Source organism: Dermacentor variabilis, chromosome 8 (assembly GCF_050947875.1).
Source record: "Dermacentor variabilis isolate Ectoservices chromosome 8, ASM5094787v1, whole genome shotgun sequence".
NCBI classification, from domain to species: domain Eukaryota; kingdom Metazoa; phylum Arthropoda; class Arachnida; order Ixodida; family Ixodidae; genus Dermacentor; species Dermacentor variabilis.
In genome coordinates this window covers 23154795-23226883 of record NC_134575.1, presented here as the reverse complement: position 1 = coordinate 23226883, position 72089 = coordinate 23154795, and the positions used below count along the sequence as shown (strand labels likewise).

The window sequence follows — 72089 nt, the reverse complement described above, 5'->3', positions numbered from 1 at the left end:
GATTTTTTTAGAGCGCCGCTCTTGGGTGCCCATTCCTACGTTTGGTATCCGTCTCTGTGTAAATGCCAACTACACGTACGCTTGGCAGCGAAAGCGCGCGCCCTCGCACGCGTCCACTTGGCTGGCATTTTTTTTTTCAGGAAGCCAGAGCACCCGATATTTTGTCATCTATGCTCGCGCTGAGCTCCGACGCGTACGATATGTCCTGTAGCATCTGCGCATGCATGACGCGCGTGGGCGGCGATCTATCGCGTGCAGCCACGCGTGCGTGTAGTTTGACCTTAGAGTTTTGGAATAGGGGCCCCAAACGTTTTGGGGCCCCAAAGAAATAGCGTCGAAGCCACTGCGCATGCGCGAGACGCAAACTGCGTTTGGGTGTTGCGTTGGGAACGCTATTTCACCGATTTAGCGGGAGCCCAAATAGCGATAGACTCCAAGAGCTTTGCGTCAACAAACATGGCGGCACCCATCGAAGCGACGGCTCTAAATACCTAGCACCAAACTATGTTTGATTCGCGGTAATGCGTGAAGTACGCAAGCTAGAAGTGACTGCGGTTATCGCTTTCTCTCAACTAGCGTGTGTTATGAAGATTGATTCATTAGACGCCGCTGCTTCAGAACTCGATTGTGGATTTTATGGCTTGTAGGCCTAACACGGCTAAGCTTGGCTGGTGAAGTCACGTAAAGTTGGTTTTGTTGCTCAAAACTAAGCGCTACTAATTGTTTGCTGCTTGAAGACTAACCTCTAAAATGTAATTAAATGCGATACACGCAAGTCAAAATTGCTATTTCTATCATAAAACGGTATATTTTATTTATTTCTAATAGTTTTTCTTTGACGCCGTAGTGGCGCTGTCAGCGCAAGACCCTATCCGCAAACGCAAAACCCTATTTCAAAACTCTTATTCACTCCTGCATGCCCCAACGCTAACACCCGCAAAGCTCTTTGGGGCCCCAAACTACTGGGGCCCCTATTCTAAAGCTAGTAGTACATGTAATAGGGAATCGTTACATAATTTTGATAATGCAGAAAATAATAAAAAAGCAAGAATATATTACAATTTATAGAATATTGTTCACAGTAATATCAGGGAAATGAACAAACAAAGTTTTAAATATAGTAGCAACTACTTCCTACCAAAATATACTTCCTACGAAAATAAACTTCCTACCAAAATATGGGTAGTGACAAGGATTGTTTGAGTCAAGAAATGATTCCTTAATCATACGCTAGAAAAAGAAATGGCCCTTTGTCTGCCTTAACCTATCCGTATGAAGGTAAAAAATTATTATATTGGAAATCTATTCGAGTTATTGTTAACAAGCTCAACTGCACTTAGTATGCTGCATGGCATACTCATACTGACTCATGACTCATATTGACTCATATGACATGATGGTAATAATTATATTTTTGACCAATTGTTATGTGTGTAAATCTCGAAGTTGGTGAGAAGCGCTGGTGTGCAATGAATAATGCTGGTGAAAGGCCAGCCTTGTATTTTAGGATGGACACTAAAAAGCAAATTAATTTGAGCTTTATTGGTGAATAACCTTTCTGCAAAAACAAGAGCCAGTGATAAACACTCGCAAAATACGAAACACAGGTGGTGACGCTTACTTGGAAGTTTCTGTACAACTTGCCGCGACGTCAGGGATTTTGACAGCCTTTCCTCATGTCCTGTTATTTATCTATCGGTCGATGTTGATGGCAGGGATTTAGAAAGGAGCCAAGGACTGGACATGTCAAGTTTCTAGGGCTCATGAAAACCCCCATGCAGGAACATGCTTAAGGAATTCGTGGCTTAACGCTCGTGTATTGGCAAATAGCAAGCAGCTATTAGCAACTACTACTTTATTATTAGACTGTTGTTTTCCTAGTAATAAAAATATCTTATTTCGCTAATACCTCGAACTAACATGCTTTAACTAAAGTTGAAGGACTAAGCTTCACCTTTAGGAGTGGAATGCTGTATCATTCAAAGAACCCTGACTGCTTTTCTCACGTTTCCTGGCAATAGCAGCTTATGCAACCATAATGTTTACCATGAAACGATGGTGGCGAACGCTATGCACGAAGGCAAGTGTGCAAGCTTTCTGGTGGAAACGCGACCTCTTGTGTGAGCTGCAGATGCATGGAAGCTAGTGCCATCTAGGGTTGCAAGGAACCGAGCACAGCGTGCCGCTCTATGAATGGTAGAAGCACTGGAAACTGTTTTCCACATAACAGAATTATGTTTTCTGGTATATTCAAATTACGTTTCGACGCTGTCTTGTCTCCTGGTTGTGTTTATGTTGCACGTCACTATATTCTGGTGCATCTTACTTTGAGGCAATTACCTCAGTAACACGTCTGCGTCACGCAGAAGGCCTGTGTGGTTGTGGTTCGGAATGATTGTTTGCTATACAATGTCGGACACAGAATGCCGACATCACATTTTATACGACACGGGGCCCTTAACACTTTCACGTTAAAACTCCTGCTCCCACATGACTGACTGCCTTGTGTGCCATTAGGCTATTACGAACATATTACGAACAAGCACTTTCTGCCAACTCACTAGGCCTTCGATGGACCATCTTTGCTGCATGTGAATGGACATGTACGTATAGGGCGAAAGTCGGTGTCTTCTCAGCAAGGAAAGCTTTATGAAAGTGCACATTTTTACTTTGAACAGCCGCATTGTGTTGTCACCCTACGTTGTACTCAAGCCCGCACTTTGAGGCGGCTGCCGCTATTAACCGTTGCTGTTCAGCTAAGGGGCCTAGTACAGAAATGGTGAGTGCTCTAGTAGCTGTGCGAACTCATGCTAGTTCATGTGAATGCACCAGCATACGATAGTGCATGCAGTACAAGAGCTTTCGAATGCACTATTATTTATTCAAGTTTGCTCAAACTCATGCAGCGTCTCTCTCGCATGGTGACTTAAATAGCGATTAAATAATAGGCATTGCGTCCAAACGAGCAGTGCTATATCACCGGTGGCGTTAATGGCACATACTTCATTGTTGTCCTTTTTTAACGCAGATTATTCCAGTGACAGAGATGCACAAAGCACAACACCGGCTGTGGCGATCGGTTGCGTGCAGCACGATCGTATGTTTTCCTGTTGGCCCTTTCTCCTAATACCTTAAGTAAGTTCAAATAGCAATTTTTTTTTAATATCCAATGTACCAGCTTGTGTTGTCTAACGTAAACTGTTAGAAAAGTAGTGATGCTGTCTTTAGGATACTGGTTTACTTTTTGAAACAATTTCTTAAAGGGACCCTGAAACGATTTCGACAGATTTTTTATAAACGGACCAAGTCGTTAGAGTAGGTCCTTCGGATCATTGACTGCCCAGAGTGCATCATTGATAATTTTCCACTTTTATGGTCAACAAATGATGTTCGTAATAGTTGGAATGTTAGTTAATTTGTTTCTATAAAGCTTGCAAGAGAAAAAGAATGCACAAGAATTTCTCACTGCAATTAAGCACTTCCCACACACAGCAAGCGTCGTGTGCTTGTTACATGCTCCATTTTGACGAGAGCTCCTTGGTCAGTCGGTCTGTCTTTTCGTGAGCACAATGATTCGACATTGTTGCATTGTGGACTGCAAACTTAGCAACTGGCAATATGTCAAGGTGTGACATCGTAGCGCAGAGCTCAACCACAGACAGTAGCAGTAACAATGTATTCTTCTTTGCTGCTGGTGTAAATTTTCGCAGAAGTTAATTGTTCACACGTTGTTTTTGTAACTGTTTAAAATGTTTTACACTTGGTTAGAGCAATATTAGCTCCTGTGTTAAGCTCTGCGCTAACGGGTGGCTGGACCGTGGAGACCCATCAGGCAGCTCACGTATGTCTATGCTAAGGTTCCTTCATCAGCTTGAGTTTATGCTTCCACTGTTCCGTCGAAATGCCCAGCTAGCCTGTGGTTACCGGAATACCAGACACGTCCTGCGCTACGACAGAATGCTCACAACGCACGCTGTTTCGATAGCTCTCACTTGGGATTGACTGCCAAGCAGCTGGCAGAGAGTTTAGGGAGGCTTCGTGCACGCGCTCCTAGAGAACCACAAGTTGACAACACGATGTGCCATGACGCAGAGCCAGTGAAGGCGGTGCTTAGCCCCGATCACTAGGCGAACGAAATGCATGGCTATGAAGGAGGGTAACTTGTAATCATACGTAACTCTTAATATGAGACGTTTCGCACAAATTGTGGTGTGAATGATATGTTTAACTGTACCCTACACATCTACAAAATTTGTCCGAACTGTTTCAGGGGCCCTTAAGGGAAATAAATTAATCAAAATACTTGTTGATGACTATAAGCCAGCCATAGACTTCCGAAGCTGCACTGCATTACCGTGACACTTCCTTCGGGTTTATGCACTTCTTCAGTTGCTCTGAATATATTGCTTGTTTAATTGCTGCCATATTTGTGCATACTTTCATGAATTATGCTGCCTTTCTTTTTCGTGTTTTTTTTGGTCACATTGCCTACCTAGCTTGTGCTGGTTATTCTCACATGTGCACATGCGTTAGCTTTTGTGCTCTCGTATCTTGATTATGCAAACTTTATTTACATCGCACTTCCGATGCTTATCAACAAATTGTAGGACATTCTAGTCGGCGATTCCACGGCCAACGCCGTGCTAAGCCTACATTCGTGTCGTTGTCCAGCAGATGCATTGTGGGTCTCTGTGGACACACTAAGAATCCAGCTGGTGCTCCTCATCTTGTAGGCAAGTCCAGTTGCATGCATAATAAAATGCTCAGATACCTCGTCATGTAAAACCTCATTGAGGTGCACTTAATCTAAAAAGCAAGATGAGCAGTACCGTATGAGGTGGTACCCTAATAAGCCTTGTTTGCAAATGAGTGTGCCAGAATAGTCTTTGACGTATTCTGTGTAGAAGGAAATTGCTTTGCTATATGGGCTAGACAATTATTAAAAACTTGTTCCGATGACGGGAATCCTTTATTTTGGATAACCGGATATCTTGCAATGTGTGCATAAGGTACAGTATATTAAATGTGGTGGTAAAGTATGTGTTCTAATGAGAAAAATAAAATCGAGCCACCCACTGTGTGAGTGCAAAAAAAGAACATTGCGTTCTCAGGGGCCCCACATCGTGCACGATATGCTTCACTTATTTCAAATACAGGTACCCCAAAAAGACTTAAACCAGCACGAGTGGCTCTTGTGTCGAGATTGCTGAGGTCAAATCAAATCAAAAGGGAATTTTTTTACACAAATGATATGAAAAGTGCGTACAAAAATATTTGGTCCCATAGCTTAAAGCGGCGAGTGATGGGTAAAAAAATATTGTATTGCAATAACTAGCAGTCTTATACAAACAAAATAGCAAAAGTATCATACATAAGCGGTAAATACTATAAATAATCACAGAACTGTGCTAAAAACAAACAAAACAAAAAACAAAACTCATGAACGTTCTTGGTAACATAAGAAATTGCATTTGCTTGTAATGTCAAGATTTCTTGAGAGTTTTATTTCAAGAGGCAAATTGGTTCCACAGCTTAACACCAGAGGATTGAAATATCTTTTGCCATACACATGCAAACATAAAGGGAGATTAAGATTACCGTTGCGTGCATGCAGTGAAAATGGCACAAGGCAGAGGTGTGTTCTTGTTTATTATTTTATTTACTAAGCAGGAAATCTTGGTAGTCTCATGTATGTCAGTAAACGGCAGTATACGCAGCCTCTGAAATAAGAGTATTTGTGGGATGGTATTCGCACGAATAGCTCGTTTTTGTAATAAGAGTAAGGTATGTTATGTGCGTATGTCCTCACGACTCTCAACAATAGCTAAGGTGGTGGTGAGATAGGCTAAAATAAATGTTCGTAGCAATGTCAAATCAAAGTATTGATGTGCTAGTATGAGAGTGTGACAGTTTAATGAGAACTTTTTGCAAACGGTATTGATTTGGTCTCTCCAGTTAAGGTTACTGCCAACTATAATGCTTAGATACTCAATGGTTACTAGATACTCAATACTCATACAATGGTTGGATTGTTTAATGATAAACTCTGAACCACGTTTCAATTAGTATATCATTAAACAATCCAACCATTGAATGAGTATTGAGTATCTAGTAACCATAGAGTATCTAGGCATTATATTTGGCAGTAACCTTAACTGGAGAGACCAAATCAATACCGCTTGCAAATAACATATTTTGTTTTATTGGCATTTAAGAATAGTTGATTTTCACGAAACCATATTGAAACAGCTAGTAGTAGTTCATTGGATGCTGTATATTGTAAGGTTTCAAGTGAACTACCTGTGAATAAAATTACAGTATCGTCCACTTACATTAAGGCTTTAGATGATTGTAGAAATCATAAATTGATAGAGCGAATAAAATAGGACCCAATACGGATCCTTGCGGTATACACATGTGACATTCCTAGATTTGGATAAAAAAACCATCAATTAGTTATACAATTGTTATACAACTTTAGCCATTTTCAATACATCTGGATAGGAATTCGCATTTAATGAATGGTTAAATAGATTAGATGAAAAATTGGAGCACTCGAAATATCTGGATTGTCTTTTAGTACCCTAGCTTGTATACCATCTATTCCTGTGACAAAGTGGAGCACTTGAAATATCTGGATTGTCTTTTACTACCCTACCTTGTATACCATCTATTCCTGTGGCTTTGTTTAACTGTAGATTTTTTATAGCAGACGTCACCAGCTCTTCTGTTATGGCCTGAAAGCTAAATCTGTTTTCACTTTTTTCAACATACATGCTGGGCCGTGCAGTACTAAATTGTTTCGTAATGTTTTCGCCAATCGTGGCGAAGTAATCATTAAAATCATTTTTAAGGCTATTTGTGACATTGTCGGGGAGAATTTTCTTTTTTTGTCGAGCCCTGTCACTTCTCTATTTGCCTTGTTTGTTTTGTGTCGCAACGGGCATTGAGACGTGCACAATATGCCCCTTTTAAATTTAGGCATTAGCCCAATTCAGCCTTGTAATAATCATTTGTTTTGTTTAACTTCATCTTATTGTAATAATAATTTTTTTTTCTTCAGTAGTGCTAGAATAGGTTGTGTTATCCAAGGACATATGGCGTGATCATACCTATGCCGTGTGCACGAATACGGTGACTCCTTTATTGCATTCGTGATACTGCAAATAATGTTATCACATTCTACTTCCACGTCATCGTTAAACAGCGTTTCGAACATGTGTTGCAAGAGGGTGTGTACTTGCGAATAATTAACGCGTGTGTGATATCTCGGGAGCAACTTTTCTCTTTTACGAGTATAATGTAAATATTATTGTGGCATGAAAAGAAAAGTCGAGGGGTGATCAGCAATTGCAAAATCATAAACACCAGCTTCTACATTAGTATCAAGACTGTGCAGCATGTGATCAATAAGTGTCGTAGAATTTTCAGAGAAATGTGTTTGTTCAGTTATAACATTTCTAAGATAAAATGATTGTAGGAGGAACAAGTAATCATGGCACTGATCCTTTAGCAGATCTATATTGAAGTCACTACTGATTATCTGGGAATGCGAGGTTACACATTGAATCAGCACACCTTCCATGACTGATCTGAAGTCATCTAAGCTTCAGCTTGGGGGTCAATATGCTACACCAGCTATGACACCCCATTCAATTGTCGCAAATAGCGTTTCCACAGATTGTTAAATAGCGTTTCCACAGATTGTTGAGTGCTCGAGATATCATTTAGACGCTGGAAACAGCTCTCGGCTATGACATCATATGTCCAGGTATATCTTTAGTCATGTTTCTGTGATATCGTATTGAAATTAATGTTTAGTAAAGCAATGAAGGGGGCTAGTTGGTGAACGTTCATGGTTATATTGCGCTCAGTTTTACAAACTCAACATTAAGGAAGGACAGGACGTGGACGGGACGACGATGCGCTTCGTCCGTCCACGTCCTGTCCTTCCTTAATATCGTGTTTGTAAAACTGAGTGCAATATAACCATGAAATTAATGTTGTCACAAATAGATCATAGCTGGTCGAAATTTTTCTTTATGCTGCGGATATTACAATGGAACATTGATATGTTTTTGTTTGTGCCACGCCCTTTCAACCTCTGCGTTATTGTCTTGATGGGTTACTGTACTCTATCGAGGTCCTCTGCGCATGTCATGTGCAGAACCCTTGAATTTTCTGTCTTGCACATTTAACACTTTGCCGTCTGACACCCAGGTGAACTTCCAATTTTTTTTTGCTTTTTGCATTCAATGCTTTTGCCAAAAGTATCTTATTTGCTGGACAAAGGTGTTCATTCACAAACACTGGTTAGCTATTCTTGAATCCCAAGGTGGACGTGTTCAGCCTCTGATTTTTTGCCGCTCTCAGAACCTGATCCCTCACTTTGCGAGAGTGGAATCTTACTATGATGATTGGTTTCTCTTTGTCCTTCGACAAAGTCAAGTTGTTGTTTTTTATTTCCCTATTGTCGTCCTTAACTTCGGTTATTTCGCTCTTTAGTGTTTTTGCATTTCAGCTCAAAATGCCTCGACGCTTTCATTGATTAAGTTCATTGCTTGTTTTACAGGGTCCAGCTCAGTTATCAAGCTCATTAGGTCTTCTTCGTTTCATATTTCTCATTAAGTCTACTAGTCAAGTCTACCAAAGCCTTAGCAAGTTCTTTAACGGTCGTAGGAGCCTTTCACTCATATTGCACACACAGTAGGGAGCAGTCCGGCAGCCTAAGTACTAATGATTACTTAAGTAACGATATAAATAGAATGTACCTGCACAAAATAAGTACTTCATTAAAGGCCATTCGATTGTTGTGGCTGCCTGGACTGCTCCTGTGTGATGCCACTCCCAGTCAAGGAACCACTTAAGCACCCGGGTGGTGACGTCAGGACTCATGAGGAAGCGCAGAAGCATATATTGGTCCGGCGCGTTCTTTCCAATGGTCAGTTGGATGGCCCTCCTGTCACTGCGTGACCTGGCAGAGTGACTAGGCATAGGCGCTTGATGTAAAACGGCAACGGGTGCTGTGCACAGAATAAGTACTTCGTTAAAGGCCGTTCGATTGTTGTGGCTGCCTGTACTGCTCCTGTGTGATCTTACCATAAAAGCCAGAAACCTGAGGATGATTGTTGGTTGTGTCCTCGTACCCCTAAAGGTATGCAGGAAGGGGAGCTTATAGTTGCTAGCTGCTTGCGACTTCATGAAATTGAAAACCTTTCTTCGCAATCACTGGATTACATAAGAGTAATTACTAGCTAGCGTCCTTCTGTTTTCGCTTTATGTTGTGTCATGAGATTTAAATGTTGCTTGAAATGGCGTGTAATTTTCTCGAACGACTAGACAGACTTGGAACTTGATGCATAATAAGGAAGCATACTTTGTTTTCTTTCCAGGTCATCACCACTCGTTCATGGGGTTTATGCACTGTTCTGTATTGGACGCCCAAACGGCATCTTTCCTGCATCTTCTACAAATGGCTTTTTCTTGGCGGTGGGCAATGCGTCTTTCGAACCGTATCGGTAAGTTCACAAAAAACATCTCTGACATACCCTAAGCGCATGGCTTCGGACGGTACGCCCACTAACAGTGTTATGTTCTGATGCCCTGAGGGACGGCAATGACGCGGAAAAGCTTGTCAATTTTTATGTAACAGATGGCGCCACAGCAGTTAGCATCCGTTAGCACTGCACTGAAGGTTTTGCTTCAGAGCATGCATGAACCCAGCACTGCAGTCACATGGCGCCACTTGCTAGGGGAAAAGAGGCACAGAGCAAATTTAGCCGGCGCAAATAAGAGGATGCAAGAACACATACACAGGACCTGCGCTGTATATATCTGTTTAATTGTTTGGGCGTTTGTTTGTATATATGTGTTTGTGTTGTATTTATGTGTTTGCAGTTTCTATGGTTTGTGTTCTTGTGTCCTTGTTATATAAGTCGGTTAAATACGCAGTATGTCCCGAATTGAAGTACTCCTCTTTGAAAATGAACCCTTCACATTAGTGGCTCTCTCTAGGCCTAGCAGTATTAAAACAGCCTATCTCTATAGACTAAGAGAACTAATTTAGCAATTTTGTTGCTCGTGACCAAGAAAAAGAATTCGGGTAAATTAGGATCACAGCAGGCAGCTTCGGCAATAGCCCTGTTTATGTGAATGCAACAAGTGGCGCATCGCATCAGACCAAATTTCTAGCGCAACCCGTCCATGGAAACGAGACGCTAGGATATTGTGTAACATTAATGTACCAGACAGGTCTGGATTGAGGAGCAAGTCGACTTCGCAGTGCATGTAAACGCGATCGCATCACATGGGAATTTTGGAGAAGTGAATTTGATGCGGATTTGCTGCACTTTCCGGACGGCGAACTGGCTTGCCCCGGTATAGTACCGGAAGCACTGCTTTGCCTCCGATGTGCAACATCGTGTGCCGCCACTATCGCAACACGGGTAACGCACATGCATGCAAACCCTGGTGCATTGCATTAAATGCATGCAAACCCTGGTGCATCGCATTAAATGCATGCAAACCCTGGTGCATCGCATTAAATGCATGCAAACCTTGGTGCATCGCATTACTCCTGATGCGCTAGGAAATATTATGCAGCACTGTCGCATTCTTTCGCATTCATGTAAATACGGCTATCGTAATTATTTTTAATGCAAGCACTGCATACAAGGGAGCGTTGCCGGTAAACTTAAACGGAGCTGAGAAAACCCCGCGGATGTGCAGTCATGGCAGCCGGTACTGTAGCGGCTGAGCAGCCTGTAACAGTAGTCAGTAAAAGCGAACATTTACAATGTTCTTCACATACACTGGCAGAGGCCGTAAATGCAAATTCGGAGCTGCGTCATGAGGCTGCGCAGATATTCAGCATTTTCTCGGAGCTTGTGGTGTGTAAATTTGCGGTAGATTGAGAATGTTATTAGTTTTATTCAGTATCTTACTTTTTCTGGAAGGCCTGAGGGCTTAAAAATGCAGTCAAAGGCTCGTTGAGTATAGACAGCATAGTTAAATGCATGCTCAAGGTCGCAATATCCTTGGTTTAATTTTTTGGCAGGACAAATTTTGGTATCCAAAAGCTGAGGAGAAAAAAAAAAAAAAGCTTTCGAGAAAACGGCTGTTGAAGTTACATCTCCTTAGTACTCCAAAAGGCAACACATTTGTAGTCTTCGGTGTGTTTTGTGGTGTGGATCTTCTTGAACATATGGCCTCTTGTCTGGTGCGCTTTCATTCTCTTTTTTCTGCATGGCATTATTTAGTTCAGCTCTGTAGAAAGCACTGTGCCTGGGTTTCATACCTAGTGACGTGCAAAACTGTATGGTCATAAATAGTTTGTGTTGTACGTTCAGACTACCACATGATGGCTGTCTGCAGGGCAATTAGTGAAGCAGTTCTGTTATATTTGACCATGTTACTGAATGATCCGTCTCGGGCAGATGAGAAGAGGGCCTGTTACTGGAATGGGCGAATGGCTGTTGTGTATATAGTCTCAGGGGCAGTTATGTGGGCCTGAGCTCTTGGGTTTCAATTTCAAAGAAAAAAAAAAGGTGGCGGCAATTTTATATTAACAGAGATGTAACAGGTGCTCGAAATGCTAGTATGGAGGAGATTAGGATGTGTGGCCAGTTTGCCTATGCTAATTATTTTTGCTACAATTGAAGCTGAGTTAGCAGGAGTCTATTGCTGAGTAGCCTTTACGGAATCCTGCCTGGTCCTTTGGTTGACAGAAGCCTAAGGTGTTCCTGATTCTATTTGCGATTACCTGAGTAAATACTTTGTAGGCAATGGACAGTAAGCTTATCGGTCTATAATTTTTCAGGTCTTTGGCGTCCCCTTTCTTATGGATTAGGATTATGTTAGCGTTCTTCCAAGATTCCGGTACGCTCGAGGTCATTAGGCATTGTGTATACAGGGTGGCCAGTTTTTCTAGAACAATGTGCCCACCATCCTTCAACAAATCTGCTGTTACCTGATCCTCCCCAGCTGCCTTCCCCCTTTGCATAGCACCCAAAGCGTTCTTTACTTCCGGCGTTACTTGTGGGATTTCAAATTCCACTAGACTAGTCTCTCTTCCATTATCGTCGTGGGTGCCGCTGTTACTGTATGAAGCTCTATAGAACTCCTCAGCCACTTCAACTATCTCATCCATATTGGTAATGATATTGCCGGCTTTGTCTCTTAACGCAGACATCCGATTCTTGCCTATTCCTAGCTTCTTCACTGTTTTTAGGGTTCCTCCATTCCTGAGAGCGTCCTTAAGTCAGCTGTCTTACGCTTGATTAACTTCGAAAGTTCTGCCAGTTCTATTCTAGCTGTAGGATTAGAGGCTTTCATGCATTGGCGTTTCTTGATCAAGTCTTTCATCTCCTGCGATAGCTTAGTGGTATCCTGTCTAACGAAGTTACCACCGACTTCTGTTGCACACTCCTTAATGATGCCCATAAGATGTCGTTCATATCTTCAACACTAAGGTCCTCTTCCTGAGTTAAAGCCGGATACCTGTTCCGTAGCTTGATCCGGAATTCCTGTATTTTCCCTCTTACTGCTAACTCATTGATCGGCTTCAATGTACGATTTTCTTCAGTTCCCTCCTCAAGTCTAGGCTAATTCGAGTTCTCACCATCCTATGGTCACTGCAGCGCACCTTGCCGAGCACGTCCACATCTAGCGCAGAGTATGAAGTCTATTTCATTTCTAGTCTCGCCGTTCGGGCTCCTCCACGTCCACTTCGGCTATCCCGTTTGTGGAAGAAGGTATTCATTATCCTCATATTATTCTGTTTTGCAAAAATTTTCCCCTGCTATTCCTAGAGCCTATGCCATATTCCCCCACTGACTTTACTCCAGCTTGCTTCTTGCTATTTTGTTTTCGCTTTACCCATTGCCGATTCCACGTCCTCACGGAAGCTTTCGACTTCCTGATCATCATGACTGAATGTAGGGGCGTAGACCTGTACGATCTTCAATTTGTACCTCTTAAGTTTCACAAAAAGACCTGCCACCCTCTCGTTAATGCTATAGAATTCCTGGATGTTACCAGCTATATCCTTATTAATCAGGAATCCGACTCCGAGTTCTCATCTCTCCGCTAAGCCCCGGTAGCACAAGACATGCCCGTTTTTTGCCTTGTATCTGCTTTTGTCCTCTAACTTCACTCAGTCCTATTATATCCCATTTACTACCCTCTAATTCCTCCAATAACACTGCTAAACTCGCCTCACTATATAACATTCTAACATTAAACGTTGCCAGGTTCAGATTCCAATGGCGGCCCTTCCGGAGCAAGGGATTCTTAGCACCCTCTGCTGCGTCACAGGTCTGACCGCCATCGTGGTTACTTGTTTAACAGCTGCTGGGGACTGAGGTTGTTTTCATATGTTGTGGCCAAGTAGTGCACCAGGGTGGCCAATCCTGTTCTGGGGAGAGTGCGCTACCGGTTCTGGTCACTGGGATCAGGCTGCACTCCAGGCCCGTTTATGCCAATCTGAGCTCGGTTAAACTGCACAGATGGCACTCAACTGGTGAAACCTGGTAGTTCATGATGTGCACATGAGTGGTCATAAGTAGGTGCGGATGGTCGTGGCAAAGATATGCCGCATGCACGCATGCACGCACGTGCACACACACACACGCACACGCATGCACGCGCACGCACGCACGCACGCACACACACACACACACACACACACACACACACAAAGCTACTTGAAGCATGAACTGCTTTCTGCTCCTGTTGTTGGCTACCTTCAAGTGACCTTGAGCCAAAAGCCGGAGCCTTTAACTGGGCACTGAAGCGAGAACGTCAGGCAAGTTGTGAGAACAAAAAGAGATCATCTGGGCAACCCGTCAAGGCCACCTTACATACACTAGTTACCTCCCAAGGAAGTTACTATTCCTTCAGAGTTCTTCCAAGCTGTAACTTCCAGTACGCTGAAGTTTTATTTGTCATTTCCAACAGCGACATTCAAAAGGCAGATACAGAGCACTATGCGCTTGACTCTCGTGTTGGCGCTGAGAAAAAGTCGTGTGTGCCCTGTTCAGCGTCATGGTCCACAAGGTCCACGCCCGTACGGCTTGTCCGGCAGCATCCAAGCCAGTGGCGTGTGGCGCATCACGGATGGCTGTTTGACCGAGATGAGGCTTCTAATGAGGATCTGTGTGCGACAGGGAACTATTGCGACCATGTGGACGAATGTACACTATGGTGGGGTACGATGTGGTGGGATGTTCCGTTGCCAACATGCACACCCATTTTAAGATTGTGGCTAGTATCATCTCCAACCAATCCGTTTTTCCGGTAGCCATTTGATGCTTACAACTACTCTATATTACGGGAGAGCCATACATGAATGCTGCTCAAATTAGTGTTTTTCTTTAAGGTCCCTCTGAAGTACGACACATATGGCACAACACGGTGTGCGATATGACGTGCGAACGCGTGCGAAAGGGCTGTTCCAATAGGTGGAACACACGGAAAACTGTTGGGTCCTGTTGGCTACTAGTGGGACGTGGTGGTTGATAGCGAAGTGCACGTCGCACTTCATGTAGTGCGTGGAACTGTACCTTGTCTCCTCTTTGCTGCTTTACATAAAAGTATGGAATGACTGCTGCAAAATAGAGCTATTGTGGTTTGTCCTACAGATACAATTCCTCAGCAGTTTTTTTTTTTTTTTTTAAAGTGTGCCCCTCGCCATCTTTATGGGACGCTGCGTTTTGGTGTGCGCCCTGTACCAGTGGCAGCGGCTGTCCCGTATGCGGGCACACCGTACAAGAGGTCTCGTTGTCAGAAGTCAGCTATCAGCCAGAGAACCATACCAAGGTCAACCTGAAGACTACGCAGAAGATACCGATACCGCCTCCACCTTGACCTCTGGCACGGGCGTCCTCGAAGATGACGATCAGCTGGTAGGTCTTCAAAGCAATCTTTGCAACATTTTCAAGCGCAGCTTTTAGGAGCCCGTTCCTGCGTTGAACGCCGGCGTGCCTTGGCGGCGTAGCAGAGTGAACGAGCACAGCGAAAGATGAAAATATGGTGATAGCGAAGCCAGGGTAGCGAGGAAGAAAGCTGTTCGAGGAGGGTGCAGCTGAACAAGACCTTATGGACTAGTAGTTGTTAAACGAAAGCATGAAGACGACAGTGGGGGAAGGCACATTGAGATACCACCATAAGCCGCTACAGCCAGAACTACAGCCAGAAAGGTCGCCTTGCCCATAGCGCCCGCCGAAAGTTCTTCCCAGTGAAGGTTACGGTTCCAAGTTGCCGGGAAGCGGCAACTGTGTGGCCTGTTTATATATTGCCCCACGCACTGGTCTGTTCGGTGATCGGTACGATGTTCCATTATATTGCGACACGAATACACATGCAGAGCTGAGCTGAAATTTCGAATTAGGGAGTATGGGAGTCGTCGGCTTTTAGCCGCTGACGGTGTCGAGCTGTATTTCTTGAAGCACAGTAATATGCGCATGCAAGTGTAATGCGAAGACGAATCCTCGCATTATGCATGCGGACAGTTGTTTTTCATGCACCCCCTGTGTTTTGCGGCGAGGTAACTCCAAGTGACAGCCTAGAGAGCACTTCCATGCACAGGTTTCATTTACACCTTTTCTCATCGCAAATGCAAGCTGAGCCTGCTGTTTTATGCAACTTCTTACCTCAATTATTAGGATGTTACCCAGGGAACAAACTGTCACGCTCAAGGGTGCTATATTATTTATTGTATAGCTCCTTGTGGGAGCTCGAACACTTGCGAGTGAAATCTTGTAGACAAAAGCATTTCCAGCAGTACATTCCTTTTAAATTAACGCACTGCATGAAACAAAATGAAAATACTTTCTCTGCCAGGATCATCACTGGCCATGAACGGTGTAAGGCCCCTCAGTAACCGTCAAATACGTACTGGTCCAAGAGGCCATCAGAATTTACATCTACCAGAATAGCCATTGGTGCAAGGAATAAAAAATAAAAATAAAACAAAGCGGGCCAGCAATTGTGTCACTTGCATGTGTTGCAAAAAGCGGTCATCAAATGGATGGCACTAATTTTCTCTAAATGTAAAATAGTCAGATTCAGGAACTCTTTAGTTCGTATTCCAGCAGGTCTTGTCCTAAGCAGACAGTCTGAAGGCGTTTGTCTTGTTATGTGGCCATCATTTTTTCTTGATCGTAGCATGAAGTTCTGTTCGCTGTAATAAATGCAGGATCTAGCAGCTCACTCGGAGAGCTCTTTTGGTATCTACTGCTGGCGACCTGTTTGCCAAGACATGGCACCTTCGTGGCGCCATATTACGGGCGCCTTCTGGGCCTTCTCAGCAACACGCCATGAACTTGGTAAGTCTCTTCATCTTTGGAATAAGTAACCGTGTAGGTCAGAAACCTGCGCTCCCTGATAACGACACCCCATGAACTCGGTATGTCTCATCTTTGAAATAAGCAACCGTATACGTCAGAAACCTGCGCTCGTTATTCGTACGTTGTACTTGTCGTCCGACGTCACTATGTCGTACATGGCAGAGTACGACGAGCCATGGGCTTCAGCAGACTTGTGCGGGGACGAAGTGTTGCTTATCGCAAAACAATTAGGCTTGAGGGATTTATTTACAACGCGAGTGAAGAATTTTGATTTTAGCATGGAGAGAGTAACAGTGCGCGGGGTTGCTTACATATGTCATCAATGTGTGGAAAGTAAAAGTGGTCCTGGGACGTGTGGGTGGACGCCATTGTCTCCATCTTTTTTTCGCAGGACGACGTATATCATTGGCTTAGCAAGGCTATATGTCTCTGCGGTGTTCTTTGTGCAAAACTTCGCCAAATTCCTTGGACTGAATTCTTTGCACTTAGAATTCATGGCTTCAGGCTACAATCTGCTGGATGACATTGTTTCCTTTGCCTGGATCCTGTGCAGAGGCCAAGTACACGAATGACAACAATGTTGCGGCGCAGCCATGCATGTCGATTAGAGCATGCCGATTGGTCACGTGCGGTGCCGCTATGTCCTCGTCAGCCATTGTTGCATTCTTCAGAACCTTCCTCCTGCCACCAGAAGGTTAGGATGCCATGAATGGAGTGTTGATTGTGAGCTACTGACCTTAACCTATATATAGTGTTCCCACTCAAACGAGACAATATATTACCGTGAGTGCTTCATACTATATATTTTTTGTTGAGGGAGTAATTTTCCCTGAAAGAAAGTGCTTTCGACTAGCCGTCGAATGTTGAAAGGTTGATAAATATACGCTAACTGGCATATATTGAAGATGTGCTCCCGCTCTTGCTGTAAAATCTGACATGAACAAGGTATAAAAGGTTGACCGCTTTCTGAAGGGCACTAGAGATGTCTTTAACCTGCTGATCTGGAAAATTGACTTAGTGGAAGCAATCTTCAAAAACTGTCTGAATGTGGTACAGCCTTCATACTACGCAGCATTTTATTAGGTTACCAAATATGGCCGCGACACCTTCGTTTGAACACAAGGTACCTGGAACTTATCTGTCGCGTCAAGAAAATTTGACGCATGTAATTCGTTGGTAGCTCGAAGACATGTATCCAGCCACTCCTCGCCAACATTTCCAGGATGCCGCATTTTTGATCTCACTTACACACTGCTTGTCCAACGAGAGATGACGAATTTGGGCGTTCCATCTCTCTGCCCCGTGCGGGAGGCTGTGGCCAGTCAGAACCACCCACACACTTCCCCAGTTTGCCGCTTATCTAGCTCTACGCCGTAACCAGCCTGACAGGAGTTAACCTGACGACAGACCGATCTGTTTCTTTTCACCCAGTGGGAGTACAATTGACTAGAACCCGGTTCTCGCCATTTCAATGCATGCGCGAATACCGTGAGCGCATGGGTCAGCCCTGTTAAGACGACGACGTGGGGCTGAAGGGGTGGCACGAGGTGAGAGTATGGAGTGCTCAGTCAACGAGTGACCTACATGGCAGTGCCTAACAGAGAAAAGAAAACCCATGAGCTAGTTTACACCGAAGTTCATCAGTGATCCGTGAACGTGCAACTGTATAGCTGCAAGCCTTGCATTTCGTGCAAGGCTTGCAGCAATACAGTTGCACATTTACGGATCACTGATGAACTCTGTGAATGCTGTGAGCAGAACAGCAGACATCGTATATCATGAACTTTCTTCACTACCAGGAATGGCTGAAGCAGGTTCCTAAAATTTATATTAGAAGATACAATTGTAGCGAAGCAATGCTGTTCTTGTTTGGAACCTCGGAAGACTGCTTCTTGTATGATGTGTGGGGGGAACAAGCGAAGGGAAAATGGGGTCTTGTTGGAGTAGGACGTGCGCATATGGTTATGGTTTAACAGGATGTTTATTAAAAGCGCTGAAATTGTGTTTCAAAACATTTGTCAAATGCAGGGCCGTATGCATAGTCTGGAACAGCATTAAATTTTTTCTCGCAAGCTGACTGCAACCTAGTTCGGAGGTACTCAAGGGCTTCTATAATTGCCTTGGTGTCAGTTGTAGGCTTGCCTGGTGATTAACTCCGGAAACCAATGGTGTGTGTATATATATATATAATTTTAAGGCTTCATGTAAACCTGGCTTGGATATCGCTGCGTCATGTACAGCCATGGATTTCCTGTCATCGGACGACTATAGGCAAGTTGGCCTCCTGCATGGTACTTATTTCACCTGGCTATGCCTGTATATTTTATATAGGACCCTGAAATTTCTTAGAATGCAGGCAAAAAGTATGGACCCTGGAGAACATAGGTTTCCTCGCTGTTCGCATTTGCTACCCAAAACTACTGTGCCACATGTGAAATAAATGTAAGAGTATGCATTATGTAATTCATCAATAAATGGAATGGATTACTTAGGAATCTGAAAAGAATAGCATATCTTAATCTCTTAATCACCAAATGAGCAAAGGTACGCATTCCAAAACAATTCTTTCAAGGTCTAGTTGATAACATTGTGATTGGACCTCTTTTCGTGTAGTGCAAATTAACAGGACATAAAGAAACCAGAAACGTAATTCCAGTTTTTTTTGTCTTGCTCATTTCCATTCCCCAAGTTCAGTTTCCAAAGGTGACACGCATCTTCGATAACTTTTAGCAATTCTGATGGTGGCATGTGTGTGCAAAACGTTAATACGACACACCTGCACTCCTTATTACCTGGATTAAGCAGCCGAACTCCGTGACAGCACATGTACTCCTTTGTGACAAAATCCTACATGAGCAATTTAGGCTTCCTATAATGCTCCAAGACGTATTCGTCCTTTGCAATCGAACCGATGTGTGTTCTCGGATTACTGTGTACGATCGCATTGTTTCTGTACGTAACCTAAAAGCCGTGCATATCATATTGACCGCAAATGGAGGGGACAGTGGATGAGAACACAAAAATAACACCGCCTGTGTCGTTTTTATTTCTCTCCGCTTTCCCTGTCCATATTTGCGGTCAATATGATATGCAGTAAACACCAACTAGGTCAAACAGATGTTCTTCTAAAAGCCATGATTGCAATAAATTGGGGCATATAATGCAAGGGCGAATACTGTTCACTGTACCATAGTGTGCTAAGATTAATATTGGCAAAGCAACAGTAGATTAGTGGTTTCTGAAAACTAAATTCTTCATTTTGCAGGAATCTGCTGCTCGGTTTCGGATGTCAGAGGGTAAGGCAGCAATTAGTATATATTAAGTTACCTTTCGCCGATATAGAATCCACACAAAGATAGTGATACTGTGCGGTTATGCATGGTGCTTTGTTACACGTTAGTTACAGAAACAAGGCTGTTTATTCGTTATAATATCAAGGTGTCTACCAACAGAGAAAACAGGAATATTCTGGAAATACTTGAGGAAAACTCGGGATTTGTGCTTTTATCAGGGAAAATTAGCTGTAGCTTTATTGAAAGAACGAAAGTCATGTTAATGCTGGCTCCAGTAACAGCAGTTGCAACGAATCGCCATTGACACCGTGTCATCGGCACGAGGTATTGCCAGGGTAGTTAATGACAGATTTTCCAGACATCCGATTTTTCTAACATGCCCGATAATAACCCAACACTGAGATGTTGTGTATGGGCTGATAGGGAATTTGGAAATGTCTACTTGGTAGACACTCTGAATATCTGGTTCATTATATCGGGTATATAGTCGGCCTAATTTTAATTGGCAATTTCGAAGACAAAGGTGCTTCGTTATATCCATTCGTTCGTTGCATACCATTTTGTTATAACGAGGTTCGACTGTCCCATCCACGCTGGGAACTATACGATGGTGTGCCAAGTTTTCTTGCTAGTTACTGGTTATTTACGGTTACCCTGGACACCAATACTGTGCTCAAGCCGCTCACCTTCACATTGCCTTTGTGCAGGTGATGAAACGCTCGTAGTGGGCGGGCCAGCGTGGCCAGCGTGATAGGCGCCGTTGCCGGAAGCTTATCACTAGTGTTCGCCAGCATTTGCGAGATCCTGTATCAACCACTTCATTTGCTATCCTAAAGAAACTATAGAAGTTAGCTCGTTTCAAGCCTTGGAGTTTGCGGTGAGCTTGTAATCAAAAATGACTTAAGCATCAAAGCTAGTTGAACCCTTTTTTGTTTGTCTTGTTCGTGCTACTTTAACCACCGTATTCCGAGACACATCTTGAAGCCCATGCTTGACTTGATCTCGGTGATGCCTGGCGGGAATGTGCCTAGGACGCTAATTGCGTTTACTTCGGTGCGTTGACTAATGGTATACGGGCCACATACCTAAACTTGCCCCATGCTCTTGCTTGTGCTACATCATTGTTCCACGACGACGTACTGACCACAATCATGGCTACCATAACATAACGTAGCTGTTGCTTTTCTCAGCTCGTTCCACATTAATCCACACCATAAACCACTCTTCTATATAGACAAAATGAGACGCTGATTAAAAGACAAAACTGAGATCAGGTATGGGTTTAATAGGTCAATAATAGCACTACACATGGTCCTAATTCAGCAGCACCAAGATCAGGTATGGGTTTAATAGGTCAATAATAGCACTACACATGGTTCTAATTCAGTAGCACCAAGATCATGCACATGCAGGCTGTGCCTCTCAATCCATGCTGGCTCTAATCATACGGGAGTCGCAGAAGGACAGCCAGTGACAAATTTTTCTCGCATTTTTGCTCTGAAACTTTGCTGTTCACTGTGTGCTGTCCACCCACAAGAACGATGTGTCTGTGCAGACTGTACACCAACTAGAGCAGTCGTATTCTTTGAGCTGTGGCAGTTGTTCCCATGCATTGGCTGCGGACTCATCGCTACTTCTCTGCTGTCACCATCGGTTAGTATCTGCTACAGTGTACATCGATTTGCACGTTGCACGTTTCGAGGGTGTTTTTAACGTGAGGAATTGGAACTTCGAAAGTATTTTTTTATCAGGAACATTGTGCAACTGCTAATTGTTCCGTGTTTGTCGAAAGTAATAAAAATCTAATGTCAATTGTTCATATCTTGGCATCCGGATTATTTAATTGAATTCGTATTTCTTAATTGTACTACACAAGTTTTCAAAAACACTCCATAGGAACTGCTTTCATCAACTAATGTACTGTTAGTAAAGAAAACCCAGGAAGGCCTACATCTGAAGAGCTGCCTTCCCTCCCGCTTTCCGACAAAATAGTTTACCTGAAGCATAGTCTGCTCTGAAAGTGTGCATACCGCTATATACAAACGCGTGGGTTCAGTTCGAAATTAGAAATAAATGAGTTGCAAGTAGCACTTCTGTGGTGCTGTTCCAGCCTTTATTTCTCGGTGTTTTCTAGTGCAAAAAAAAAAACTATATACGAATGCTTTGCCAATTCGCGCAAATCACTGCATTGACCTGACAAATGTGTTTGTGCGTCTTGTAGGAAGCATCGGCCAAGCAGGATGGTGCGGTGAAGTAACACTGGTGACATTGACTGTCAAGATTGGAAACTCGCCTATGAGCTCATCGACATTTTAGAGGACACCAACCAGGAGGGTCCGCACAGGCTCTTCACCATGAAATAGAGGTAAAATGATTATCAGAGATGCCAGCGTGGCTGTGTAGAAAATAACTGTCAAGGGTGGCAGTAGCTGAGATGCCTCAGCGCAAACAATGTATATAACATTGTATAGAAAGGCTCGAAGGGCCACGCATTATCAGCAGTCCATGAAGCCACACCAAGAAGCCTAACATCTATTGTCTTTGTGCTTTTACTACACTAGTATATCAAATGGGTCCTGTATATCAAACTCGGTCCTGTCCTTTAAAAATTTCCGGAATACTAGTGTTCCATGAGAGCACAGCAGTGACATAAATATGCTAAACTAACATGACAAGATAGCAACTACATTCCATTGTACTATCATACCACTAGAAGTGCATATGAGCCGCATTCATTCGCTAACATATCCTAACGAGGTTATCTTGTCTGTCGCCTTGTTCGCCTTAAATGCCAACTGCTACGAAACTTTCGACCATTTTGGAAGTCGTAGTTTCATATGATAAAATTTAGTCTAGGCTTCTTGAGCGCAGCTGCCTCCGGCCCTCTAATATTAAAGTCTCAAACGCGGCGTTCTGGGATTTATGTCCTAGAGAAACCAACTGGGGCACAGGTCTTAAGCACTTAGAAAACAATTGCCAGCCTTAAATGCCAACTTCCTTCCTTTCCTGTGCTTGATGTTGACTTCGCCAGTCTGACGGCATGTTCAGCCGGCTTCGCTACACTGGTAATTTATCGGTGACCCTTTTTCGATTACAACCAAACTTCCTAAAAGAAACACCGCCCATGTTGGCGATGTTGTGGTTCAAACAAGTACCGCTTCAGAGAGAATACCTATGTTGTCGAAAGACGTCAAAGGTGTGCGAACCACGGTACCTGTGTAAATTTAAACGCTATGTGCTATGCTGTTATATGCTAAATTCTTATTGCCTGTGCTCTCCATGCAATCTAACAAAAGGACGGCATTTCATAGAGCGCGGATTTCAAAGTGCACGGCTCGGCGCTTGTGTTCAGCGTATGGGGCTGAAGGCATGAGTGTCCGCGTGATCGCTGCGTGGATTTGGCCTCCAAAATCACGAGCAACAGGGCTCACACCTCTGATGGAGCGGCAGGACATGGCGAGCAACGTCGGGGTCAGAGTGGTGGGCCATGCCCTGACATCACTGGTCCTGATCTTGGTGATCTGGGCTTTGTCCTTGCCGTCCTCCTGGTGAACCTTGCTCGTATGTTGGTTCATGCCTCTGATCTCGTATACCTGTTCGTGCTGGCAATTGCTGCAGGAGAACCAGCCCACTTCCTGTCATTGCTGGACTTGCGGCGGCTGCTGAGCGCAGGCTGCATCTTTGGCTACGATTGCTATATACTAAAACTAGAATGATGCTGTGACTAGGCTTCGCCCCCGGCCTATGTCGTCGTACCTGAGCTTACGGTGTCGGGGCTTCTCCGGCATATATCGACCTCACCTCGGCGATGGGTACGGCCATGCCAGCAGTTAAGCTATATGAATGCATTGCGACCCTGACTAAAGCTTAAACACACGAGGACACAACTTATGTATTTCGCGTATGCTGATATATCTAGTTGCCTCGGTGATGCCTCGTTTATAATGTATGTGTCTATGCCTTCCTCAATGTTTGGCTGACCTGCACCCACTTACACAATTGTGCAGAAAAAAACCGGTCGAACTTATTGTCAGTGATCTGCTTTTTTCCTAACAATGATGTCCCGCCTGCCTCGATGGTATTTCGTTGGATCTAAACCACAACTGCATACCCCCCAAATTCTTCGACGGCGCTAATTGAAGCAAAGATTACAAAGACCCCAGATAGTTTCCCTGACCGCTATGATTATTCTTCCACCCAGCTGCTTGTTTTGATCATAGTGATGGGCAAAGAAAGAAGAAAGGATTGTTTGGGATGCTGGCCAGACCTTCCTTTCCTGTGCTTGACGTTGACTTCGCCAGTCTGACGGCATGTTCAGCCGGCTTCGCTACCTGGTAATTTATCAGTGACCCATTTTCGATTACAACCAAACTTCCTTAAAAAAATCCCGCCCATGTTGGCGATGTTGTGGTTCAAACCAGTACCGCTTCAGAGAGAATACCTACATTGTCGAAAGACGGTGCAAACCACGGTACCTGTGAAAATTGTTATATGCTAAATTCTTATTGCCTGTACTCTCCATGCAATCTAACATACTTCTCTGTTCCTTGCAGGAAGTCACTGGACGGTTTTGGATGTCCGACTTTGATGGTAGAGTAGCAACAAGTTTACAGGGTTTTTGTTTATGAATACAAGCTTAACATCATGAAAAGTGGTCCAGTCAGAAATTCAGCTTTGTACGCTAGCCGCGTTGTTCATAGACTGCGCAGTGCATATATAAGTTGAACAATGTCGGATGTCGATTCGTTCTGATTGATTAGTATTCCAATTACGGCAGGTGACAACAGCTCTACTGAAACTACCAGATGCAATGTAGATCATAAGCATGCACAGAAAAAAATGGCTACGAGAGGAAACTTCCGCGATGATTCGTCATTACTTGAGTGCCTTCCAATTATCTTCTGTCGATGCAGTTCAAGGAATAGACTTGGGCTACCTGGCACAGGCAGTTTTTTATTTCTTAGAACTGGTATACAGTCCTCGAAAGGTGAACACCAGAGCTCTTGTTGTCCAGGAAGCTGGAACTTATTATATATATTACAGGAACAGCACAAACAAACCGTAGCGAGTATTGCGGTCGCTAGAATTAGGAACAGTGCGCTTTTGATGAGCCTGCGTTCTGTATGCTGGCCGAATAAAGTTTCTTTTTTTGTTTGCTGCATTAAGTAGCTTTAGCGTGCCCGGTATGCCGGTTAAGGCAAGCAGACTGGGCGTTTTACTGGTAGAGCGGAGGCGCATACATGAATGGCTTGCACGGTGCGGCCACCTGGTCAGACTACACAAAGAGGTGTTACTGCAGTTACCAAGTGTATTCTACTTCGTTAATGCTGTAAATTTTCGGCAGCGGCGTAATTGTGGACACAATTACGTCACTGTCGAAAGCTTATACTAGCGGCAAAGTAGAACACTTGTTTACGGCAGTATATTATCTCTATGTTTGTCTGGTTGAGCTCTGCACCACGTAATGGCTGCACCATGCAGGACACTCACGTTTGCGCCTCCGCTCAACGGGCAAAACGCCCGCTCCGCTTGCATTTACCGGAATGCCGGACACCCTAAAGCTCTTCATTGACATCGAACGTGCAGAAGCGGGTGCTGCACCGCTACGCTGACAGCTTCAACAAAAGCATCTGCCAACTGAACGATTCGGTCTGGTGGAGGAGGTCCAGAAAGCCATCGTCAGCTTGGACCACAAGGACCACAAGGCTGTCGTCACGGTCATTGCTGGCGTCACCATCATCGTAGGGGCACTCTACCTGCTAGGTGAGGGAGACAAGCACAATGCGAGCAGTATGTGGTTCATATTTTAAGAGGGCGCATTGTCGAGCCTCCGTAACGAAGTTTCACTGAAGTGGCGTGATAATTTTGTAGAAAAATAGTTTGCTTGGTCATTACGTTGTGAAAGTGGAGTTATAGGCTCTTTAGGCTAACTGTAGATAGCTTCATGGACTATTTTGCCTCTCTGGAGATATATTTCATCGACACGAAACGTTGCCTACTGACAATGGCAGATGCTATATTGGCGCGCCAGTTATCCAGTGTTCCATATTGGTCTTTCGTGCTCTCTGCAAAAAGGTTAAAAAAAAAAAAAAAAAAGAAACATACAAGTGGTCACAAGACGAAAGGTTGTCTGTAGGTTTTGGATAGATTTTGCGAGGACATCTATGCGGGCATATGATATGTAGGCTCGGTGTATATCTCTACGAGTGCAAGAGGAAAACCGTGCTTGGAAGGCAAAGTTACTTGAAGTTGAATAAAAACTCCGGGGTCATAGTAAATGGCTGTTTTGCCACTATGTTTGATTTTATGAGAAACTGCGTGTAGCTCATCACGTAAAAAGCCAGTGCGAAATGAATCAACAACTTAAAACAGGTTATTGATACAGAGGTTGAAGGCAAAAGCCTGCACGCTCAAGAGATGCACGCTTTCTCCCCACTAAAGGTCGTGGGTTCGAGTGCCTTAAGTCTACCTTAATTAACTGTACCTTAATCAACTCGCCCGAACTAGCACCAGAGGTTGTGCTTACGAGTGATTTAAATATCAATTAACTGTGGCCTTTTTAGCATGGTTAGCGCATCGATGTGGCAGCGACGTGGAAGAAGGCGAGGACGAACGTGCGAGCAGTGTCACTAGCGATTTTCTTTACAACACAACGAGACCATGAAACATACAGATTTAAGGTTTCGCCTTAAATATGGCAATCGGGTACTACACGCATAGTAATCAAATAGCTCATACTTTGCCTCGTACTCTTCTTTGCAATATTTCGCACGAATAAGAGCAGAAGGCAATGTATGAGTTGCGTTGTGAAATATTGAAGCGAGAGCAATATTTCACACTAATAAAAGCAGAAATCACTGTATGAGTTGTGTTGTGAGATAATGAAGCGAGAAAATCGGCAGCGTCATGAAAGCCTCTACGTGAAATCGAGCTGACCATTTGTTACTGGGCCTAGCGGCGACAACAGTGCGCACATGTTCTTTTCCACGACGCGTCAACAGATCCCTGCGATTAATGCGTACTAAAATCGTGAAACCGCGCTGCCCTGGGCTGTGAACCATGCAGCTCGTCTAAATTAAGCGAAGCAGTTAAAGGCTAGTTCCCCCTAAGATAGTGTAATGCCGGCCCAACCCGCGGCGGAGGTGAAGCTGGCGTTAAGCCCTCCCCATACGTGGCCCGATCCCAAAGATAGTGCAATACCAGGCTGACCCGCGGCTGAGGTGAAGCAGTCGTGAAGGGTCCCACATACACAGCTTTGCCTGACATCCTTCTTTCGAGAGTGGAAGGGCACTGAGTTTTTGTTTAGCCACCGGGTCGACAGTGCGGCACGGATCAACATATATCAGTACGTTCCCCTTTGCTACTGAATAGAAAGTGTTCTAGGAACCGCTGAAAAAAAAAATCGTGTAGATGACGCGAAGCCCCATTGTCGCATTCGTGTAAACACGGCTCACGGCTACAACACCTGAACCTTAGTTGTGTCATCTACCAACCATGGCCCTTCTATCAACATGATGGTAAGCATATGAGACGACACAGCGCGCTTGAATATCTCGAGGAAAATGACGCGAAGCCCCATTGTCGCATTCGTGTAAACACAGCTCAAGCTCACGGCTACAACACCTGAACCTTAGTTGTGTCATCTACCTTCTATCAACATGATGGTAAGCATATAAGATGACACAGCGCGCGTGAACATCTCGAGGAGCACTCGGGCTTTCTCTGTTGGCTATTGATTCCTGCAAATTAGGAAGTGCATCAGGTAACTAGTTAAATATGGTGTAGTCGAAAATAAGAGTAAATTATGTCGGCCAGAAGATGCGTTGGTGAGATAAGTGGCCTACTGCAGTCTAGAACGACATTGAGCTAGGTGGTGCGAAGGAGCTTAGAAGGCATAAGGTGAGGTCAGATGGCCCAAGCTAAGGGTGGCTGACATGGCTGAGAGAGGTTCAGCGTTAGGGAAAACGAGTCTTATTATCTCAAAGCAGAGGCATTCGATAGCGTCCCTATGACCGCTGACGTGCTACGTGTCCTACAAATGCAATGTATTGCACTCGGTCAGGTACCTCTAAGCCCCTTTGATGGTGGCTTTCACAAAGTGCTTGTCATTTCCCACTTCTAAACCTCCTACTTTCCTCGCTCCTTTGTATGCTCAGTAAAGTTATCCATTGTGGTGTCGGGTGACAGCGACACTTGTTTACTTGGAACACATCCGCGCACCTGTTTTTGACAAAATGCAATGAAATATTTGATAAAGAGGTGGAAGCATGACCATTGAACGCAGTAGTTATTCATGAATGCAAAACTTATAGTGTGCACAACCTAGAAGTTTTATCGAAACAATGTTTAGTAGATTCCTGGTGACAAGGAATGGCTGAGGCAGATTCCTAAAATTTACATTCCGAGACTCAATTGCTTCTTCTGCTTTAGTGATGTGAAGGAGGGCCATTTCATGTTTAGAACTAGAGAGAACAAGCGAAGGGAAAATAGGGCCTAGTCGGTGTAGAGGGGCATGCGCGTAAGGTTATGATTTAACAGCATATATATTAAAAGCGTTGAAGTTGTAAAAGTTTCGAAACGTGATGTTTTACAGTCCCATTTTGCTATTTTCAAGGGTGACACCCATGTTGATAACTTTTGGTAATTTAGATAGCATCTGCATTCCCCTCAGAAGTTGCACTTGTGTGTAAAGCATTAGTACAACACTCATTGCCCGCATCAAGCAGCGTACGCACAGGCAAAACCCTCGCTAGCCGAATTCCACGAGTGCACACGGTCCCTTCGTGACAGAATTCTACAATAGTAATTTCCAGTCCAACCGATCTTTGTATGTTGATGTTGGGTATGCTTTTGTGCGTTGCTTGGACATACGAAGCTTGTGGAAATGAACTGCTGCACCTGGAAAGGTATTCTGTAACAAGTTCTGATTGGCTGGTATCCACAATGACCAGGTGCCGCGGCCAATCTGCACTTCAGCAACAGACGAAATGGACATGTCCACTTTATGTGGACTCTTACATAATACCTCCCCAGTAAAATTCATGCACCATCGGCCGTGCCTAGAATTGTGCCTGATTGGTGGCAGCGTATGATTGTGTTGTTTCGTTGCGTGATGGAGGGGTGAATAGCCTTCACTGTATGTCATCGTGGGTTAAGATTGAATACCGGCCAACCAAAAATACCTAAGTGTATTTGAAGATTAAGGGCTTAACACACTACAAAAAGAAAGCATCGGTACATCTACATTGAATGCCTTACGAACGTGAACAGCTGTGATACTCTCATATTGAAGCATGCCATGTGGCAACTCCCATTCCTAATCCTAAAGAACTTCTTTCGTTTTGCAGGAATTCGCTGTGCGGTTTTGGATGTCCCAGTTTGAACATGGTATTCCATTCAGGAAATTCAAGGGTAAGGCTGCAATTCCCTTTCGTCGATATAGAATCCACACCACACGAGGAAAGTGATACCGTCTGTTATACAACTAGTTTGTTATATCGGTTATATAGTCAGCCTTCATGGCGTATATTTCCCGGAGATATGCGCATGGCCATGACTGTCACCACTGGGTAACTGAGGCTTAAGGGGGGACGCGGCCCTTGAAAACCGAAAAATAGCGAAAAAGTCGATTTTTGAAAAACCATATTTTTGGTTTGTATGTCTCATAAACTACCTGTTCTGTAATTATCAGCACCTAATTCAACCGTAAAGTACCAAAAATAACGCTACTTTTGAGGCCACCGCGGCCCAAAAAACGCGCAAATGCCGAAATGAAGTCAAACTTCGCGGGCGCGCCATTCCCGGCCCATGCGGCCTGCCCGCGCCATCTTGGTGTCGTTTTGACCGTGGATTCTTTGTCTATATTTTGCCGCCTTGCAAAATGGCATCGTCGGCGCGGTTGAGACGCTATTGGCGTTTTCCTGCGATGTGATGCGGAGCGCTGATTGGCCGGAGCAGTGCATTCAAATCTCGCGGGCTAAGGCACGCCTGCCATTGGCTGCTGCGCGGGCAGCGGCTGCTGCTCAAATCTCGCGGGCTAAAGCGCGCCTGCCATTGGCTGCTGCGCGGGCGGCGGCGGCTGCTCCCTTTGTTGCCGCGCTCGCGTCGTTGTTGCCCCTTGCTCTGTCGGCCTCAACATGAGCTTGCGCGCTGCTCATCGCCTTGCGCTATCTTTTAGATTATTTGTTCAGCTTTTCTTTTTTCGCTAGTTCTTCGCTGCACGCGATGCCGGCAAAGCCCAAGACAGTGCAGATGTTCGGTGCACGGGAGCGCGATATGCGTCTTGTACGAGCATCGAACTTCCTATCTCTCGCAGCGAGTGCCGACTGCGTAGACGCTTTTCAGCGGCGGAACTGTGCTTTCGGCTGTCGCCAGTCGAAAATCCAACACACTGAGTGTGCCTGGAGCCGCAAGAGCTGATTAGAAGCTCCGCAGGAGCTTTCTAATAAAGAAACACATGTGTTCAACTTTAAGGCCTGTTTTCTCGGAATGGATTTTTTCGCTAGTAGTGGTGCTGGGGAAGGCGATATCTCAAGAACCGCTCTTCAGATTTGTATGCCGTTTTTTTTATTCTGTTCCTGAATGACTTTGCCAGGGGGTAACAGGCTTCTTTTTTTGAAAGCTGGTGCAGTTAATTTATAATAAGCAATTAATTTTTGATGGATGTGGTCATTACTGGCTACATCAAATTCAAAGTTGTCTTAAAAATTTTTGGAGGGGAAATTAAAGAAAAGGGCTCTTTAGCCCCCTGGGATATCTATCAAGGGATCATCACAGTGAATTTCAGCTTCCTACGATGTCCTGGCATTTCTCCAGGCTCTTCCTCAGGCATATACATGAATCACCTAGTTAGACCTCAATAACTCTGGAACTAATAAACATATCTTCATGAAACTTTGCAGTTCCTCATAGTTCAGTGGTGTGAACGTACCCTGAAAGTTTCATCTGGATATCTTAAAAAATAAGAAAGTTCGGTCTCCAGGGTAGCCTCCCCCCTTAAGCCAAAATGGCATTGCAACACCAATTGACTGTGAGAGTTATTACATGCATTGGTTTATGCAGCACCATCATGCACCATCGCATGATGGTACTGCCTATTGTTCAGAGGCCAGTGATTCCTAAATCGACCGCTTGGCAGAGATACGTTCACATTCTAATACAGTAGAACCCCGCTGTTACGTTCCTCACTGCTGCGTTTTCCCGGCTGCTACGTCGTTTTCATGCGGTCCCGGCATAGCTTCCATAGGATCCAATGTATAAGGAACCCCGCTGTTACGTCGTAGCTGTGAAAACGTTCCCGCATGATACGTCGCAACTTAGCACTCCGAGCCCGCCTGGGCTGAAGTAGGCAACGCGCTCCAGCCGCCATTTTGGCTTTTGACAAGTTTTGGCTGGGCTTGGCCGGGCTTGGCTATGGAACTGGCTGCAAGAAGCCGCACGCCAGTTCGAGAGGCCGCCACTAAGTGGCCATTCGTGAAAAATGCTCTCACTATCATCTCTGTGATTAGGGTCACCGCATGGTTGTTGGACGGGTCGACTCACGGAGGAAGGAAACTCGGGAGAGGCCCTCGCGTCACTCTTTGTCACGGAGGAAGGAAACTAAGGAGAGGCCCTACCCCCTCCGCGCGCTAGGAGAAAAGTGTGGCGGAAATGACGTATAGGTTCTCTTTTTTTTTTTGCTGCTTTTTTATTTTTTTTGCTGCATGGCCACGCCTTTTGGGCCACAATGGCGGCGTTGTTCTGATTTTTTGAGCGCTCACACGTGTTGCTCTGGTAGGTTTCGTGCCGTGGCAAAGACGCTGTGTGGGCGGGTTCGCGTTAGTCACCGTGTCTTGTTGCACTGTGTTACCTGCACCGTGCTCTGCCGGATGTTGCGCGAGCGCACGCGCTCCGCGCGCGGAACCACGCGCAGCGCGGCGTGGTTTCGCGAAAGATGTAAACAAGAGAGGAGGGTGGCACAAAAGGCGGAGCATCGCCATGAGCAACGCCAACTTCCGGCTTCACTTTTGCTTCACAAAGAGTGACGTCAGGGCCTCTCCTTAGTTTCCTTCCTCCGTGCTCTTTGTGAAGCAAAAGTGAAACCGGAAGTTGGCGTTGCTCGTGGCGTTGCTCCGCCTATCGGGCCAGCTCTCCTCTCTTGTTTACATTTCTCCCACGGCGCGCCGCGCGCAACCGGGCTGCTCGGACGCGCGCGCTCCGCAGCAATACTAAACAATCGTTAGCAGGTTAGCATGATTACGCCAAAGAGGGCAAAATTTCCCGCGGATATTCCTTTGTCCGTTGCCATTGCCGTGGCGCGGTGACGACGAGGAGCACGAGCCGCATGATGCCGGGGAGTGGCCAAATCCTAGCTTTGGAGAAGCCGTCGCGGCTCTAGACCTCCTCCGCAGGTACGTCGCACCTCACAGCGACGCTGACAGCAATGCGGCCTTCCAGGCTATTGAGAAACGTGTGGCGATTTCTAGCGAGCGAAAGAAACGGCAAGCCATCATTCTAGACTTTTTTAAGTCCTAAGCGCACTCTGTGGAAATAAATTGTCTATAGTTGAAGCTGCCCTTTTTTTCATTCATTTTCGGAGCTTTCCTCACTGTTGCGTTTTCCCGGCTGTTACGTTTTTTTTCCCTGGTCCGGTGAAAAACTTATGAACGGGGTTCCACTGTACGTGCTCAATCGTTTCTCTAGCTTCACCACAGCAAGCACGTACTACTTCCTTCTATCTCGCTTTATAAGTGCGTGAAGGCATCCTGATCTTCGAAAAGTAATGAGCTGCCGTTGTGAGTATTCATAAATTGTTTCTTTCCTGATTACGTTTTTTCCTCGTAAGTAGTTACTCATGGCAGGTTTCTTTTCCATTGCCAGCGCACATAAGAGGTTCTATGTTGCTGTGTGGCTCACACTACTGACTGCATACTTGCTGGTAAGCTTCCTAGTTTTTTCCTCCACTGTGAACCAAAGTTCTTCCTGTACAAGTACCTAATCTCCCAGCCCATTTACTAAGGAAGAGTCCTCAGTCGTTCTTCATAGTCAATTCCCTCACTTAAAGGCTTGTCCAGCCTATATCACCCTGCACAGCTTCGTTTGTAGTCTTCCCGTGAGTGCCCAATGCGAGGCGTCCCACTGACCTTGCAATAGAGTCCTGATTATGAGCAGTAAACAGCACTAAACAGTACGAGGAGAGGGACACCGACCACAGTGCGGTGGTGTGTTTGGCGCTGTTTCGACCGCTTGGCAGATGATACGCTGGTTGGTCCACGATACTGCTCGTAATCGTGGACCAACCAGCCCAAATGCCTACTCTTCTGGAGTCCTGATTGTACCCCTGATCTCAAGCAAACAACCACATTTAAGACCTAGAACCATTACACCTTTCCACATACCCCGGAGCACCTCTTATGTGTTGTATGCCCTAACGCTCCGTGCTTAATTATGGCTGCATCTCTCTTCCCCTTTACTGTTGTTTTTTACTGGGTTTCCATATATCTCTTGCCTTCGTTTATCCATATACCAAAGCATTTATATTTCTTTACTCGAAGTATTTTCTGGCCCTGTATTGCCACTGTCTATTCACTGTTTGCATTGAATATCATAACACCTGATTTTCTAACTCTAAATTTCAAGCCTAAATTCTCCCCTTCCTCTCCACATGGGATCTTCTCTTCGGATTTCTTTCACGCCTCATTTTCCTCAACTACAACCTCGTGATTGCCTTGGAAACATTCGGCTGTTATTTTTCGGATGTAATTTAATGCCACGTCCCCTTCCACTTTGTTTTCATCTTCGACTAGGATATGTTTATTGTTTCAGACTTCCTGCCTAATAGGTTTAGGTGCTTACAAAATATTCTAGTCGCGGCCTTCTTTTTCTCGGGTATTTTTGACAATCGACGTTCGCTTTCACCTTTTATCTTTTCTGGCACCAGTATTTGAACCGTAGACTCCACGGGCGCACCGCTCTGTGGAGTCTGCGATATTTATGCGCTGGCTTGCACAAATGGCGGACGCCGTCTCCGGTCTATGCATCATGTCTATAGGTTGTGCATAAGTCGTCGTTTACGATATTTACACACGTAATTTACATTGAGAAACTCAATTAGCTCAGTAAATTTCTTACGCCATACTGAGAGCCTGTATGGTTGGGTATGCGTGGTTCTGTGACACGGGGTCCTTAACGCTGTCGCTTCATGGCAATTGTGGCTGGGTGCTGCGCTTCGCCCAAGTGTGGCTCTGTTGTACGTGTTACACTGGTATAACAGTGCACGAGCATACACCAAGTTGCAACACGTCATGTGCTACATAAAATACAGGCTGGGATAGTGCAAGGTTCAGTGGCATTGAAGCAGTAGCTGTAGATTGCGGGCTTGGCCGGCTATTTGGCTGCGGGACCGCTTTCGCCAGTTATTGGTTACAGAAGGCTTACGGAAATGTTGAACTGGTGCACCATCGCGTGCCCAGAATTCTGCCGTAATCGGCGGGAAATAACTGGAGACGGTTTATTACGAGCTTGGAAAAGAGATGTTTACAAAACTATTGCTTGATTGAAAAGTGACATAAAATAAGTGAGTTGTCAATCGCGTGTTGCGCCGTCATGTGAAGAAGGGTGTGGCCAGCGTGATAGTCAAGATTGCCGTTGCGGGTAGCTTACCGCTAGTGTGTCCCAGCCTTTACGAAATCTTGTACGGACCACTTCAACCACTAGCTTATAGCGGAAACTAGCCTAACCTATCGAGGTTAGCTTGTTACTAGCCTTAGCGTTTGCGGTACGCTTGTAATCTCAAGTGCCTTATGAATTGAAGCTATTTCAACTCTTCTCCTGTGTTTGTCTTCTTCGCGCTACATTAAAATTTGACAATGAATACGGGCCACATATCTGAACTCGTTGCACATCTTGCCTTTCTTGTGCTATACCATTGTTCCGTAACATATGGACCAGTCATCCACTAACGTAACATAACCTAGCTGTTGTTTTTGACAGCATGCTGCTTTTCTTTTTGGTCCGCTATAGTGGTGCTTGAAACTGGCATAACGACCAAATCATACTAGGCACTGATTACAGAATGTTCTTACAAAACACAAAATAATACAACAAAATATTGCAACAAAACTGAGATTGGGTATCATCAGCTCAACTTGTCAATAATAGCGCTACACATTGTGCGAAGTCAGTAGCACGGCGATTCAACAATACTTGAGTCGTAAAATGACAACCAGCGCCAAATTTGTTCCTCTAGCATTTTTGCTATGAAATTTTGGTATTCACTGTGTACAGTCCACCTACATGAATGCTGACATTTCTGTGCAGACTCCTGCGTCGGGGGAAGCAGGAATACTCCTTGAGCAGTGGCAGTTTATTCACATGTATTGGCTGCGGACTCGTCACTACTTCCCTGCTGTCACCATCGGTTAGTATATGCTACAGCGAACGTAGATTTGCAGAACGCGACACCTCTTTTTGAGGGTTTTGTACATTCATTGAGACACTGTCTTTGTGGTCGAGGGTGTTTTAACGTGAAGAATTAGAAATAGTGTCAGTGCCAATGATCTGACTTTTATTTAAATAAAAAAAAAACTGGCATGCTACAATGTTTTACCTTCGTGCAAGCACCCATTCAATTATGCAAGCATGCCGGCATGCTACACTGTTTTAACTTCGTGCAACCACCCATATCGATTATGCAAGCATGCGAATTGCCTCCCGCTTTCCAGCTAAGAAATCTCATAGGTGACGAATAGTGCGCTCTTAGTGCGCATACCATACAATGTCTTCTATATAATGCATATGTTTTGTATCAAAATATTTGCGTTGCAGGTAGCGGTTCGTTTGTATTGTACCCACCTTTCTCTATCCGTGTCTTCTAGAGCGAAGAACTGTATAGGAATGCTTAAACAGCTCGTTTGAATGAGCGCTTTGACCTGAAAAATTTGGTCTCGTAGGAGGCGCCGGCCGAGCAGGATGCTCCGGTGAAGCAGTCAAAATAGTGACGCGTCATGGTTGGAAACGGCCCATTGAGCTCATCAACATTTTAGAGGAGGCCAACCAAGCTGTGCCGGCTGAGATCTACCCCACAAGAGAGGTAAAATAGTTTGTAGGATGCAACAGCGCGAAGAAGCTTCTATTTAACTTTGTATCAACACACAGGAACAGCAGCCCACGAACAAGGCGATGTTTTGCCACAAAGGAGGCTTAGGAGTTAAAAGAAGCCACACAGAGAAGCCTAATAGTATACTTTTTATTACCAATTTACTGCCAAAACCATTTCATTCTGCCAACGGTATACATGACAAGTGTCGTGCACTTGTCATATTTGTGGTACACTTGATTCACTAAACAATTTTGAGATTATGCCATCTTAGTCATGTATATGCCATGTATATTGCATGTATATACATGCCACCAGTCATGTATACCGTTGCCAGAATGAAATGGTCTTGGCAGTAAGATGGTATGGTAAGATGTTTGTTCATGGGCTGCAGTTTGTCTTTTCTGCCTCGAAGGCCAACTGCAACAAGATTTTGGACCGTGTAAGAAAACTAATATAATAATAATTAAGCTTTCTTTTTCTTTAAGCGCAGCTGATTCTGAAATCGTACGGCATGCTGGAACTCTCGTTTTAGAGCGACCAACCGGTGCACACGTCTTCAGCTTAGGGGCTATTTAAAAGCTTTAAAGAAACGCCCATGCGCCCCCGTGCAGATGGTAAACAAGCGAAGCCAAAATGTGCGGTGCCGGTGTTCACGTCGAGCTGCTGTGCCTTGTGGGTTCGAATCACCAGACTTAGGCGCTGGCTGTCTCGCTCTGCCGCGGCGGTGCCGGCGTAACATGACCGCTTTACCTACACTTTATCTGAACGAGCTCGGCTGCATGAGCCGACAGATTGGGCCGCCATTAGAGTATTGGGCGCGAGGCCTACCAGGGGAGATGCGGTGCTGCAATCGTTTTGACATGCAAAATTGGATCACGTGATCCCGCCTTGCTCCGACCGTTGCTCCGACGAAGGGAAGCGGGCAGCTTCAGTTCCATTAATTTATTTTTATTTCAATTGTTAAGTGCAAGTAATTGGTGTCCTTGTTTGGTTCTTATGATGTGATTAATAAAAATCAGGCCCCTCGGTTAAACCCCCCTTCTCATTCATAACGAGGGTCTCGAATCCGGCAACATCGATGCCTTCAGGTAGCACGTGTGGGTTTAATGACCAGTTGCCGTCACCCATATAGGTCGCGTACTCGTGATGCCTGCGGCAGAAAGGATGTTGCACATCTGCCGCCAAGATTTGTGAATGGTCGCGCTGGCTAACAATCCCAAGCTTAGTTGTAGTAGTAACTCATAAATACCCCAGAAAATGGATGCGAAGACGGCGCCGCGGTAGTTCAATTGGTAGAGCATCGTACATCTAATCAGGGATCGTTCCGCCACCTCTGGCAAGTTTTTTCATCCACTTTACGGTCCATTAATTTCTTTATTTCAGTTATAGTGTATATAATTTCCCCAGCATTGTCCTTGGTGTCTTTGTTTGTTGGCTTCTTATATGCCATTGAAGTAGTTTGGGCTGCCAAGCGTGCAGTCATAGAAATTCGTCTTGTTCTTTGAATACGCTGTGCATTGAATAAGTGCATTGAATACGCTGTGCTTTGAATACGCTAGAAACACTGTGGTGTATATAATTCTGTTGCTGTACCAATGTTTATTGATGTTCTCGTGTCAAAGTGTTTTTTGAAAATGAAATTGGTATTAACCCAGTAGTCGCATGTTGTGAGGGACACTCAATAAATCCTGCACAAGTCAGCTTTATTTCGATGCACTGAACACTCCATTCAAAGCTGAGGTGCCGTGGCATAATTTGGATAATCAAACATCGCGCGTCAAGCCGCACAGTGGCTTCAGCTAAGTCGATTGTAGCAATAGCATGGCACATTGAAGTCAATAGATAAATAAGCGTGGATTTTTATTTGTCGCCATTCAGACGTGCACTGTGAGTAAAAAAGGAAAATTTACGCGCACTAAAGCTTCACAGTATATAGGTAAAATCTGTTACGCTGTATTGGTAACTCGATAGACGTAGCTCACCGACTCGAATATACAAAATGGAGACGAAACAGAAACGGGAGAAGATTGAGCTTCAAAGAGAAGCTGGACGGTTGTCTACGATAGATAACTCTTATCTTCTGTTTACCAGATAGGTTGGATTCTGCTTGTTTCCCTGCAAGTTTCCTGCATCTGCGCTACATGTGCATAAATTTTGTCACTTTCATGTATGGCTAGATCGGCATAGCTCCTTTTAGCCTGCCATTTAGTCCTGAAACTGGGGTGGGTATTGTCGCAGAATACGGCATGAGTTATGTAACAGATTGAAAGTGCAGGCATTACGACTGTTATCGCTGCGGTAGTTTGTTTTTGCTTGTTTGCTTTGTTTTTGCGCTTGTTTGCTTTGTTTCTGCACTTCGTCGTCGTCGTCTCCTTCTACAGCTTGCTTCGTTGCCACTCATTGCTTAAGGGGGTATAAGCCATTCGTTGGCAAGAGAAAACTACCGTCATCACAATCGTCATGCTCCGTTTCCGCTGATCATTCCAGAGTCGTAATGGGAAGGCTGCATTGAATTTATTTTATTCACAGTAGTTATTCATGGTGCATGACATTGTGAAAAACAATGAAAGAAGTGAGCACCAGAACTGCTTGTTGGTTAAAACTTCATGTTTTCCCTTCTGTGTGTGCTGTAACTTGCAGCATCTGAAAGGGTTAAGGGCGTATGAGCCATTCATTCTTACGTGACGAATGCATTTAATAACAGAGGTGATAGGAAAATGTTAATACTTACCCATTCTACTGTTGCATGTATCGCTGTTCTAGCGTCCTGCAACCATCATGATTGTTTTTAGTCAGCGGTGCCCAGACTGCGTTCAATATAGAAAGGTGAGTATACGTGATCTTTATTTATTTACATAAACTTCAGCCCAATATAGGGCTCTTGCAAGAATATGAATGGCAATAAAGTTATCTGGGACAACCACCATTTGACTGCGTCAGAAAGTTATCCTGTAAATGTAACGTATGATTGCTTGATCATATATTTCAAGGCGCGTGTGTAAACAAAACATACATGTGCAAACTGTTGCGTCAATAAGTGCTGTACGTGACCCTTCCTTTCTTGTCGAGTGTTAACAAACTAAGCTGGTCGTGTGCACTTGAATTTGAGGTGAAACTGATGCTTGAAGGTGGCCTGTTCATCAGTTTTATGATACTGATTTATCAATTTCATTGACAAAAGGCGATTGTATGTCAATGGGAAAATATGTGAAGGGCAGTGGCAACAAGGCCGTAAAGAGAGTTTTATCTGCCAGCTTAGAGGCGCTAGTCTCGGGCCTTCATTAGTTTCACTAACCCTGTACGCCATACGCTAACCTTACATTACCTAACCTAAAAAAGTTACCTCGTCTCTCTTTGTGTGTTTGCACGGTAGTACTATTCGCAGATGTCATACAGACAGCTTTGAACCAGCACAGCTGAAGTTTTCTTAAATTCAGTGCACCATTATTTCACGTAATCACATGAAGCACATTGATCCAGTAAACTCAAAAATCTAACCTGATTAGGTCATTGTCTTGGCCCCTTTGTATCTAATGGTATCATGCAGCTTGCGTTATGCAGTAGTAGGATGCGGTGCAACAAATATAGGATTTGCGTATGCGCTTTACAAATGTTAGCAATAGCAATCCATACGGTCCTAGTAGTACCAAAAGCATGCTAATGCATTAAGCGTCCATCATTCCAATGCACCATGCACCGTGGCACTGTTGTGTGCAATGCCAACACAAACTGATAACAGGCAGTTGCCTATTCATCACTGCTTCCCTGCAGTCGCCAGTGATTGGTATCCTGTGTCACCTACTGCTAGTGACGCACGCATCGCAGCATCGCAGTAAGCTGCTGTAATCTGTGGTCAGTGTCGATTGCACACTTTACATGGTGTCGACTTAGATGTCAGGACACTTATTTATTAAAATGTTTTGACGTACTGGCAGTGTACTAATGTTACTGTGAATTTGTTAACGGCAAAAGAAACTGGCATACGTGTCCCTTATTGGCATAGCCGTGTGTGCCATGAGTTTGGCAGCATTCTAGCTTACCAGAAACGTAAACATGAGCCACCGTGTTTGTGGCGCCCTGTCGTGGCACAGATTATAGCCACAGGTAAACAGCCTTACCACAACCACTAAGTACACTATATTTGCTTGCAGCTTTAAACGTGCCCAAAATGCTATTCGTGTTAAAAAGTGACACCACCTTTGGCTTGGCAAAAGCGCTAGGCGAGACTTTCCCAATGAAAAGCGTTCCTTGTTACATTTACCTCTGTGAGTGCTCTAGGCACATTCACTTAGTGGAATTTCTCAACTTAGTCTCAAGGCATCTATTCCGAAACGCTGTTGCGAAACGGATTGCATTTCATGCAGATCCCGCCAGCAGGGCTTCACGAAGGCTTTGTGAAATATTTCCACACAAGCTAATAATCACACCATGTGCACAAATGTGCAAATAAATCGCAAAGGCAGTGACGACCAACAGGAGACCCAATGGTTTCGTACAATACGCAATCATCGGCGTACATTTCAGGAGTGATGTGGACAGGTCATGAATTTATAACAAAAGCACTAATGGGCAGGGCCCTGCAATCACCCACTATGGAAATCCCAGAAGAGACAACGACCACGGAGGGATCTGCTTCCAACGGCGTACTGTGATAGCTTGCATGAGGACCATTGCTGTGTACACACAGTGTCCTCATGGCGCCATTCTGCAGCATGTGCATCGCATGCATCACGATCGAGGCAAAAACCTACTGATGAGCCGTTTTGTCTTAGTGTCACAGCAGTTTGTCTATGGGAAGCCAGTAAGTTGAGAATAACAATAATAATTAAGTTAATAAGGTGATAAGGCGATAATCGTGCTCATCAGGAGCCGCTATGTGACGTGGCTATGGAAAAATTGTTTCAGAGAAAAATTGTTATAATACGCCAATTTTACAATCTACGAAATGTTAAAAACGAGAAGGTTCAACGAATTGAAGCTTCAAATTTATAACTTCAAGGTGAACAAAATTATGCCAACTGCAATTGACACATCTCCAAAGGGGAGAAATGCTTACGCTTGTGCAGTGCTCCGAGCTGTGTACGTCATTGTGAACGCCAAGGTGAGTGCACTAGCAGCAAAAGCATTGATGAGCGCAATGACTCTTAAAATATTGCAGATATGTTTTGAGGCACTTCTGATTGGAATACGCCGCATGTTTGAATAATGTTTGCAAAATATTTTAGTAATACACATGCAATGGTAGACGGTTGTGTGTTTTCGCTCAGTGCGAATGTCACAACTGGAGGGTCCGCTTCTTTCATTGTTTTTCACATTGTGTTGCACCGAGCATGGTTTTGAAGTGGCCGAATAGGTTAACTACTCACTAAAGCAGGTAAATTAAGCTATATTCTGCAGCTGTACGCTTTTTGATTCTGAATATCGGTTAAATGTGGTGAAAGTTAGTTTTCGATCAGCAGACTTAGTTGACATTTTAAAGGGGAAAGGCTATCAAATGTCCGCGTCAGGTGCCCTCACAGATAATGTTTACAGCACTGTGGTATGCTCCCTTAGTAGAGTTTCTGTAGTAGAGTTCTGTTTTCTAAACATTGCGTCAAAATGTGGTTGTCGTTTTTCAAGATAAATTTTAGCAGTACTTACTTGAAAGTTGGCTCAACACAGCAGTGAGCACTGAGTGAGTGAGCTGGGACATGGCTGGCGTGAACAGTGCTCATTCATCAAAGTAACGGTGAGAAGTAGAAAGGGTTGCTCTGCTTATTGAATAATTTTTCTGTGGTGGTGACAGCATGTGTGGAGGACTTTGTGCGTATCATAAAAAACATTTTGATCAAGACGATCAGTGAAAAGAACTTCCCAATCTTTACATAGTGTTGTAGAATTTACAGAACGATAAACTTCACTCTTAGATGCACAGGTGGCACTGAACGAACGATGAACATAAGCATGCGTTTGACACGCAAGGTTGGACTGTTCTTGTTGAAAGGTTTCGGGAATGTATCGACTAAATGTGCGTCTGATTTTCAGAATAGAAGAAAATTGGTTGCAGAAACGTTCCAATTTTTATAGTGATTCGCGCAATCTTTTGGAGCTAGCAACTTAGTCCTGAGGTGATGTTAAATAAAGCCCCGATGGCCATAATAGATACTGGTCCATCCAACACGTCGTTCCTCATAACAAACTAAATGGAATTTTGGCAAGAGACCACACATTTAAATGTTGGCTGATCAGAAGTACTGATTTCGCAGAAAGACAACCAGTGCCAAACTGCCCTCTAGTGCCGGTTATATGAAACATTTGTTTAAAGCGGTGTACAGCTACTTAAATGTTGTCGTTTATCTGCAGACTGCACAGGAGTGGAAGACCACTTTCAGAATTCGCTGCGAGAATTGTTCTCGTGCGGTGCCGTTGCATACTCGCCAGCGATGGTTCCATTCTTCAGAGCCTCCCTCCTGCAAGCGGAAGGTGAGCAGGCCATGAGTGGAGTGTCGATTGTAAAATACTAACTTTACCTTATGTAAAGGACCTTATGTAAAGGATTCTCATCCTGCGAGACACTAAATGCGAGTGCTTGATGCTATACGATCTTTTCTTGCACGGAGTAATTGTCCCTGAAAGATCAGTAACTATGCCATCTACAACTATCTCTATTTGCGTCTATGTCTATTTTCAAATCTCCAACGATAAATCTGCTACGAATGCATACAATTAACGAGTGACGTTGGAAGACCGCATTTTCGGTTACGAGTGCGAAGAGGGCAATTCTTCATGACCCTTGATCGGAAACATTCATGCCTACAAAACGGTACTGTTTTGACATCCTCAGGATGCAACGCAAATTTTATAGAATGTCGCATTTTACCTCCGAAGCACAGGAAGTAACTTTGTGACCTGTTAGAACGATTGGTCAGCTTGCACGAAAGGAGCTTTCGACCGGGCATCGAATGTTGACAGGGTTAACGAATATGCGCCAGTAAGAGTATATGTGACAACACGAACGGCATGTCCAAGTTTCACCACGTCATGAAGGGCATTGGCAATTGCTTTAACTTGCTGATCTGGAAACCCTGACTCAGTCGAAGCAATTGTCAAAAACTGTCTGAATGTGGAACAGCCCTCATACTACGCAGCATTTCAGGAGGCTACCAAATATGGCCGCGACACCTTCGTGGGAAGACAAGGCACCTGGAACTTGCCTGTCTGGTCAGTAAAATTTGACGTGGGTAATTCGTCGCGAGCGGGTAGCCATGCTTCCGGCCACTCCTTGTCAACATTTCCAGGATACAATTTCGATGTCATTTTGGATGCTGTGGTCAGTCGGGACTGCCCAAATACTTTTCCCCAGTTTCCTGCCTTAAATCGACGTCGTAACCAGGCAGACGGGAGTTAACCTGACGACAGGACAATCGATTCCTTTTCACGGCCTCAGCCCCTCATCATTGTCACCCAAGGGGGAGTACAATTGTCCAGAACCAGGTCCTTGCCATTTCAAGGGTGAAGGGGGTGCACGAGCACCACGACGGTGGCACGAGGCGTGACAGGGAAGCATGAAGCGCTCAGCCAGTGAGTGACCTACACGGCAGTGCCGAAGGAGAAAAAAAATCGTGAACCATTCCTCTCTGTGATAGTGGGTGACCAGCGAAACTCTGTAGCACGTGACAAGAGGTGGTGCAGTATTCGAAGAAAGGTACGAAGACGTCTTATTGGTGGTCGTGTCGAAAAGTACGCACACACACCTTTTTTTTATACATTCGCGTCCATTCACGTTATGCATTCGTTACAGATTCGTTACATACATTTGTGCTTTCCTTTCATGATATACTAAGTCAAAAAACTCAGGTCGAAATCACCGCACCGGCACTGACTGCCATTGGGCCAATGCCGCCAGCGCATTTCTGGATCGAGGGGCAATATGAGGACGCAAGCAAGATAAGCTGCATCACCGCAGTGATTTCCGTCACCCATCACGGAAATCACTGTACCGACTGGCTGTGGGCCAATGCAATCGCAGGAGAGGAAGTATGGGAATGCTGGCACTGTGAGCGCCATCGGAGTCAGCTAGGGAAGTGGAATGAGCACGAGGGGCAGTATGGGAGCGTTGGCATGAGCGGCAACAGAGGCAGATGTGAAAAAGACAAATACGCGAGAAGGGGTAAGAGCCATTGCTGATTGTAGCTTTTGCTTTTGTACACATTAAATTTCACGGAACCCTAGCCACAAGCAGTTCTCACCGTAAAATGATTCAGGAGCCACGCACTGTGGGATTCAATGTAAGCGAAGCTTTCTGTGTTGGTTTTGACTGATGATCACATGGTGCCAGCAGGCGATCATTGAAAAAAACCTTGTTGCTTATTCAAAGCTGCATTCAAATTAATATGACAAGGAATCAAATTACCGCAATGCTGGCATTGGTATGCCTTGCTAACGGTAGCTGTGGCACATGCAACTAAGTTGTGAAGTTAGCGCTCTATTGATTTCTTTTTAACAAAGTGCCACAGGACCCTGTAGAAACGACAGTAGGCGAGGACAAAAAGAGCGGCAGCTCCAGGATGGATACAGAAATGCTTGCAATCCATAATGCACACTGACATGGGTATTCTAAGTTGTAGAAAAGCATCACACCTCCTGCAAAGCATAGCTTGCGCAGTACTTTTCGTAATTTCTTCCTCTGTCACACAAGTGCAAAAAACGGTGTAAAGATCGAATGGCTGAACCCACAGTCTATTTGTTTTTTAATGTAGTACCTATCAAACTTTTTAATAATTCCTGGCATAGAGCATTTGTACAGATGGATTCGTCGAAAGTTTTGTGAGGAGCTCTCATTGCATTTATAAAAGGTGTGTGCGCTTTATTGTTTATCCAACTGGAGCGTGTGTCCCAGAGAAACACCGTAGCCTGTTAACTGTTTTTAAAACTTCACCATAAAGACCCCGAACTTAGCACAACAGGGTAAAAGACCACCATTACACATTAAAAACTGTCTGGCGACACCACACATAAGACAGATCTCTGTGTGGTACAATTCATCTCTGGACCTGATTGTGCCGAAATCATCATACTGGTAAAGAGTGTGGCCGTTCTTCAGTAACCGCAGTTGCAGTCGTCATGCGAAAGGAAATCATCTGACGTTGCTCAACTTTAAGTACCAGGCACTGTTTCTTGATTAATTGTGGTCGATGCAGGATTCTTCTGGTAGTGGCAATAAAACTGTGTTGCGCTCTTCATTTGCGTCGCCAGAAAAGAACCAAATTAAAGCCACCTCCTACTGCCTTTGCACTGCATTGAGCTTTGTCACCACAGTGACACTCTTCCGGTGTCACTGTGGCTACAAGAGCTGCTTCTAGTTCATAGTTATTTTCCGTGGTTATTTTTCACGTCACCTTAAATGTCCAAGATGACGTCGTCTGATAGCAGTATTCAATTACCCTGTATCCTCATTCCTAGATTGCAGGTTTCAGACCCGATAGTTTCATTTTCATTGAGAGGAACCGGGTCGGTAAACATTTCTGCCTTGATGCCGGGAGCAAAGTGACCACGAGAGAGTGATAGTGCACCTCCAGAGTGGGAAGGTGCATAGTTCATTTGTCACCGCGTTCGCAGTGCATTACACGGAATGAATTACTAAGGAATCTCAAAAAAGATAGCAGTTTTTGATACATTGTTATCGGACCTTTTTTCGTGTAGTGCAAATTTACAGGACATTAAAGACATCAGAAGCATCTGTTTCCACTGCCCAAGTTCAGTTTCTAAAGGTGGCGTTTTTGCATTTTGTGCCCATCGAAATGTGGCCGCTGTTGCCGGGATTGATCCCGCGACCTCGTGCTTAGCAGCCCAACACCATAGCGACTAAGCAAGCAAGGCGGGTTAAAATCAATCCTTAAACAAATGCTTTTTGTAGGCGTAAAAATGTCTTACCAGTGTGTGCATCAGTGTATCGTATTTGTGGCCAGGTGCTAGTTTTCGTCCGAATGCCACTCGGCCATTCGCATTACATTCCGGTATAAGTCATATCATGAGAAGCCAACAAACACTGACACCAAGGACAACATAGGGGAAATTACTTGTGCTGAATAAATGAAAATAATAAATGAAATAAAGAAACAATCAATTAGTGGAAATTAAAGTGGATGAAAAAACAACTTGCCGCAGGCGGGAGCCGAACCCACAACCTTCGCATTTCGCGTGCGATGCTCTACCAATTGAGCTACCGCGGCGGCGTTTCCCAATCCACTTTCTTGGGTATTTATGTGTACTAGTAGAACCCTGGGAGTGTTAGCCAGCGCCACCACTCATAGACCTTGGCGGCAGACGTGCAACATTGTTTTTGCCGCAGGCGTCACGAGAACGTGATCTTTTTGGGTGAAGGCAACTGGTCAATAAACCCACATATGCTACCTGAAGGCGAGAAGAAAGGGGGTTCCTCGGTTCCTCGGGCCCCTCGGTTAACCCCCTTTCTTCTTTATTCCGGTATGAGTGCACGACGATATGCCAAGGTTGAACGTGTCGTGTGCTGCATAAAACACAGCAGTTTCCGCCTGCGATAGTGCAAGATTCGGTGGCATTGAAGCAGTATATGGAGAGTGCGGCTTTGGCCGGCTGTTCCGGCAGCAGGCCAGTCTCTTTCCGACTACACTATGGCTGCATGCATACCAGGTGTCAGCACTGCTGCTGCTTGACTGTCTCTAGAGATTCGGCAGGTGAACCCTTTCGCCCGCTCTGCTCCGTCGTGGCACTTTCACACATTGTTTTGGTATACAAAGCCTGCGGAAATGCTGCACCATTAGAATTCATGCACCATCGCACGAGTTGCTTCTTTATATCCACTAGTTTGTTTTATACTGTTCCCTCAAAAGAGATTCGACTATCTCGTCATCGCTATTAACTATGCGATACTGCGGCAACTAGCAAATTTTCTTCTTTTCCATGCATACTAAGTTTTGTTTGCCATTGTACTAATCAGTAAACCATTGTATAATGATGACCATAGTGTTTCTTGATGCTTTTACCTCCCCCCCTTATGTAATACCTGAGCTGAAAAGGGTCTTTAAGGGTCAATAGATCATGATGATGATGATTGCTGTGGACACAAATTTTATATGCAAGCCGATCACCTCATCATCCTCTGCCTTTGTGCAGATCATGTGAAGAAAGGTGTGGCCAGCGCGTTAGACAAGATTTCTGTTGCGGAAAGATTACCACTAGTGTGTCCCACAGCCTTTACAAAATCCCTTATGAACCACTTAAACTAGCCTAACCTCAATTCTAGCCATCGTTTTCGCGGTATGCTTGTAATCTAAAATGGCCCATGGAACGAAGATACTCTAACTCTTCTGTTGTTTTTTGTCTGATTCGCGGTACCATGTTCTTGTCTTACTTGTGCTACACCATTTTTCCATGTCAACATACGGACCATAATCGTCCGCTACCATAACAGAACCTCGCTTTCGCTTTTCACAGCAAATAATACAACAAAATTGAGATTAGGTATGAGCTTAACATGTCAATAATAGCCCTACAAATCGTCTGAAGTAAGTAGCACGAAGATCACGCAAGTGGAAGCAGTGCCTATCGGTCCATGCTGCATCAACAGTCATTGCGTTTTTGCTATGAAACTCTGCTGTTTACTGCGTATAGTCCACCTTATGAATGTTGACGTTTTTACAGCTACTATACCATCAGAAGTTGGCATACTCTCGGAGCAGTGGCAGTTATTCACCTGTATTGGCTGCGCGCTCATCACTAGTTCCCTGCTGTCACCATCGGTTAGTATCTGCTACAGCAAACGATTTGCACGTCGCGACACACCCTCTTTTAGAGGGTGTTCTAGACTCTTCGAGACAGTGTGTTTGCCTCAGGAACCACTTTCATCAACTAATGTAAGGTTAGCTAAGACGCATGAAGAGCTGTCGATAAATAAATGTAGCGGTATTGTGGAACTACAAACTATTGATGATGATAGCCGGCAAGCAAGAACGTTGTTTACCTTCATGTGGCCACTCCTATCCATCATGCAAGCATGCCTTTCCTCTCGCTTTCCAACGAAGCAATCGCCTACTTCTGAACAGCGAGCTGGGAAAGTGCGCATACCATAGTATGTCTTATATAAAACATGCATGTGTTGCTTCTGTAGTATGTTTATGGAGGGGGAACAAGCGAAGGAAAAATAGGGTCTAGTCAGCGGTCTGGCCGGATGTCTTCATCTTCTATTGGTTGATGCCGATCGAGTGCAGGGACGTGCATATAGGTTATGGTTTAATGGGAATTTTATTAAAAGCGCTGAAGTTTTATTAAGAGTTTCGACACGTCATGCTTACTGTCAAACGTGGGGCCGTATGCATACTCTGGTACAGCAGTACAAAGTGCCTTCGTGTCAGTTTTAGGTTTGCCTGATTATGTTTTTAAACCTATGGTTTCTATATATCTGTTAGGCGTCTTTTAGCGCAAAAACTATTTCTGAATGCTTTGCAAGTCACCTGAATCACCACTTTGACCTGACAAATCGTTTGTGTGTCTTGTAGGAAGCACTGGACGCGCAGGACGTTTTGGAGGACACCAACCAGGAGGGTCCGCACAGGCTCTTCACCATGAAACAGAGGTAAAAATAATCCTCAGATGCCGGCGTAGCTGAGATAAAGATGATCGAACTGTCAGGGGTGGTGGTAGCTGCGATGCCTCAGCGCGAACAATGTTTTATAACATTGTATAGAGAGGCTTGAAGAGCCACACAGGAACACCACTCCATCAACAAACAACGCTATGTTATGCCACAAATGGATCTTAATGGTTACAAGAAGCCACAGCAAGAAGTCTAACATCTATTGTCTTTGCCTTTGCACTACACTAGTATAATAGCAGATGGCATATAGTCCATTTTATTCAGACAACCTTACATAACTTGTGTCATGCCCTTGTCATATTTGCGGTACACTTGATCTGCAAAACTAAGATTACCTGATAAAGGTAGCGCTTTTTGTGGCTTAGTGTTTGCGATATAGTACCAGTATTCTAAGATGGCATGTAGACTAATTTGACCTGCCTGCAAAAGTTAACTCATTTCTTATTGTTTGCACTATACGACTTTACATTCTACTATCATTATGCGCAGTTTGTTACCGCGTAAGGAGTCTAGTGTCGTATAACTTGAGCATAATTTACGCTTAGATGCTATGTAAAACCTGTTAAAAAACAATTACCAGCTTTGCGGCTTTGCAAATAGTGGCTGACTGGTATATACACTAATTTTCATGGTACCCATATTTTTTTTTAGCGCAATGGACAGATTACATGTTGGAGAGTGTAATCGTGAAATGCTAAAGTGGAAAACGCAATGTAAAATCTTTTATCATAATTTTTCTACCTGCAGTGAGGGTGTTTTCATTTATTAGAAGCATGCTCAAGACGGTGATAGATGAGCGTGATAACAATCATACGCTGGCATTATTGAGAGGCAGATGATTTTTTTATCAAGTCGACGTTCCTGCGTTTCAAGTTTTCCAAATTGTTGAATTTCTGCCACAACAGCTTTGCGTTTTCGTAGTTTTTTGACCAACTACTTTGATATTTAATTTAACCAATCAAAAGGAAACTTTCGACTTAATTAAGTCGAAACGAAATGACGCCTTTACACGTGATCCAAAGTTCAACTGTGTTGCCGTAGCCACGCACGAGTCTTAAATAATATACCAACTGCAGTTTTAAGCAATAATTACTTCTGTACGAAGTACCAAAATTGCAGCGCCAGGTTTCGCCACCTAAATTGCAAACGGCAGGCTGGATTCTTATCACTATAAATCAGTCGTTTCATTTCCATCGTCTCAGAACACATTCTGGCCAGCTGTCACTCTTTTTAAGCTAGTATGCGAAGGTGGATTAGGAGCCACTTTATACCACTGTCCAAGTTGAAATGGCCTTGTGCCTTTGCCTTGTTGACACATGAATCGTATTCCACGACGGCGTATGGACTTTAAATGTACAATTATTCCGACATGAAAGTTGAAAACTTGGCCTGATTTAGGAAGTGTGCACACATCCAGATCGTGAGATCTGCAGTTCATTATCTCGGAAATATTTATTCCAGCATGAAGTTGACAGCATGGCATTTATTTGAAATTGCTTTCATGTAACGCTTACATCCGATTATGTAAACCGCTGTAACTAGTCTAGGTGGAAAAAAGGGACTAAATTTAATTGTCTAGTTAGCACCCAGTAGAACAGGACAACAGGCAAGCATGAAAAGCCCGACAGGTCTAGGACGGATACAGAAATGCTTGCTGTATCCACGCATCACACCACCTGCGAAGCATGGCTTAAAAGCGCAAAGACTATGTAATAGATTGCCAAAGTCGTCTTTCGAAGAGGTTCCTATCAATTTTTCATACCCGGCAATGAGGGTTTGTAGAGATGCGTTTGTCGCATAATTTGCGAGGACCTCACTTTGCCTTATTACAAGATTTTTTTTTCTGATGGAAGTACTGAACTCAATATTTTATGTAATGCTAAGAAAATGTAGAATGAATGTAAGGACATGCTTGTACCTTGTTGTACCTAACTAATCTAGGTGGAAAAAAGGGACTTAATTGTCTAGTTAGCACCCAGTAGAACAGAACAGGCAAGCATGAAAAATCCGACAGGTCTAGGATGGATACAGAAATGCTTGCTGTGTTCAATGTACGCTAACAAGGATATGACACCACCTGCGAATCATGGCTTAAAAAAAAAGCGCTGACAAATGATAGATCGCCAAACTCTCTCAATTTGTTGTTTTTGTTGAAGAGGTTTCTATCAATTTTTTTTACCCGGCAATGAGGATTTGCAGATGCGTCCGAAAGAAAAGCACGGCCTCTGTTAAATTCTTTTAATAGTTCACCATGAAGACTCCGAACTTAATAAGACAGCCGCGATTTCTCTTGAGATACCCTCAAATAAAAAATATACATAAAACCCGGAAACGTAGGACCCTACTTATAATCCATCCCACCATGAGAAGTGATGGCTGCTCTTTGTTTTATTTACTGTTTTGCCAGGATTCTGTCCTGCCCCTGGACACCATACTTCCGCGTAGTACACATTCTCTCGCCGCATATGTCCGAGAAGTAATTACCATGGCAGTTATTTGGCCCGTAAGTTCGCCTTCGCTCATCTCACTGCTTTCCAGGCTTCTCTGAAGTCGCGTTTCTATAGGCACCGCAGATGTGTCAACTTAACTGGTTCAGTAGGATTCAATAGGTCCGCGTTGTGCGAAGCTGAAAATTATTTTTGTATCTACTGAACTGAGGAAAGAGCCTGGGGACACCACACATAGACAAGAAGGTAGAGTTGACTTGGACGGAACTTTTCACAGGTAGTGTTGCTCAAATGTACGAGGCGATTCTTGGTATCCGGGTGCCGAAATCTGCGCCCTTCATCCTGGTCTTTTTTTAAAACAGTGGTCCTATATTTTCAGTAAGGCCAACGGTAGTCTTCATGCGGGAAGAAATCAACTGACGTTGCTCATCTGTGAGCACCAGGCACTGTCTTGGTTGACAGAAGTCTAAGGTGTCCTCGATTCTATTTACTAAGGTAATTGCAAATAGAATCAGGAACACCTTAGACTTCCGTCAACCAAAGGACCAGGCAGGATTTCGTAAAGGCTACTCAACAATAGACCATATTCACACTATGAATCGGGTGATAGAAAAATGTGCGGAATATAACCAACCTTTATATATAGCTTTCATTGATTACGAGAAAGCGTTTGATTCTGTCGAAACCTCAGCAGTCATGGAGCCACTACGGAACCAGGGTGTAGACGAGCCTTATGTAAAAATACTGAAAGATATGTATAGCGGCTCCACAGCCCCCGTAGTCCTCCATAAAGAAAGCAACAAAATCCCAATAAAGAAAAGCGTCAGGCAGGGAGATACGATCTCCCCAATACTATTCACAGCGTGTTTACAGGAGGTGCGTTTGGCAGGCATTCTCAAATCATGAACAGCAGGTTGCCATTATCCCTCAAGAGAAAAGTACATAACAGCTGTGTCTTACCAGTACTCTCGTATGGGGCAGAAACCTGGAGGCTTATGAAAAGGGTACTACATAAATTCGGGACAACGCAACGAGCTATGGAAAGAATGATGGGTATGACGTTGAGAGATAAGAAAAGAGCTGATTGGGGTCGGGAACAAACACGAGTTAGACATCTTAGTTGAAATCAAGAAAAAGAAATGGGCATGGGCAGGACACGTAATGAGGGAAGATAACCGATGGTCATTAAGGGTTACGGACTGGATTCCAAGGGAAGGGAAGCTTTGCGCTGGGTTGAGCTTATGTTAACAGGCCATTTACCCCTTTGGCATCACTGTGGCTACGAGAGCCACTTCTAGTTCTTCCTTGTCTTCAACGTCGCCTTGTAAATCCAAGATGACGTCATCTGATGCAGTATTCAGTTCTCCTATTTCTTGATTCTTAAGAATGTTCCTCTAGGTTTTCAGACGGGATAGGTTCGTTTTCGGTAGGCACAAACATGTTATTAAACATTTGTCTTTATGGCTTATTACCGGTCAATGATTTCGTATTCATTTGTATGCTTTATGCAACCTGAATATGTTGTCTTTCTAGGCACAAAGGCCATAGACTGCCTGATGTGTGGACTCGTTTTTTCTGGCATGGACTGGCACTCGATACATGAGGACCGGGAGCAAAGCATGGTCATGGATGTGGCACACACATTCGACCGGTATTTTGATAGGAATACCGGTACGCGTGTGCATTGTTCTACCAGGAATACGGCATTTCATAGTGCGTGGATTTCAAAAGTGCGCGAGTCGGTGCTGTTGAACGTATAGGGCGCTTTGTTCGAGTGGTTATGCTTTATCCAGCCGTTCAAAGTGCATGGCTATTAAACTGGTCAATTCGTATTCATTTATCTGCTTTATGTAACCTGAAGATATTGTCCTTCTAGGCACAAAGGCTATAGTCAACCGCCTGATGTGTGAACTCGTCTTGGAACAAGGAGATCGAGAGAAGGCGCTGGACGACCTGGTGAGTAGGAAGGTGCGAATTTCATTCGTCACCGATGCTGCAGCGCGAAGGCTGGACGCCGATAGCGGGACACACACATTCGATTAATCTTTTCATAGGAATACCGAAGTGCACATGCGTACATTCTTGTGCGAAGAGTATGGCATTTCATAGTGTGCAGATTTCAAAAGTGCATGACTCAGCGCCTGTGTTCAGCGTACGGGACCGAAAGCATGACTGCCCACATGGTCGGTGCACGGATTTGGCCTGCAAAATCGCAAATGCAACGGGGCTGACGACTCTGATAGAGCGGTGGGACAGGGCACAAGTGGTGGGCCATGCCCTGACCTCACCGGTCTCGATCCTGGTGAACTGGCCTTCGTCTTTTCCGTCCAACCGGTGAACTTTGCTCGCATCCCGGGTCATGCCTATGATCTCACATCCCTGTTCGTGTGGGCAATTGCTGGAGAACCGGCCCACTTTCGGTTTTCGCTGGACTTGCGGCTGCTGCTGCGGCTGCTGAGCTAAAGACACGTGGGCACTGCTTAATTATAGTCGCCTGGCAGATGCCACATTTATGTTTATTTTGTTTCTGTGCTTTCGTCTGGCTGACCTGCACCCACACGTTCCCGGACAATCACGCAGGAAGAACCGGTGGAGCTTGCTTGACGTCAATCACCTGCTTCTTTCCTAAAAGAGATGTCCTGCCTCTCTCCATTGTTTTTCGTTGAATTTTAGACCACAACTGCAATTTTACCCAATTCTTGACCATGCTTCTGGAAGCACAAAAACTACGAATACGTCCAGTGGTTCACCGATCACTATGAAATTCCCCCACCGAGCTGCTTGTTTCGAAATACTGTATTTACTCGCCTAATGATCCCACTCGCATAATGATTGTACCCATGAATTTGCTTCAGTTTTTTTTTTTACAAATAAGTGCGATCATTATGCAAGTAAATACGGTACGTCGGATGGTTCCCCGATTGCCATGAATATTCCCCCATCAAGCTGCCTGTTTTGATCGGCAGTAACACACAAACAAAGAAGGAAGAAAGGATTCTTTGGGAGGCAGGCCGGACCTTGTACTGAATTTTGCTGGGCTTGATCTTCACCATTCTGACGGCATGTTGCACTGGCTTAGCTACCTGGTCGCAGAAATGTTATGAAACTTGGTCAGACCTGGGAATGTATTCTGTAAAAGTCCACCTGTAAATAAATATGTAAAGAATAAATATGTGAAGAATAAATATGTAAAGAAATATGGCCCACATTGGCGCCGTTTCATGGTTCAAACCAGCACTACTTTCCCGAGAAATGTGTGTTGTCGAATGACGTCTAATGTACGCGAATCATGGTATCTGCGAAAACATTGTGCTATGCTGTGATATGTCGAAATTCTTATTGCCTGTACTCTCCATGCCATCTAACATACTTCTCTTGTCTTTGCAGGAAGTCACTGTGCGGCTTTGGATGTCTGACGGTATTTTATTCCGGGGACTTCGGTGGTAAAGTAGCAACAAGTTTGCTTACGCAGTTTTTGTTTGTGAATATAAGCTTCATCTCGCAGTATGTTCCGTCGAAAAAGCGCTGATGTGAACATCTTTTTCGGGTTGGTGTTGCTCAGAATGCAAGCAGCAAAAGCAGCGTGCATCGATTCACTTTCCTTGCGTCGTACTGGAGATACCATATTGCGTGATAATCTTAAATCGGTAAAAAGACTTGTTTCAGAAGCACCAGTACTACAATAACGTCAGTCTTGGCAGGCAAGAAGAAATGCAAGCTGAAAAGCTTGGTCAGACCTTTCAGTGTTAGCTGTGCATAACATCATGAGAGGGACATGTGTGCGTGGCTTCACATTTCCGGATAGTTTCGGCGCACAAAAATGGCATGTTCATTTCTAAATACCTTAAAATGTTGACCTCAGCATAACATTCTAGGTGTTACTCTTGGATGTCGAGCTTTCATTGAATTTTTCTTACGCGTTTGTGCACCAATAATTGATCTTCCTGCTAAATAAATTAAAATTGATTTACTCATGAGCAATGTGGGCAATCTCATAATGACATTCGTGCTCAGCCTCCATTGAATTAGCCGGGCAGTTATATGGAAAAAAGAAATACAATGTTTATAATAACCTGCAGTGCTCATTGTTTTGATGTTCCTTGAACAGACATGCTTTAAGCTTAACCGAGGCAACTAGCACCAGATTTCTCAGTACTGCTGATGCTGTGAAACTCTGCTAACTCTGCTGCATTCTTTCTTATAAGCATTGTAAATTACTTTACAGCTTGGTGCTACACTTGGGTGGATGACAATGTTCTCCTTTTGTTCGCTGAATTCTGTGCGCAGACAGCGTTTCTCGGTAACACCGACGTTGCCGTCCTTGTACGGATTGTATACGTCGGTGGAAGCGGGCCAGTCAGTCGCGTGCTGCGAATGTGTGCAGTCATTTGCACGTCAGCGAGTATTGCAGCCGTCGCTACATCACTGGAGACACCAACGGTTAGTACAAAGCACACTGAGCACGATACTCTTATGATTTGGAGAAAATAATGATAGTTGATTTGAAGGCCAAGCGGGGTAGCGAATATCCCACAAGAAACATGCAGCACTTGCGAACATACTTGGCGCACATGAACAATATCCTTGCGCATAGCTATGGGTGTGACTGTCTGATTATTGGCAGGATTACAGCAATATGTGACAAGCCTTGCACATTCACGTTGTATACCGCAAAGTACTGTGTCACTTACCGTGAGCAACCGTAAGAGCCAGCCTAACTGTGAGTGCGTAGCAATGTGGCAGTGTGAATACAGCTTAAAGTACCCACTTTTTACCCCGATTTGCCCATGTTAGTGACTTTCCGACTGGATCGCAAGAAATACTTGGCAATATCCGTAATCGCTTAGCCTGTCCTCACCCACAGGGCACATAATGACATGCATTTTGTCTTTGTTATCAGCTGTTCCATTTCACTGTGCTATAGGACTACAGAGGTGCTGCCGAGTCGTAGGTGTGGTTTTATTTTAAGTTAGCAGATGGCGCCACTTCATTAGCAGTATTGATACGCCGACAGCACGGATTGCTATACATGTCTAATTCACTGCGGCCATAATTTCTTGCTCCTCTCTATTGCGAAGCGTGATGAGGTGGCTAGCTAATGCCAATTAAGCACAGAGCCGACACTGCGTCACGGATGACCATATATAAGCACGTTCCTCTTTACTATCGACTAGAAAGGGCTGCAAGGAACTGCAAGAAAACGCGTGTAATGAAGCGAAGCCCCGTTCTAGCATTCGTGTAAACACAGCTCAGGGTTAGAATGCCAGAGCCTTAGCTATAACGATGCAGCAACCTTGGACCATGCATTGACATGATGGCAAGCAGACGCTGAAATGACGATGTGGTGTGCTCTAACCATCGTGAGGGGCATTCGGCTTTTCTATTAGCTAATGAGTCCTGCCAATTACAGAGTGTAGGAGTAACTAGTAAGATATCGTCCAAAGTAAGAGTAAAAATGTTAGCCAGAAGATGTGTTGGGGGATAACCGGTGGTGTAAATGAAGTAACAGAAGCGGAGTCTGGGGCAGCTAGGAAATGCATAGAAATGTATGCATAGGAACCTAGGAAAGCATGAATAAGTGTTGTGTTGGCTTCGCTACCTTGTAACTTGTCAGTGACGTTTTTCGATTAAAGCCAAGATTTACTGAGGGAAATACCACCCCCGTTGACAATGTTTGATTCAAACCACTACCACTTCAGCAAGAATGGCTGCGTTGTCGAAAGACATCTAATGCCTGCGAACCACGGTATCTGCGAAAACATTCAATGATAGGTGCTATGCTGTGATATGCCAGAATTCTTATTGCCTGTACTCTCCATGCCATCTAACATACTTTTCTTGTCTTCGCAGGAAGTCACTGTGCAGCTTTGGATGTCCGGCGGTATTTTATTCTGGGGACTTCGGCGGTAATGTAGCAACAAGTTTAGTTTTTTTTTGCGAATATAAGCTTCACGTCACAAAATGTGGTTTAGTCAGAAATTCTGCTTTCCACACTGTTGCTACAACATAGGTGACGAGCTCGCAGTGTGTTCCCTCGAAAAAGCGCAGATGTGAACATCTTTTTCGGGTTGGTGTTGCTCAGTATGCAAGCAGCAAAAGCAGCGTGCATTGATTCGCTTTCCTTGCGTCGTACTGGAGCTACCTTATTGCGTGATAATCTTAAATCGGTAAAAAGGCTTGTTTCAGAAGCACCAGTACTACATAACGTCAGTCTTGGGCAAGAAGAAATGCAAGCTGAAAAGCTTGGTCAGACCTTTCAGTATTAGCTGTGCATAATTTGAAAATACCTTAATATATTGACCTCGGCATAAACATTCTTGGTGTTGCTCTAGGATGTCGAGGTTTCATTGAACTTTACTTATGCAATAAATGAAAATTGATTCAATCCTTGGGCAATGTGGGCATAATCCCATTCGTGCTCCGCCTCCATTGAATTAGCCGGGCAGTTAAACAGAATAAAGGCGCTCGGCACTGGTGGTACTTCTCATTTCGTATGTAAAGGAAACAGCTCTAAACTGGAGAGAACTTTTTTATATCTGTTAGCTGCAGATTTTTGTTGTTTTTAAGAGTGAGACCCCCATCGATAATTTACTTCAAGCAAAAACAGCATGCAATTCCATGCTTCTCAACTTTGCACTGAGTCAGCTGCAGTCTCAGTTATCTTTTTGTGGCTTTTGAACAATACCAAGCAGCGCTCTCTGACATCCAAACCTTCTTTTGGCCGCACCTCTCTTGCATTTTCTGGTCCATTCAGTGTACGCGTCTCAATTATTTGGAAAGTTTTAATGGCACATTCGGATTGCTTATGCAGTAAGGTTTCCTCACGCTTTTCAATTACAAGCAGTCCTTGTGTTTTTCTGTGTTTTTGGTGATATGACAAAATCGCCAGTAAGTACAATGTTTATAAAAATAACCCGCAGTGCTCATTGTTTCGATGTTCCTTGAACAGACATGCTTTAAGCTTAACCGAGGCAACTAGCACCCGATTTCTCAGTACTGCTCATACTGTGAAACTATTGCATTCTTTCTTATAAGCATTGAAAATTGAATACTTTACAGTTTGGTGCTACACTTGCGTGGATGACAATGTTTCCCTTTTTTTCGCTGAATTCTGTGTGCAGACAGCGTTTCTCGGTAACACCAACGTTGCTGTCCTTCTATGGATTGTATACGTTGGTGGAGGCGGTCCAGTCAGTCGCATGCTGCGCAGGTGCGCAGTCATTTGCTCGTCAGCGAGGGTTGCAGCCTTCACATCATTGGTGACAGCAACGGTTGGTATACAGTACAGTAAGCATGATACTCGAAGGTACAAGGAGCACACAGGCAGAAGATGGGTTGGTGGTATGAGCGGTGGGGTATTAAGAATGTGTGAATAGAAGGGCAGTGAGCTGGTTGGTGCGGAGAAGCTGGGAAATTAGAAAGTGAGGTCAGGTGGCCCAAGCCAAGATTAACTGAGATGGCTGAGAGATACATTGGTTCTGCATTAGGCATAACTATATACACTGTTGATGTTGACAATAATGGTAATATTGACTTCTTCAAGCTGATCGTTTTGAGACGTTGCACCAGTAATCGTTCAAACGAGAGATTCCTTAAAGGGACACTAAAGATAAAAATGATTTCTGCATCGGTAAATTACCTTTCTACAAAACCAAGCACACCACTCTTACCACGATAAGACGCGTGGTAAACCAGAAAAAGCTTTAGAATGAAATTCAGGTATCTTCTAGGGCCTACCTCAATATATAGCAGCACAGTTTGACTATATTGTGTTCTAAAGGAACCAAATATTAAACAGCAAGTTCCGGGAACCTTTACTCAGCCAACACGGCCCCAGTGCAAAAAAAAAAAAAAAACTTTGGAATCCCTGACGTCACACTGACGCACCGGTGTTGGGATTTCGGCTCGAAATTCAAATACTGAAACTTCAACCTTTTTCTCATCTAGGATTGTCATGCCCTTACAGACCGGTAACTCTACGTGTCCCAATCTACATACGCAATGCATTCCAATCGGTCGGATGCCTTTAAACCCGTTTGCCGATGTCCTCCACGAAGAGCCCTTTGCATTACGGTGTCAGGTGCACTTTTTTTTAGTGACAGTGACAATTGTTTAGTTGAACATCACATCCACACTCTGAAATGAGCTAGGGCACCTGTTTATTGACAAAATGCAATGGAAGATTTGATAAAATATCATAATTACGTTCCTATGAAAGTATACTGGAAGCATGACCACTGAATGCAGTGCAGTTACTCATGGATGTACAAAATAGTGTTTATCAACATAATGTTCATGTTCAGTAGGTTTTTGGGGACTGGAAGTGCTTGAGCCTCGTTTCATGAATTTCCAGAGCAACAAGATAGCTGCTGCCTCATGGCTTTAAGTACCAAGAATGGCTGAAAAGGATTCCCAAAATTTATATTATAATATACAGTTGCTTCTTCTACACCTTCCAGAAGAATTTTGCTCCTTGTGTGTTGTGTTGAGAGAGGGGGAACAAGCAAAGTGAAAATATTGATTTAATCAAAGTGGAGGGACGTGCACATAGGTCATGGTTTAACTGCATTGTATTAAATGCGCTGAAGTTCTAAAAGCTTCGAAACGTGATGCTTACTGTCAAATACAGGGCCGTATGCATAGTCTGGCACAGCGGTACATTTTGATCTTGCAAGCTGACTGCTGTCTGGTGTACTCAGGGTTTTAAGTGCTTTCGTGTCAGCTGTAGGTTCGCTTGATTGTTATTTATGGAAACCTATGGTTTTTATGCATCCGTTACAGGTACCGTCTGCAAAAAGTCAAGCAGGCAAATTTTCAGAAAGTTCATTGCCACCAGCAATTTTAAGGCTTCTTGTGAACCTGTCAAGGAGCTTGCTGAGCCTTCAACCACGGCTTTGCCTGTCATCGGACGACTATTGGCAGGTTGGCCTCCTGCATGTTACTCGCTGTTCGCATTCGCTACCGAAAATTAGTGCGTCAGATATTAAAGAAATATAAGAGTATGCGTCACGTAATTCAACATTGCATGGAATGTATTACTCAGAAAAGTTGCGTGTTGCGCAGTCATGTGAAGAAGGGCATGGCCAGTGCAAAAGGGGGTGCGCTGTACCTGAAACACCCTGTTTCTCACAAACTTCATTTATTAAGCGTGTTGCGCTGCCTCGGTTTAATGCTGTAACAGCCTTCAAGACCTTCCGTAATTTCGTAATTACCTATGGGCCAAATATCTGAACTCGCATACTGCACATATCGCAAGAAGACAACCAGCGCCAAATTTGTTTGTGCAACCACTTCACCAGTGAAAGCAGGCATACTCCCAGAGCAGTGGCAAGTTATTCACCTGCATTGGTTGTGCACTCATTGTCATCTGTTTCCCTGTCGTCACCATCGGTTAGTGTCTGCTACAGCGAACGTCTTATTTTGCACGATGCGACACCCCTCTTTTAGAGGGCGTTCTAGCCTCGTCGAGACCCTCTTTATGTCGAGGGTGTTTTTAATGCAAGGAATTAAACCTTAAGAAACCCTTTTCTTGTAGGAACATGACATAAGGTCCAATAATTCAAAGATCACTGAGTGCTTCTCGCGCTTACCGGCAAATGCGGCCTATGCAACTGTAATGTTTATTTATTTATTTATTTCAAAGTACCTTACAGGCCCCAAGGGGAGCATTGAGTAAGGGGGGGCGTCATTGAACAAATGACAAGAGAAAACAGATATATGAGCGCTAAAAAATGTGAGAGTTAAAAATGTTTGTAATGATCACATGCTTCCAAAACAGTGTTAAAAAAACGCTAAATCAGTACAAAGAGTTATCGGGAAAGGAATGACAAGTACATTTCACCCTAACATAAAAGGCGATGTAACACTTGCGCAAAATAACGTACATAGCGCGAGTACATAAAGCAAACAAAATTGAAACCACAATAACAAGAAAAAGAAAGTCACGTGTTATATGACATGACATATGTACAGATGAAGATATTTGTTATGATGAAGACTGTAGGTTCAGTAGTTGTCTAAATTTATCATTGCTCATTTGAGTGACACTGCTATTAGGAAGCGAATTCCATAACCGAATCGCTCGTGGTAAAGCCGAGAAGTTAAATGCGTTAGTGTTGCCATAAATGCGAGTGAGACTTAAATCATTATAAAGTCGTCGTGATGTGCAAGACGCCGGGAACCGGGAAACACTGGCGGCAAAGGTTCTGCACGAAGGCGACCTTGCTGGTGGAAATGCGGCCTTCGCATGGGCCGCGATGCGGCTAAGGCGATGTTGCAAGGAACCGGGCATGCTGCGTTTATAGCCTTTAAAAAATCTGGGAGGCCATGGCCCCTCTATAAATGGTAGAAATGCTAGAAAAGGTGTCTGTGGTTTCTTTGTGTTTTCGTATAACAGAATTGTTTTCTCGTATATTCAAACTACATTCCAACGCTATGTTATCTGTACGTTGTGTACAATACCATACTGTATAATCCTAGAATAATACAATAAATAAATATACAATACAATAAATCCTACTTTACGATTTTTCTACGTATCTTACGATAGACGCCGACGCAGGATTTTCTGCGACATGGGGGCCCTTAACGCTCTTGCGTTAAAATGCTGATCGGACTATTCAGTTGAATTCATCTTTCTTATTTGTACCACACAAGTTTTCAACAACACGCCATAGGAACAGATTTTATGAACTACTGTAGAGTTAGCTAAGGAACCCAGGAAGGCCAACATATGAAGAACTGTTGATGAACAAACATAGCTATAGCATGGGTCGACAAACTATTGGTCCTGATAGCCAGAAAAAGAGAAAGATATTTCGTACCCACCCATATCGAACAAACATGGCGATATCATGGGTCGACAAACTATTGATCCTGATAGCCAGCAAACGAGCAAGATATTTCGTACACACCCATATAGATTATGCAAGCATGCCTTTCCTCTCGTTTTTGTACAAAGAAATCACTTGCTGCAGAACAGTGCGCTCTGAATGCGCGCATACATACTATGTCTTGTACACTACGCGCATGTTGTGTTTCGAAATAAAGGAGTTTTTAAGTGGCGCTTCTTCTGTCCTGTATCCTTTTTTTTGTCCACGTCTTATAATGCAAAAACCATTTTGGAATGCTTAAGAAAGTGTCTTGAATTACCGCTTTGACCTCACAAACTTCTTTGTGTGTATTGTAGAAAACACTGGCCAAGCGGGATGCTGCGGCGAAGCAGTCACACTAGTCGCGTCAAGACTGGAAATGCACCCATGAGCTCATCGACATTTTAGAGGACATCAACCAGGAAGGTCTGCACAGGCTCTTCACCATGAAATAGAGGTAAAAATAATTCTCTGAGATGCGAGCGTGGTTGAAAAGAAAATGACCGAACTGTCAGGGGTGGGGGAAGCAGAAATGCTGCACCTCGAACAAAATATTTTTTGTTGTTGAAACATGCGAAGGAGCACACAGGAACAGCAGTCCATGAACAAATACGGTGATGTCATGCCACAAATGAAACGGCTACAAGAAGCCACAGCAAGAAGCCTAACATCTATTGTCTTTCTGTTTTTACTACACTATATACATCGGATGGCCCAGAAACAATTTTATACCGCGAGCCTTAACATAGCTCGTATTGTGTCCTTTTCAACATGACCTAATTATGAAAGTGCTCTTTGTGGCTTAATGGTTGCGATATGCTCGTATTCTAAGATTGCAAATAGACTAACTCGATCTTCAATGGTTACAACTCATCGAGTATTGGTTGCACTGCACCACATTCCGTTGTACTATCATTCCACTAAAAGAGTCTGTTGCCAGACGTTCAGCGCACAAACGAACATAGCCTTTACTGGTGTGTTCTGCCACTGCATCTGCTCATCACCCTCATGAACAGCCGCGAGGGAAGCACATAGGTGGCGTAAATCGCACAGCCAATGCCTGCGTTACTGCCCTGTCGCCTGTTAAGCGGTAGCACACCCTACTACGTACTATGTTCGTTTGCAGCACCTCCAAATAGTCACACCACTAAATCAGGCACGTCACATGGTATTTTATTTTGCGGGCATGTGCAGTAAGCAACATGCATTTGGCCGCGTCGTCCTAGAGGGTATCGTCACATTTTAAACTCTAGCTGAAGTTACCTGAAACACCCGGTAATCAAGGACTGTTGCATGCATCACTGTTTTTGCGTGGTGAATGACAAAATTAATTTAAAATCTAAGACAAAACAATTGCACTTGGGTTTCATTTCAGGCTCATACTGACATTCTTGAGGAGTGTGCGCTGTTCTGAATTTGATGCAGAGATGGTATCTTCCCTGCATCCAGATATGATGGTTTTCGCTCAGCTGTGTGCGGTCTGCATTCAGTTTACAAAGGTAAGCTAACATAAGACTTATTGGCACGCAAAGAATGAAAACGATATTTGACACCAACCACCACAAGAACGTAGCTTCTTTTACAGAGTACCTTCCGAAATTCAGCCATTGTGTTTTTTGAAAAACGAATGCGTTTTGCATCAATAGAAGTGATAGATTTACGTCACTCTTCCTTCTTTTTGAATATTAGCCTTCTTCATGCTTCAATAAGTTTCCCAAATGCCACATTCACTTTTATATGCTCGATTTTATTCAATTTGAATAATTCACTCTGGCTAGCAAAAGAAAAGTAAATGTGCTCCTATCTAGACCGTGAGAAATGGTCAGAGAACTATCTATTGCCTCCACACACACTCAAACAAAAGAAGTTGTCAGCATTTTGAGAACACTGAAGAAATTTGCCGAACGAAGAGAGGACCGTAAAATAGCGTGCAAGGTTCTGGTTCTACGCAATCTTTAAGAATTCTCACAGGCTCAGTGGAGTGTAGTTCTTGAACATCGGTACCAGTGCTCTGGTGCTGTTGTGTTGTACTAGTGCTGTTGTGTTTACGCACTGTTCCTACATCACAACTCTGCATACTGCGGCATCTAGTGTCGCGACATATGTTTTGATTTCTGGCTGCCGGTGACAGGAGCTTGACAAAGGCAAAGATAACTCCAGGAAACCAGACTGGGGAGATCGATGCCCATGGTTGTGGAACGTTTCAGACATCTGTTTCGGAGGTTTCAGAGTTGTGGTGCCTCGGAAAGGCTGGCCTATGTTTCGATAGGTGGTCCTCATCAAAGGCCTTTGTCGAAGATAGGCCCACCTATCGAAAGGTAGGTCAACCTTTCTGAGGCACCCTATCCCCATTTGTAACCTTTATACCACAGAAAGTATAAGAGTCAGAACTCAAGTCAAATAGGGTAACAAACATTTACTCTTGCATAACACTTATACCAGCTCTGACATTTCAGCGAGCGCTATGTGGTACTTTGCAGGCTGGTAAAAATAATGAGTCACTATTCAACGAAAAAACTGCTAATAACCAGGTAAAGAATGCTTAATAAAGTGCACGGCTACACGACAGAATTTCCAGCATGGGTGGCTTTTATTTCCAGAGATAGAAGCACGTATTGTGGCTAAACACAGCATTTAATCCAAGTGACTTTGCTCGTCTTTCTGACATCGTGTTCTAATTCGAGAACATCAAGGAAAATGTGAGAAACGGTCAAGTAATTTTGTTATTCCTAACATAAGCCCAAAAAGCAGAGAACATCGAAGGCTTATACTGTTTCTTATATTGGGAATGTTTAAGTAGCGCCTGTTAATTTAGCAACTGTATAATAGAAGAGCCGCTTCTGAATTCGCACCTCATGTAACCGTAATGTTTGCCGGAAAATGCTGGCCGCCAACGCTATGCATCGCAAACGCTAGGCTCTCTGGAAATGCGGCCTCATGCGTGAGGTGCAATGTGGCGGAGGAGAGTGCCATCTGGAGGTATTGCATGAAACCGGGCGTGTACCGCTCCTGGGCCCCCGAGAACGCGCCGACGCACGCAAACGGTGGATGCCGTGGCCGGTCTGAGTGGTAGAAACGCTGAAAAAGGGGTTTCTTTTGAGTTTTCGCGTATCAGAATTGTTTTCTCGAATAGTCAAATTGCAATCCAATGCAGATGGTGAAGTAGCAGAGTCTTTCTTAGTGAGTCTCAGTCGCTTGCCACGTGTCGCATGATGTCATGGCGACATGGAAGGTTGCTATCGGTGCTCCGTTCTGTTTCCGATTTTTAGTATATAATACGTAAAAGGCAAATTAGTTTTTTTTCAGGGAGTGCGTTCTTAAACCGCGCAGACGGCATATTTACGTGTCCACAATTTACAAACGTGAAGACTCAGTGTGCCTGCGGAATTGGTGGAATGGTCATTTGCGCCATTGGTCTCCAAGTATTTTAACGACAGCGGTTAACACAATCGGCGAACTTCAAAAATCTCGTATGCCGGTCAAGCGCGTCCTTTTAATGCTCCACCTCGTATTCCTCGAGGAACTACTTCCGTCACAAACTGTTCCAATTGTGACATGTGCCGTATTAAGATGAGGGTCTTAGCTGAGCCATAGATCGAGTGCACATCTTGGAATCTATGGCAAGCATACCCTTTGTGAAGAGGCCGATTAATTAAATGCTATAAGCTTTCCTGTTTTCATTCTTACCTCTCTGGCATAAACTGACAGGCACACATAATTTCGTACACCCGCGCTACGCAACATCACAATATCGTCTCGTTATTTCTTCTAGAGCGGAGCGAATATAAACTTTTTCGAAACACTACTCGAATACAAATGGAAAGTTATCAAATATCGAATAGTAAAATGCAGGCACATATAATTTTTGTGGGAATACTTGGTGTATTCAGGCACTGCACCTTCAGACTGGTACAAGAAAGACAGCTGATTATCAAGGTTAATGCTTCAGTTTGCATCAAACTGTCATTCACAAACCTGCAACAATAGCCGCTTAACGCCTTTAGTGCCTGCCTGCGAAACAAGCCTTCCAAGAATGAGTGGCTGTTGTGGCTTTCCAAAAACTTTAAAGAAATGGTTGCAGAAAAAAAATTAAAAGCGGTGGGGGAAAGCAATGTGCTGAATGACATGTACGTCCTAGCGACGCGTAAAAAAGCCCGTTGCAAGGAAAACATGACGAAAAACTTTACTGTTGCCTTATTACTGACAATTTCTGGCATCATATTTAAACAATCGAATAGTTGTCTAACCCGAATTTATCGAACTCTTAAGGTATTTAAAATGTCCCACCCGCTTCTTGCCCAGTCTCCCCGTTGTGAAGCGTGCCATAGAGTTGAAATCGTCACTCATCATCAATACACGGCAATCACAGACGGGAAGTTGACACGGCAGTACAGTGAGATTGTAGCCTGCTGGTTAAGCAATTAGGCATAGAAAAGTTAGAATGGTTGGCTTTACTGAAGGAAATTGGCTATAGGTGACATTGTTTGCAGTGATATTTAGGTACATTTTTTTTTACTAATTTCGTATCGAACTAGGCCAGCAGGTTGCACCTTGGTTGGTTGGATAAGGGTAGCAAAGTGGCAGCACTGTTCAATAATTGTGCCATCTATTCGGTAAGACAGCAGCGGCATCTCACCAGCAGTCACGTGTTTGCAAAGAAAGCCGCGTTTATGATTTCTCGCGCTATAACAAACCAGCGGTAACTCGCATAGGAGAAATAAACTTCGCCAGTTCTGCGTGTATGGCGCCTGCAGTGCGGGGAGATTCGATAATATTTGCATGCTTATTCTCTTTTCCACGTAACTGCCACTAATGGGAACATTCATACTGAAATTTTGCAATTAGTGGAACTTGAGACAAGATTAAAGTGTTCGATTAAGGTGTTTCACGTAACAGGAATTGTTCATTATGAAGTAAATGTTTAAGAGTATGGCAGTGGCAAGAATGTCCACCTAAAGTAGAGCAGACGCTGAGGGACATTCGTTCTGCACAAGTACAATTAGTGAGAGGAGTCTTTGTACGAAGCATGCTATAAGATCGACAGGGTACTGCAGAAGCAAAAATGGGCATTTGTGTAAAGATCTCATTCAGTGGGCAACTTTAGGAAGATGTGCTACCCTACAGCCAGTGTACTCAAGGTAGAACTGTAGGCGCTAGTTCCAGTCCAATCTTAAAAAAAAAGAAAAAACTTTGTGACAATATGCCTCCGCTCTTTTATTAACAGGCAACCGAGACACAGCGTCTTCGGCGTACAGTTAGGCAAGCACATGGACGGATTAAAGGATTGCCGCAAGAACTGTGATATTCTTCATCGTGGGTGAATTCCCCATTGAGCTGATGATACAGGGAAGCAGTGACCCCGGTGACGCATCAGGATTGCAATCGACGCCGCTGAGCTCATAAATATTTTGCAGGCCAACCCAGAAGGGGACGCCCGTAAAATCTGTAAATTGAAATAAAAGTATCGCCATCACCTTCTCCTTCGCCGGCGTTCGCTCTCTTTTCTGTTGACCTTGGCTCCCCCTAGACAGTGCTGAACTAGCAGACGCTCTCCGTTGACTCCGTAAGCTGCGAGAACACAGCGCACGAAGCTATCAGCAGTCGGCACTCTTGTCGGCATCGCAGATTGCTTTCAAGGTGCGGCGGTGCCGCCACCAGAGTAATCTTGGTCACAGTTCATAACTGGTCGACTCTGAAGAAAAAAGCGCTGGAGAGTGAAACGGCTTATAATGATCGGAACGCCATCAGCGCACCTGTTTGCCTGCGTACAGTCACCGCTTTGTAACGTATACGGCGACACTCTAAAGGTGCTGTTTGCATACGTTCAGGCCATGCACCACTGTATTCCGCGCACCTAGCTATAGGGTTGTCCTTTATATTGCTTGCAAAAAACTAGTAAAGCTTGATGTTACACGGACCGCTTTATTGAGTGGACAAATGTTAACCTAGCTAAACTATTTGTAGCAGACAAAATACTGATGTCCGAAGGCGCCACGAATAAGTGCATCAGCTTAAACTTTCAACACTTTACTCCGGTACACACGAGTTGCGAGCAGCGCATTCCTTTTAGACAGCGTTGCAAAATAAATTGGGGGAAGCTCCGCACTAGTGGTGCGAAGACTGGGCCAATTGCTATGCGGGATTTCAAACTAGCTTGTGTGGTTATACATATACTAAACCATAACATCCCACTATCTGTTTTTGTATAGCCATCTCGTCCAACTAGAAATATTTTCAGTTGTCGTTTTAACCTTCCAGCTGTTCATAATGTGTACGGTAAAAACTATCCCCTATGCCACTGCTAAAATTTGGAACCAACTGCCTGGTAACTTGAAAGTACGTCAATTCTCAATCGCCGATAAATTTTCAGGAGCCAGCAATATTCGACTCCACTATAAGTCTGTGTTTTTCCTTAATGCATTCTTCCTTTTATTTTGTCCTCCGGACTCTTTTATAATTTCTTGAGCATTTCGCCTTCCTTTGTGTATAACTGTTGCATAACTGCTGTTACATGAATCCTGTGTAAAATACAGAGTTGTCTCGCTACAGTTATTTTTTCGCACTTCCGGCATGGGCTCAAATCTACAAGAGAAGGCTAAGGGCCCAGATGATTCACATGTACTTCTTAATTATTAGTCGTTTGAATAAACTGATTTTGAAATTTTTTTTTGAATAGCGAAGCTGGTGGCCCCACCTAGGTTATTCTTGGTTCGGTTAAGTCTGTGCGTGGTTATGCGGCACCTGCCATGGATTTCCGAACTTGTTGAGACAACCCTGCGGGTGACCGCCCGATGCTTGCGTCGGCAGTTACGAAAATTTGACGTCAGGAGATTGGAATAAAAACATATTGGAATAATTTTGCGTTATGGGCCCATGGTGCGATTTTTGCGTGCGATCCGTCGTACAGCACGTCTGGTCCGTATTGCCGCATGCGACGATTCGGGACACGCGGTACGAATGAGCAAGCGGCCCGTAGCTCCGCCCGCAACCGGGGTCCCTGCACGGAGGCTCGGAAAGCATTGAACTTGGCAGAGAAAGTGAAGGCAAACGTGTTTTTGGGACAAACGACGACAATATACATGTTTCCGCAAGGGCGCGTTCGTCGTGTCGGTTCCATTGGCAGCCGCCGATGGCTATAGGTATAGTGTACTAGAATAATGTCCTAGTGGCGCGAGCAAGAGGGAGGGACAGTGTGCCGGCTGAAGCAAATGCCAGTAGCAGCAGTTGGTGGCGCTGCTGTGCTTTTTTCTAGCTGCTGGCGCGCGGTCGAGCCGGCTCAGACGCGCTCTGCGGCAGTTTGCTCCGTGTGTTTTCCGAGCCGTGTTACGTTCAACGGAGCCATGCTTGTGAAAAACAGTGGATGATTTCTTTTAAGAAAAGGCGTATCCCTGCATCTACTGCAGCACAGGAGGTTCAATGCCAAAAAGAAAGACGGACACCCATTGTTACGCTCCGGGCTGCCACAGCGATTAATCGGGGTGCTCCGAAAGCGTCATTGTTCGCCGCACCAACGGAAAATGAACTTTGGAAGAAATGGGAGAGCGCAATCTGCGAACAGCAGACAAGCATCTCACTGAACCTTCAGCGGTATTTCATTAAAACTTCTTTCTGGGCGAGTTGGTGCATACTTGACATAAAAATTGCGTGCTTGTGTCTCGTCCTTGTTACTTTGTGGTTGCATGTGTTTGCGCTGTTAAATTTTTTTCTGTTCAGCAGTATGTGAGCGCCACTTTGAGCCTCGATACATTTGGAGGGATTACGTCCACATCATCAATAGCACCGAAATACGACTTCCACGTGGGAAGCTGTCGCTGGCGCCTGGCACGGTGCCTACCCTTCTGCCCGACTGTCGCGCCTATTGAAGAGAGGCCAGCCGCAGAAAGTGCACCGATGGTAAGCACGAAGCCACGTAAGAGCGCACGGACCGCACGAAATGAAGAAAGAGGGGGGTGTTGTCAGCTCTGCCGACCACTTCGCGAGATCCTGGTCGAGACTGCGTAAGATGAAAACGGACAGTTTGCGGAGAATGAACCATTGGCAATTAGCTCGCTCCAAGTAGTGAATGTTCCCTCAAGCTCTGGTGCCACTTTAACTGTGGCAATGACTCAACCGTAGTTTTCGCGACAACGTAGGTACAAAAGCAAGAAAGGCTCGAGATATTGCATGAAAAAGTTCTGCATTTCGGTGGGCATGAAGACGAAGTGTTTGCTCAACTGTACTTTAGAGGTGCGCTGTGCCAAGACATAGTTGTACGCTCCCTTGCCGCTGCAAACCATTTGCTACAAGACTCTGAGAGCCGCATCATCTGCCAAGGAATAATGCCTGAAAGTGACTTTCATGACCTTTAACATGTTTTAACTCGAGGTTTCAGCCAGCTCCTGTGGTATTTGGGACTCCAGCATCCAGTGACAGCCACCTCATTTTCTATATCGCTGGTTGTGGCGAGAAAGTGCATTTTTAAGACAGGCTGTGAAGCCTGCCTGAACTTACTACTGATCACAAAATGGGCAGCAGGAAATTCGAGGCTTGCACAGTTTACCATATGAAAGACTAACGGTGGTTTGTCATATCCTGCCTCCCCTCTGTACAAGTTTATGATTAACTTGGAAAAAGATTTCATAGTTTGTTTTAGTCTTCTTGAGTTGCACGCAGACAGTGTTTTAGATGCTTTAGGTGCTGAGACAGGCTGCAGCATTAACTTGGCTGCCCTGACCACTTCGAATCCATCACAGCAGAACTCACTGCTTTCTACATCGCAACCAGGCTACATTTCTTCACAAAAAGCGTCAATAAGTGTAATGAAAGAAGGCACCAGGCATCAAAATATATTAAGCTCAGTTGATGTTAGCTTTAACAGTAATAGTTACTTATAATGGGATTAGATGCTCGGTGTTTAGGGAAGGTACGTACACTTTAGGGTTCCTTTATAGCTGCGCTATTTTCATGGTGAATAATTAAAAAGAAATACTAACCTGGATTATTTTCGAGCGTCACTCTGAGAGTATGTGCTGAGGATGCGGCGGATTTCTTAGGAGCTAAAATTTCGGGAAGATCTAATTATTAGGCACGCAGTAAAGGGGGGGAGGGACACGAATAATTTTGACCAACTGGGGTTTTATAACCGGCAACACAAACATGTTTGCATTTTGGCACCATGAAAAAGCAGCCAACGAGTCTATTATTTAATTCTACACCCTCGGGGTTAGCAGCGGAACGCCGAAGTCGCTACGCACTTTCCTGTGCACGTGATTTAAATGGAGTGGTAAATATAGTCCCACAGAAGCAAGGCAGGCCCAGATATCTTTTTATTTATTTATTTTTTATTTAACATACTGTTAGTCCCACTGGGACAGGAATGGATTTATCAGCAAGATACAGGAATACAGTACAGTAAGTTACACATCAATCGAGCAACAATACAAACAGTATACAGTACAGTACAGTAATACGCCAGTTACACACCGAGTGGGCAACAACACAAAATCAATACAGTCTGAACATGATCATCGGGTCTGGATTGTTGACAAGACTGATGAGGCTGCGAGCTCAGCGAACTTTTTCAAGGAATCCCGCGCAGTTATAGATTTATCTAGGCCGTTCCATTCTCTTATGGCTCGAGGGAAGAAGGAAAAGTAATATGTGTTGTTAGCACAGGAGTATTCATTAATCGTAAAGTCAGTGCGCCGGTATCTATGGTAGATAAAACAAACAGCTTTTCGTTGAACTGATTCGAGCATGTGTACATCTTTTTGCATATATGGAAACCAGACAACGTTTGCATATTCTAAGATTGGACGGTTAAGGACTTTATATGCGAGTAACTTGGTATCTGAAGTCTCAAAGCTCAAGGTGCGCTTAAGGAAGTATAAACTGTTCATTGCTTTTTTGGTAATGTTTTGTACTTGGGTTTTAGAGCTGAGATCATCAGAAATAATCACACCAAGGTATTTCTTTTCAATTACTGTTCTGAGAACGCCGTTGCCAGTACCGTAAAGGAAATTAAGTTTTGTTTTCTTATTTGTGACAGACATCACTACAGTTTTTTCCATATTGATTGCCATTTGCCATGTATTGCATCACTTTATGACGTTGCCCAAAGCTGTGTTTAACCTTATTTGGTCTGCATGAGTGTTTATTTCTTGGTATAGCACGCAGTCATCCGCAAAGAGACGCACCTTCACATCAACGTGGTATGTTATGTAGTCTCACAGAGCCCTGCGGCACGCCAGAAATGACCGGAACGATATCAGAAGCATGGTCATTGTATTGCACATATTGTGCACATATTGCACATGCTGGTTTTGGTGAATGATGTTTTTAGTCTCAGTATGTTCTTTAAGAAATTTTAATAAGATGTGCTCAAGAATTTTACAACAGGTACATGTGACGGATATAGGCCGGTAATTGGACGGGGACGTTACGTCGCCTGATTTGTGAATGG

The 72089-nt window shown here is 44.2% G+C and overlaps 2 protein-coding genes across 14 annotated transcripts in view; both read left to right on the top strand.

Annotated features, from left to right (window-relative positions):
- Positions 1–21293, top strand: part of LOC142589818 (uncharacterized) — a 33620-nt gene extending 12327 nt beyond the window's left edge. The window contains exons 2-9 of one of the 3 annotated variants that reach the window (XR_012829975.1): positions 3029–3135; positions 9393–9518; positions 14678–14903; positions 16196–16325; positions 16900–17040; positions 18544–18617; positions 19612–19642; positions 21195–21293. Coding sequence is in view for 2 of the 3 variants with exons in the window: in XM_075701398.1 (XP_075557513.1) it covers positions 14697–14903; positions 16196–16325; positions 16900–17040; positions 17778–17860 (561 nt within the window). In the remaining variant the exon portion in view is untranslated. The other 2 variants (XM_075701399.1, XM_075701398.1) reach the window with 2 other exon arrangements.
- A 605-nt stretch (positions 21294–21898) lies between these two features.
- LOC142589816 (uncharacterized) lies at positions 21899–67131 on the top strand. Of its 11 annotated transcripts, none has more exons than XR_012829968.1 (18): positions 21899–22004; positions 24193–24229; positions 25226–25402; positions 28987–29050; positions 34937–35036; positions 35569–35708; positions 38481–38543; positions 42060–42179; positions 48233–48309; positions 52654–52733; positions 54165–54220; positions 55065–55217; positions 56628–56683; positions 57899–58048; positions 59559–59699; positions 61966–62105; positions 63024–63147; positions 66873–67131. XR_012829968.1 is itself a non-coding variant. In XM_075701395.1 (11 exons), exons 4-10 carry the CDS (start codon positions 29024–29026, stop codon positions 52685–52687), a joined length of 561 nt encoding a protein of 186 aa, XP_075557510.1. In that variant the 5' UTR covers positions 21899–22004; positions 24193–24229; positions 25226–25402; positions 28987–29023; the 3' UTR covers positions 52688–52733; positions 52832–52850. The 11 variants fall into 11 exon arrangements, 3 of the variants coding, with proteins under 3 accessions (XP_075557510.1, XP_075557509.1, XP_075557511.1); XR_012829969.1 differs by having other exon boundaries at positions 52654–52745; XR_012829970.1 differs by lacking the exon at positions 63024–63147.
- Positions 67132–72089: the final 4958 nt, after the last annotated feature.

What these genes read in the sequence shown, in the direction of transcription:
- LOC142589816 (XM_075701394.1), top strand. Translation starts at nt 29,024, where the DNA reads ATGGTATTCCATTCAGGAAATTCAAGG. An exon ending in ACTGCGTTCAATATAGAAAG is followed by an intron (nt 38,544 to 42,059) that starts GTGAGTATACGT and finishes GTTTATCTGCAG; the next exon opens with ACTGCACAGGAGTGGAAGAC. An exon ending in GTTCCCTGCTGTCACCATCG is followed by an intron (nt 47,477 to 48,232) that starts GTTAGTATCTGC and finishes TGTGTCTTGTAG; the next exon opens with GAAGCACTGGACGCGCAGGA.